The sequence below is a fragment of the Strongylocentrotus purpuratus genome, unplaced genomic scaffold (genome assembly GCF_000002235.5).
Source record: "Strongylocentrotus purpuratus isolate Spur 01 unplaced genomic scaffold, Spur_5.0 spur5_scaffold_6, whole genome shotgun sequence".
NCBI classification, from domain to species: Eukaryota; Metazoa; Echinodermata; class Echinoidea; order Camarodonta; family Strongylocentrotidae; genus Strongylocentrotus; species Strongylocentrotus purpuratus.
The window spans coordinates 35501533-35573621 of record NW_022145612.1 but is presented as its reverse complement, the minus strand read 5'-3'; the positions used below and the strand labels follow the sequence as shown (position 1 = coordinate 35573621).

Here is a 72089-nt window from a genome sequence, read left to right as displayed (position 1 = left end):
ATTCTGCGTAGAGGTATAGTGTACCAAAGTTAGCTCTATGATTTAAAGCAAATCAAATCAAAATCGGTCGAAATATGAAGGAGAAGAAGCATTTTTTGTTATTTTTGGGAATAAATTTGCATAAATTACCATAATTAATTAATGGAGAACAATTTCAAAATTCTGTGTAGATGTTTAGTGTACCAAAGTTAGCTCTACCAAATAAGGCAAACCAAATCAAAATCGGTCAAGAAATGAGGGAGAAGAAGCAATTTTTGTTATTTTTGGAATAAATTTGCATAAATTACCATAATTAATTAACGGAGAACAACTTCAAAATTCTGTGTAGATGTTTAGTGTATCAAAGTTAGCTCTACCAGATAAACCAAACCAAATCAAAATCGGTCGAGAAATGAAGGAGAAGAAGCATTTTTTGTGATTTCGAATAAAATTGCATAAATTAGCATAGATAATGAATTTCACGATTCTGTGTAGAAGTTTTAAATCCCCCTCCTAGCCCTATCATATGAAACACTCAGAATCAAAATCGGTTGAAAAATAACGAAGAAGAAGCATTTTGAAAACTGTGGACGCATGGACGGACGACGGACACGGCACGGCACGGCACGGCACGGCACGGCTCATCAGGCCCTTCGGGCCGGATGAGCTAAAAACGGGTATCATTTACACCCTGATGGAGAGTGGCAGATATGGAATAATGTGTTGCCAAAGGACGTTAGTACCGGGCCGTGGTTAAGTCAGGGGGTTAAGTGAATGACTATCTCTGGAACCACTATACCACGACATCTGCACATTCATGACGCAACGTTGCGTTTCTATGGGAAGCTTTCAGGCGGAAAGTTCTCGTTTCCTTAAGCTCGGCTACGGTTCCAAAACTTGGAACATTCTGTAAAAATGACATTGCCTGGCAAAGACAGCTACAAAATTAAAATGCATGGACTTGGTGTCATCTAACTAGGAAAATAATTTCTACCCAATGTAAGAAAAACAATACATTTTGTCCATGAAAATTGTTTTTCATCGTAGCTGCAGTGTTCTCTTTCAATTAAGCGGACCTCACCCCAAGTAATAATATTTGTTTTGTGAGATGTATTGTATTCTTGACAATTAATCTACAAAATTTCCCTCCAAAATGTATGAGGTAGGTATAAAGCAAGAATAATGTACATTTTTTCAGCACGACTAGGCATCGCCTTTTTCTTGATAACGTGACGTATTATGCAAAGTCGTTTATCAAGTAAACATTTATAAAAAATAAAAAAAATCGTTTATCAAGTAAATGTATTCAAATTTATGGATGCTTCCTTCCCAGGTGCTTTTTATTGATGAAGTATTTCATTCACCTACTATTATCCTTTGTACTACAATATCATTGGTTGGACGCAAATTACACAAATAAGTTGGTGCTCTTCTAGGGTGAATGTTTTGCATAAATGAAATAGATTTGTCAATTGCATATTTGAGTATTTTCAAATAAAATAACCTATATTTTGTTTTACATTTTTCATCAAATAAAATGTGTACCTTTTCAGCTATGATTTCCCTCACTAAAAAGTTTTCGGTACGTCACGTAATCAACAAAACGGCTTTACGAAAGCATACAAGAGATATAGAAGTGAAGGTATACTTGGCATGACGATTATCATACCAAGAATACCTTCACTTATACATCTCTTGTACGCTTTCGTAAAGACTATTGCATATCAAAGGGCAGGAATACATCTCTTTTTTTCGCAATACCCACGCTTATTCTTTTGGTGAGGTTTCCCTGACTCTCTCTCTCTCTCTCTCTCACTTTCTCTTTCTCTACCCTCCCCCATTGTTCTTCTCAGCTTAAGGCACTGTTTTTTTTAAAACTGTGACCAAATAGCTAAATGGCCCTTTGAGAGCCTGAAACCATGGATGTCGATCCCGGGGGGGGGGGGGGGTTATCCCCCCCAATATTTCGGGTGGCCTGTACAATCATCCCCCCCCCCCAATAATTCACCATCAACAACAACAAAATGAAGAGAAAAATTAATGATGAGAGCTTGATGAGAGTAGTAAGTGGTTATATCTCGCAAGATGACAATCAATATACACATTTTGCTATCTCATTTTCATAATACATACGTACATGAGACAACCGTATATGAGACAAGAATAAATTGAATTCTCGCTCTAACGGCTTCAACAGGAATTGATGAATTTATTCAATTTATACAATCAACAGCATCATAGAAATGCAGTGCGCCAAATGAAAAGCCGCAGCGTTAAAAAGCAACGAGTTAAATGTTAAGCGCGAAGCGCAAAAGTGCAAAAAAAAAGTAGAGAGTGGGAGAGAGAGAGATAATGAGAGACAGAGAGGATACAGGCGCGTAGCTAAGTTGGGGCGGTGGGGAGGTCGCTCCCTCCCCCCCCCCCCCCAAAAAAAAAGCCAGTCAAAAGAGAGAGAGAGAGAGAGAAAAAGAAAAAAGGAAGAGGACATAGGAAGAAAAAGGTTTAAGAGTCGAGAATGGTACAATGAATTGTCATCTTTCTCTACTAATGTAATGTAACTTCAAAGCTTCCGCGCTTTGCGCGGGAAGGGGGGAGGGGGCGGAATTCAGACAAGGATTAAGAGTCGAGAACAGTACAACGTATCGTCATCTTTCTCTAATAATGTAATGAAACGTCAAAGCTTCCACGCTTCGCGCGGGAGGGGGGGGGGGGGGGAGGGAACTGAATTCAGACAAGGATTAAGAGTCGAGAATGGTACAACGAATCGTCTTCTTTATTTAATAATTTAATGAAACGTCAAAGCTTCCGCGCTTTGCGCGGGAGGGGGGGGGAGGGAACTGAATTCAGACAAGGATTAAGAGTCGAGAATGGTACAACGAATCGTCTTCTTTATTTAATAATTGGATGAAATGCCAGAGCTTCCGCGCTATGCGCGGAGGAAGGAGAACTTGATTCAAACAAGGATTAAGAGTCGAGAACGGTACAACGAATCGTCTTCTTTCTCTAATAATTTAATGAAACATCAAAGCTTCCGCGCTTCGCGCGGGACGGGGAACTCCCTCCCTGCACCCACCCCCTACGGAGCGCGCTTTGCGCGCTCTTTAAGTGATTCGCACGCTTCGCGTGCTCACTACCGCCCCCCTAAAATAAAATCCTTGCTACGCGATTGAGAGGATAATAACCCAAGTTGCAAGCCCATGTGGGACCCACATGGGTCCAATATTCTCTGAAATGTTTTCTTTATTGAGGGTGACTAGAAAAAGTGAATAACTTGTAAGGGTGGGGGTGCAACCTGCCACACGCTTCTACCTCTTGGTTGCTTTGATCCATTGCCGGGAATATTTTGGTACCTATCACCCCCCCCCCCCCAACCACGGATACAAATCGACACCGTTGCCTGAAACTTTACAAAGATAAAGAATTAGAAATCAGTTACAACTTTTTCTTGTAGCATGGACCTAGGTTAACCTCACATAGCTTAACGAAAAAATTTCATCGTTGCTTTATGCGCATGAGGTATCCCTGAACAGCAAATTGTTTACGGAATTTCGTAACAAAATTGAAATGCCATTTTGGACGGAGCTGAAAAAAATATATAGCCACAAATAATATGGTTTTTTTCTATTGATGATAAATGAGCATGAGTGGATCTTAAAGAAACTTAACAGTAATCTAAATTAACTCCCCTATTTTGATGAAAAAGTGCAATTGAAAATGGCGTTTCGGACGTTACATTTTCCGTAAACAATGTAGACCCTCATTTAACCCACTAGAACAACAAATTAATGAGGTTGTATATGGTTTGAGTGAGTTTATTAGTTGCTCCAAGTGATTTTATTAAAAGAAAATATAATTTAATTATAGTAGCGCTTATATTAGAAATATAATCAAAATTTGAAAAAGTCGTCTCATTTTCCGTAAACAGTTTTGTAACGTCCGAAACAATTTTCAATTTGAAGTAGCAGAAAATATATGAACAACAGGATATATCTATCATAACATTTTGTTAACATCTCATGGCAGCTACCCACCAAAACAAAGAAATTTGCAATACATTACTACAATACTATTGTTAAAACCAATTTTCCGTTAACAGTTGTAACGTCCGAAACAAAATACGTCCGAAACAAAAAATACCAATAAAATGATGATAAACCATATTTTAAGGTATCTAGAGTGAATAAATCATTATGAAATAAATTATTATAAGTCTTAACACAAGTCAAAACACAAATCAGGTCTTTCAAATCCATTATTTTTTTGTAATCACAAGAATGGTGTTTCGGACGTTACACAATTTTATTGTTAACACAAAGTCGACAAATTTCACCTAATTTTCGATCATATCTGCAGTTTACCATTTCACAATGGACACTCCTGTTAAAAACACTATTTTGATGATTTTATTTAGATTTAAATATAAAAATGTGTAGAAATATGATGCCAAAAATCAAAATAATCCGTAAAATATCTAAATTTTCTGCAAAATTGACTTATAAACATAAAATATTGAAGCCACACTTTGTGATGCAAGGCATGGCTGGCTGCTTCAGTATATCCTTAATTGTAATTTATCAGAAAAAATCTCAACAAAAGTGACTCATAACAAATATTTAGCCACTTTAACAGCACTTTCTGGTATGCTGTTAGCACTTCTCGGACGTTACATTAAACTGTTAACAGACATTTTCATACTTTAACTAGTTCAAATGAGGGGCAATGATAGATGTGAGAATAGCAAATTTCAATTGTTCAACCTCCCCTTTTGCTATTTACATTGGTGTGTGTTTGCTAATCATGAGGTTTTCATTTTTATAGAGGTTGTTCCAAATGATGTCATATAACCAAAGATTGTAGGTTACAAAACTCAAAATCACCCACTTAAGCAATACCCAGTGTGCATGGTCATGACTTGGATATGATACAGGTATATGAAGTTGATAAAATCAAGCAAATTAAAATTTTTTTTTTTTAATTTATGGGAAATATGTATTTTTCATCTGAAAATACATTTTGAAAAGGGCACTCAGTACATGTAACTAATCTATGTAGAAAGGATTACTACTGCCATTATCCAAAACTGGAATTGGCATTTACGCTTAATAATGATAACAATTTATCAAGCAATTTTATGAAATTGGCTTGCACCCTACATGACACACTCATTGGTTGCATACATGTACAATTGATGAGCACAAAGGCTTCCATTATAAAACAATAATCAGGAATCAGTATCCGATTCCTATTATAGAAACTTGTACAACATGATGTTCACATAGCTGTAGATCTGCCAAATTTCCAAATGACAAGAAAATGGATTACCAATTTGTGGGGGTAATAAAAGCATGAACATGAAAATAAGGTGTAGCCTCTTCCAAATTAATTCATTCATAATTTTGTCCTTTCATTTGATGAATTACCCTCAAATGTACTAGCCTTATGTACAAATACTTTTCAAATGCTTGACCCTCATAACAAAATGTACATGTTAATGATCATTTCATGATCCTAAAGATATAGTATCTTCCTCAAATTTATGCAAAAATATCGGGATGTAAAATGAATTAGGATTCCCATATTTCTTATTACTTAAATGGCTGGGGATACTTTTGTATACTTTTATTTGTTAAAAGTATTTTTGTAATGTTTTGCTTACACTGTACATACTGTACATGTATGTGATATCATTGAATGACACACTACATGAATCTAGTTTAAGGCAAAGTACAAAGCAAGCCGATTAAACACCTATGTTGTAAAGTTTGTAGAAATTGATGATTTGATTGAAATGTTCACATCGTGTAACATCCGAAGCAACCTATAGCATATATTGTACACTGTTGTTCATAACCTGCAAAAGAGAGTATGTTTGTAAGTGAATTTTCTACGAGTTGTGATGACTACAATTGCTATTAGCTTCATATTTCACTTTGTTAGATCACATAAGCATTTTTAACTACACGTTCCTGAAATGAACAGTATACCTTACATAAATTGAGTAGTCGATGAAGACAAACTAGGTATATGTGCCAAACTAATTAAATGTTAAAGAAATATTTTTCTGCAAACAATGTAATTTAGGTCAATAATACCTAAAGAAAAGCAATTAACTTGAATAAAGTTATGATGTTAACAGTGTGTAACGTCCGAAACACCAGTGGTGTGACATATGAAAATTATTAGGCAATGCACTGGTTCCCCAATTTTTTGGGATGTATTTAACTCATATCATAAGTTGTTATATTAAAATAAGTTTGACCTAAGAAAAAAGCATTTTACCTATTGAAATAAAAACTTTTTATTGTCAAAACCCTAATTTGGAGCTATTTTTCAAGATGTAATTTTCAAGATAGAAACTCAACAAGGGAAACGCTCTCGGCGGTCTCGCCTGCATAACGCAATTCGATATGATAAACCAGAACTTCAATGACGTAGCGCTCATCCGCATCTCGCAACAACAACATTTGTTCGATTTGTTCAATTTTAATATCGTAAATTTTATGTGGTACACTTTTGAACTGGTCAAAAAATAAAAATTTGATGCCCTGGAAGGGACATAATTTCATTTCATTTGCATGAAGTTCCATAAATAATCAATGGAGCAAAATCTCACAATTCTGTGTAGAAGTTTAGTGTTCCAAATTTAGCTCTACCAGATAAGGCAAACCAAATCAAAATCGGTCAAGAAATGAGGGAAAAGAAGCAATTTTTGTTATTTTTGGAATAAATTTGCATAAATTACCATAATTAATAAATGGAGAACAATTTCAAAATTGTGTGTAAAAATAAAGTGTACCAAAGTTAGCTCTACGATATAAAGCAAACCAAATCAAAATCGGTCGAGAAATGAAGGAGAAGAAGCCTTTTTTGTGATTTCGAATAAATTTGCATAAATTAGCATAGATAATGAATTTCACGATTCTGTGTAGAAATTTTAAATCCCCCTCCTAGCCCTATCATATGAAACAATCAGAATCAAAATCGGTTGAAAAATAACGAAGAAGCATTTTGAAACTCTTGATGTTGATGCCACAACAAAGTCTAAGTTAGTTGACCTTAAATGACCTTTGACCTTAACTTAGTGACCTTAAATTCTACTCACATGATTGGGGAGACTTGATAACCCTATAGTCCAAGTTTCATTGACTAAAAACTTATACTTTCAAAATGATATCAACAATTCAAAAACTTAACCTTAGGTTAAGTTTTCGATGATGATGTTACAACATAGTCCAAGTCTGTTGACCTGAAATGACCTTTGACCTTGACTTTGTGATCTGAAATTCTACTCACATGATTGGGGATACTTGATTATCCTATAGTCAAAGTTTCATTGACTAAGAACTTATACTTTAAAAAATATATCAAAAATTCAAAAACTTAACCTTAGGTTAAGTTTTTGATGTTGACGCCGCGGCCGCCGCCGTCACCGGAAAAGCGGCGCCTATGTCTCGCTTTTTGCTACGCAGGCGAGACAAAAACTTGCATGAATAATCTCTAAAACATATTCTTAAAGATTAACATATTTGTTGATGAAGTTATTAGATATGCTATAGTTCACAATAAAATTGTAAAAACTCAAAGTATTCATATCTGGTGAATAAATAAGGAGATAGATTAAGGTCCAAAATTTGCATTTCTCAAAAATATGAATAGTCCTGATCCTAAAAATACATGTTTGAAGTGAGTAAACATGATTTCATTTCAGACCCTATTGTGGACAAATTTGGTATATGTTAAAAAAACCAGTGCCTTAAACTCTTTCTTCTTCCCTTGGCTGTCTTCCACTGGGCGTCCTTTTTTCTTCTATTTTCCATTAGTCTCCTTGTATTTACACCTTCTTTCAAGTGCAATCTCTCTCTCTCTCTCTCTCTCTCTCTAATTTACTGTTCTTTTTCTTTCGCCGTCTGTACATTTTTGTGTTTATATGATGGATTTAAAATTTATATTGTTATAGTGATGGTATTTATTATGTGTCTTTTTTTAAGAGAGTGGACGCCAATTTTGCTTCGGCGTAGTCCCTGCGTAGGTTATGCGATGGCGTATGGTTACGTACCGTTATATATAGGCATCGCGTACCTACCTGTGTAAACACGGTAATTGTTGCGTAGTGCTGCGTAGACTTGCGTACAAAATATGTTCTTTCTGCAAAAATACTCCTCTTCTCTCCCTCACTCACTCATTTTTCTTCTTCTCCCCATTTCTCTCTCTCTCTTTGGTCTTTCTCTTTATTGTATTTCTCTCTCATTTTTACTATTAAAAAAAAATCTCTCTCTCTCTATTTTTTGTTCTCATCTTTTTCTCTTTATCTCCGCCCTATTTTCACCATATTAAAATTGTCAATTTATGCCAGTTTCATATTTCATTCTTTAACTTCATCGGCAAACTACGAGTATATTTCCCCTTTTCATTGTGGATAGTACCATTCACACAACTAACACATTCATAGAAACTGACCTAAAAACAAGGCAATTTATACATCTTCACATTTTCATAATTTTGGTCAAAGTAGTTTAATATTCAACTGAGATGACAGTTACATTAATTTATTCAGCACATCTGCTTGATTTCAATAAGACGATAAAAAATAAATTAAGAAAAAATTGCCTTTCCCAATATATACCATAATTATACATTTCAAATAACTCATGACCACTTTATATCTGAGTATAGTATACAGGATAAATCTTTTTCTAAACTATGCTAGACAACAACGTTCTGTTCAACAACTATCTGTCCAAAACATTGCTTCTAATAAAAGGACCAACTACTTTGAAACAAAAATCATCTTCATCCAAAGTTACATGATACGATTACAAATATTAGCTCCTGTAATACCTTAATTTAGCCACATGCATACTAGTAAAATGAACTTTACTTCAGTGATAAAACCAACCTGGCTAGAATATCATGATGTATATGTTATATACACTGTAATAATATCATACAATCAGCTCGTCATTTGTTCCTCTGCTTACTGGCAGATCACATAGGTGTTTTCAAAGGATGTCTTAACAACATTTTAATAATGACCACACAACTGTAAATTTAGCTTAAACTTCTTACCACAGTACACGTCATGGAAATTCACTGATTGGGCCTCTTTCAAACATTTTCCACACTAAAAAAAAGGCAGATTTTAACATCAAAACTTTAGATTAAAAGTTATCACAAGCTTGGAAATAAAACATATTTTGTAACTGTTATCACATAGAAATGATACTTTCTGCTTCAAAATAAAATGAAAATACCACAAACGTGCAATGAATCTGGGAAAGCAAATACTTTTTAGTCTACCATCCAATGGTATTATCTGAAGCCAAATCTACAATATTGCAATTTGAAAAGATAGTTTGGCGACCGTCATTATGTTATTCTCAAGCTATGATTCCCTCAAAATATATGAATAAAATCAAATGTAATAAACAAATAAATAATCAAAACAAATCATAGGATAGCAAGAACTTTAAATGCAGAGTAATTGGTTAGAAGATTTGCCCGTTTTGTTGTGTTGAATGTGAACAAATATAATGCAGCAGTACAATTCTTTTACTTTAATTAAACCATGATCTACCATGATTTCAGAACCAAAACAACCCAGCCTTTCTGGTGTTAAGGGCAAAAATATTCATGTAGATGTAAAGAGAAATTAAATGTCTTACTTCTTTCCACTTGAAATAATAAAGAACTCACAGATATCTATAGGCTTCATACTTGATTTTGTTTTCTTCTTGCAGCTAACAGAACAATATTCTAAGACTTTTCACTGGAGTGATAGCATCAAGACCATAATCAAGAATGAATATACATTTTAATCTTGTAGCATGACATGTTCATTTTGCCTTACACCCTTTGCTATGTGTGGAGCTTGGCTTGAATTGTACATCACCAGCTTCATATTATATACATGTATGACAAAACGACTATATTCTTAACACAAGACCATAAGAAAATTTCCTGATTACAATATGGAAACGACCAAACTATTCTAAAGCTTTCGCAAAGGAATAATGTAAAAAGTTACAACACTTGTCTAGTAGTAGTAGTTCAGTCAAATACATTTTGAAGATTTTGTCATTCTAATCTAAATAATTCATGATTATGCTTTAATCATCTGTTCTGAAAATAACCAAATGATCTTCAGAAACCGACAATAATCTCAGATATCCCTACCGGTACTGCATTATCAGCGGAAGCATTAACAAACCACATACATGTGTATCAGAATTTCTTGGATGCAAACACACAGGCTTCCTCACGTTTATTAAATTCATTTCAGCACCAGTTTGATAATACATATCAACAAAATGAACATAGCTGTGACAAAATGTTTCTTTATTTCATTATTTCATTATTAAAGCTTAACCGTCACATATTTATATGGATTTATTATTGTAATATCTACTTGTTCTGCACCAACAAGAACTTCTAGAAGTAATGTCTACATCGATTTATTAATTAACATTGCATAATAGAAGAGTTTTTGTGGAAGTTTCCATTTTATCTAACAGAATAAAGACGACATGAATCAGAGTCATATTACGTAGTATCCATATTGAGAGGAACATGCCAATAACATGTTCAATTAATGTACAATGTACTATAGTTATTCCATTTCCAACAAACTTGATGGGTTTAATATATGATGTCACACGTGACAAACCACATGACATCATATATGAGATTTGATCTTTGTAGCAGTATTGCTTTTTATAGCCTTAAAGCCCAAGTCCACTCTAAAAATAATTTACTTTCCATAGAAGCAGAAAAAATCAGACTAACCAATCAAAAAAAGTCTGAGCAAAATCGGATAACTAATAAGAAAGTTATGAATTTCTAATGACATTACAAACTTTGAAAATCACTAGACAAATTGGCAACTCACTCATGAGTCTGTGACATCATGTCCTCACTATCCACTAATTATTTTCTTTATATAGATGATATAAATTTACTATTTTCTCCTTAAGAATCTTATTTCTTCACACCAGCATCCAAGTTAAATTAATAGTAATACAGTATGTTTTTGTGTGGATGCACTAATATAGAGTAAAATATAGAGTAATTTTTTTCCAGTTAAAGATAAACTTTAGTACTGGTAATGCGATGCATTGTGAAAGAAAAGGTGTGGAAAGGATCAGAAACAGTTGATCATGTAGCATGTAAGTATTGGTGTGTACTGCAAGGTTCTAGAGTAATCAAAATCATAATAAATTTGACCGAGTCTTGGTAAAGTAGCAAGCACTGTACACAGAAAGCTATATATGGGACAACACACATGGTGTCGGGGCTAGTACTACCTTGATTTACTTGTCTTTCTATGCTCATTACTCAGCCAGTATACATTTTCTTCCAAAATTGTTTGGCACATGTCATTTATTTGTAATCTTGAACATTCAGTGTAAGTTTCGTTTGATTCTGTGAGAATTAATTTTGATTAACTATTTATATAGAAATCAATGATTATGAATATTCAATATTCAGAAAATAGTATAAATTCTTCAAAGTTCATAAAAGATTTTGTGAAATGTCATGCACGCAATATGATACAAATCATATAACCTGGGCAAAGGCATGGGGAAATCAAGTTTCGGGAATAAAAAGGGAAATTAATGGGATTAAACCATATAGAGCAGTTGATAAATAGTGAGGACATGACGTCACAAACTGATAACCATCTTGGCAATTTGTGTTGTGATTCTCATTGTTCCATAGTTTTACATACTATTTCAAAAATTTATAACTTTCTTATTAGTTATCCGATTTTGCTCAAACTTTTTTTGATTGGTTTGTCTGATTTTTCTGCTTTTACTGGAAGTAAGTTATTTTTCGAGTGGACTTGTCCTTTAAATATGGTCATACCAGGAACTTTTGCAGGCATGAAATTTTGCGAGTGATTCAGATTTGAGAAAGTTTCATGCAGCAAATCAATTGAATCACATTTCATGACAGTTTCTTTGCCATGAAAATCAATCTCGTTTATAAATACAAGAACTTCTGGTTTTAGCCATGAAAATGAATCTCGTTTATAAATACAAGAACTTCTGGTTTTAGATTTTACGGTTCACAGTATACACTCATTCATATGACGGACTGGCATACAAATTTCTTTTTTCTTTTTTTGAAAACAGAACAGGCAAACTGAAACATATACCAAGCAATCTGTTCTGGTACTAGTTACTTTCTCATGCTGACAAATAATTCAAATTTGTTATACATGTACACTATGGTACTGGTTATGAAACTCAAAAGGTTCTAAACCTAGATTTGTTTTTCACAGGAATGTAATATTTATGGAAGAATACATAGAGATATATAAATATATATATTTCAAAACATGTTTTTGGCAAAATATTGCACCAGTAAAAGGAAAGAAAGGCACTCATAACATTGAATCCTATAAACATAATAAAGGTATCAAGACTATATGCACTAGTTTGCACAGGTATTGCAGTTATATAGAGCAATCTACATTGTGCAACCTCATTTTAAAAGGTTTCAAACACAAGAGCCAAAAGGGCGTTAACTCTGTGTAGAATTATATACAACAATGCCTTTCTAGCTCTCAGCAGTTGATGAAGAAACTGTGGTAAGGATGTAATATGTTTTTATACCAATCATGTTTCCTCTTAATCACAATTATAGTTCATACAAATGCTCGCTGACTACATGTCATCTTGTATTTCTTTGCAAGAGTGAATAAAATCCGAACTCAATTAGTTTTCTGGTACTCATATCACAATTTTAGAGTATTACAGCAGGATCCAACAAATATTTCCTTGTTAGTTATTCCCCAATCCCTTAAGGAACAACACAAATTTACATGCAAAGGCTTAAAGTTCATTTAATTCATCATGCTTTGCTTTTAGAAGCATATAGTAAATATAGAAGCATAAAGTAAATTTAAATAAAAAAATGCTTTAATGCATAAAATAACATGAATGACATGATAGATATCATAAATAAACTGAATAACAAGCCATATCAGACATCTGAGCAGGACAATTTTTTAATATTATAGAGTACCGAAGCTGTGACATCATAAAAATCTATTTTCAGAATTTTTCTATTTTTTTCTTCATTTTCCAAAAGAGCATCAAAAAATAATGTCCGAATGTCGAAAACCAATTGAATATGTTAAGTATTGGTTGAGATATGACCATCTGAATAAATAGATGTTCCATGAACTCAATTGTTATATTGCTCTGGTTCATGACATCACACTTCACCACTCTATTGCCCTCAAAGTTTGATAAGCCTACAAAAACTATGTGTGTAATTTCCTCGTCAATATTAATACACAATAAACCATTGAACAAAATATATTGCCCAATCAGAAAAATATCAAAAATGCGCGTTAGACTAGCAGGAAATAATATGTACAGCCAACATTTAGCTTCATTACGTGTATGATTTGTGCAGAGAAAATGCACACTTTGCGTGTTCTCTATTGGAACGTAATAATCACACTTAAGGCACACTGTTTGCAGTGTATCAAAAATTTTGTCAAGCACTGGATGTGCAGTGCTGGTTTGACGATGTTTTTGCAACTTTTCATGCTAGGAAACCCTGTGCAGTGTAAGCTAGTGTATTTTACATAATTTAAGAGTATAAAATAGTAAGAGTTTCTTGTTTGCTCTAGATGTCTGATGTGGTTAATAATAGTAATATTAACTGCCTAATTCAGGGCAATATGACTTGTCATATATCACCCTCATCTTCAGTTCGGGCGATATATGTCATATTGGCCTGAAGGCAGTCAATATTACCTAACTATAACGCACCTTCCACATGCCATATCTCTAGCCCATGATTTTGTATATAGATAAACCAATTGGTGTAGTAACAGATTAGTCTATATTTAATTACAACTCTATGTTGTACATGTATGTGACAAAACTCACTAGCAGATAAATGATATTTCATAATCATTACATAGTTGAGATTCACTCAACAGAATTTTTTCCTCCAGATATATTTATGATAAAAATTATCAATCAGCCTCCATTTGCAAGAATACAATGACGAAAATTACTTCTGAATCTTTATCCCTCTCGAATTTTCTAAATAACAAATTTGGCAGTTGAGTTGGGGATGTACCAACTAAATCCATCTGTTTATCTAATCTCACAAGAATGAAGTTGCTACATTTGCCACACTCAACCCAGGTGATGTAAATGGGTACCTGGCACGAATTAATTCCTTAAAATGCTGGAGCGCTGTAATGGCAGCTAGGCTAAAGCCGGGGTAATAATAAATGCGCCTCGGAATAGAATTTTTAGATAGATGGCGCTATAGAAATGCCTATCATTATTATTATTAAGGTTTATCGATCATCAAAATGTAGTATCCATAGATTCAAAGAAGCAGTGTCTGGATGATAAAGTCCACATTTGGCAGGTGGTATTGTGCTATTTTAGAATGGAGACAGTACAGCATGTCAACAACTTAAAACCCCAAACATGCACCTAATACAGTAAGCCCTCTTCCAAATATTCAGGGCACAATAAGACTTAAAAATTTGACCAGCTCACTAATGTATACACATTTTATATTTAAAAATGAAGTATGAAATGGTAGAGCCCACGGTAGGACAGCTACATAGTAAATGATTAAAACTATCTTCTCAACCAACCCAACCACATTGTGAGGAGAGGACTATGTCCATATTCCAATTTACAGGTTACAATACTATTGTTAAAATAATCATGACTATATCACTATTCTACATGTCATTACACCTTACGACTATAAGCATTAGCAATATACAGCATAAAATGTTCAAACATGTCCACTACTATCACACTACAAAGTACTGAAAATTGCCTCCATTTCTCAATAAAAGAAGCTGCAAATATGGAAGACAGAAACTAATGAAAGGAACATTTACAATGCACTCTTTAATACTCCAAATAACATAGGCCACGTAATAGTTTCTCTCTCTCTCTCTCTCTCTCCTTCTAAGCTCTTTCTTTGAGTTTTTGCCACCAAAATCACCACTGAAGCCCTCAAAGAAAACACTATTTTTGAGTGTTGGGCAGGAATCAGCTTGGTACCAAGGACTTAGGGAAAACACCAATCTTGACAAAGTCATCCACCATCTGAGTAAGAATGATAATCATAGAGAATACATCTACCTAGGTCTTGACAGGCACTAGACAAAGTCACACATCATTGGAAGTTAATCTCCTAGTTTGATCACTGCTCCATTCTATTTGTTAGGCTACCATGCACTTTATTGGCTTTTAGTATGAGGAAAGTAGTTCTTGACTGACTGATTTACACACTGTATCCCTTTTTATTCATAATTCATAGCATTGATCACATTTCAATGTTTACAAGTTTTGTTCTTTTTGCCAGTCTTGTTAGAGACATCCTCTTTCAAAATACATCCCATACTTATCTCTTACCTCTGTCCATTTATTGGTTTATTCACTGGGTGATGTACATTTATGGCCTCTCTGACTGGATATCAATTTCTATCAGTAACTAGAACCTTAGAAAGGACTTGCAGCAGAGCTTTTAAGCTCTAGCAGTCACAATAAAACAAAAAACCTGATGCTATAATCGCCTCTTACTCTTACCTCTTTTAGAGCTTCCTTAGTTAGCTTAGGTCTGAGATGTGTGAAGCCAGTTGCATCTAATTTACTGCCATCCAGCAACATATGTTTGTGGTAGAGAAGTTCCTGTGATACACACAAAGGTACATGTAGGTGACTATGTCATGAGCAAACTGGATTATCAGTAACCCCAAGTTCAGGCCTTGAGGCCTATTTTCCCCATTTTTCAAAATGATCGACTCTGGATACTTTTTGTTATGAATGTTTTCTCCAAACACTGATATATTTTTAGTAAATTTAGGTTTATAAAATATGCTGAAATCATAATAAAAAATGTCAGGCCTCAAAACTCTGCAAAGAAGCTTTAAATTACCTTTAAAAATATAAAAATCTAATAATGTTATCCAGGGCAAGTGTAAAAATATGTACTATGATTCTAATTGTTTCAGTTTTATTTTTCATTTCCAACAGAACAGTAATTTTGACGAGAAATCAGATATACAATACAATATTCAATAATATAATACATTTTACATGGTTTAAAGTTATGAAATAGAAAGTAGAAAGTGATCAGGAAATATTCCATACTGGTAATCTAAAATAAAATAAAAATATGTTGTTAACAATTAAAAAACAAAGCCGAACAAAACACATTGTGCTAATAAATTTACCCCATCCAACCAATCAAATGCAAGTAAAAAAAAATATGGAAAGGAAGGTTCCCCTTCACCCCAAATGGATATTCATATTGCCAATTTGATACATAGTTTTCAAATAATCATTGAAGATAACTTGACGTATCTTCAAATTTTAATGGACCATAATTTTGGCAAAAATCACGAAAATTGACATTGTGTTGTAAGGTTGTAGAAAACTGATTATAAACTCTTCATCTTCATCATTTGGGGGAAGGGAAACCTTCCTTTTCATATTTTTACTTCTATTTGATTGGTTGGATGGTAAAGAGGGAAGTAATTATATTAGCATAATGTTTTAACCGTCTTTATTTTTTAATTGTTTAACATTAAATTTGTTTTGAAAAGTATAGGATATCTCACACCATGAAAAATGGCTTTAGGTGTCTTTCGTGATGTAAGGCCTCATGACAACATGAATTAATAACATATTTTATGAGAAATAGTATATACCGGTAGTAGACATAAAATATATAAATTAGATGTGTTGTGACCAATGTTGCGACCTATAATTGGAAGATGGAGTATTTCTACAGAAGCATAAACCATGAAAAACCTGAAAGGTACCAGAAGCAATGGATAGTGAAAGAATGTTGAAATCCTGTAGAAACACACTGACACCTAATGATTAGAGGCAAGGGAAAAGAGCAATTTATATTCTAGAAAACAATTTTCAAGAAGACAATGATGCCTCCGCCCTCCGTGAAATTTTTACTTCCACACATTTCACCTGAAGCTTATTACCATAAGCACTGTGACTATCTACCCTTTGACCTCTTACACCCAAAATCAAATCATTTAATCCTTGCACGCCCATTCATACTTCATCCAAGGTTGATTCGAATTGCTTCAATGCATTTCTGGGTTATCGTGGTAATTAGCTATTTCCTGGCATATTTCAATGCCTTTATCAACCTGTTACCATTCACCTTTGACTATTTATGCCCAGAATCTAATCAGTTCATCCTTGCATGTTCATTCATACTTCATCCAAGTTTGATTTGAATTGCTGAAGGCTTTTCAAGAAACAAGAAATTTTCTGGTAGTTTTTACACTTTATGACCATGTGACCTTTATTGTCTTCCACCCAAACTTTAATCAGTTCATCCTTGCATGCTCATACATACTTGATCTAAGTTTGGTTAAAATTATCTTGATTGTTCTTGAGTTATGGCGGTAACGGAAAGTGGGAGGACAGACAGACAACCCGAAAGCATAATGCCTCCTGCACCACCTTATGGTGGCGGAGGCATGAAAATACAAAAGAAAAATAATTACCGCATCCAGATAGGGGCTGAGTGGCGTGTGTTCTATCTTGTCTAGCTTACAAGCCTCTGACCATGGTTCAGTATGCTTGTCATTGCAGAATTCAGCTATATCCCTGTTGCTCAACTACACACAAGCAAACAAAGTAAAAGGGGAGAAAAAAGAAATGTTATTTAGTGCACAGACACACAATGAGAGCAAATTAACATCGTGATCATAACACATTCTAAAACTAGAAGTATCACAGTCAAGTGGTAAGCACTTCATAAGAAAAAGGAACAAAAATTAAAAATTCTGTCTTGAACTATCAATGTGAGATACTTTTCAACTTTTGCAATAATATAATATTATATTTCTTTCTTAATTCAATTGAAGGTATTTTTTTACTATAGCTTACTTCAGCAATCTTGGTAAGAGCGGTCCCCAAGAAGCCATACTTGATATCAAAGATTTGACAGACCAGGTCTGAAATGCTACCTTGTGCTGTAAGGAAAACATTGAAAGAAGAGGAGGAAATCTGGCTTTAAAAATGAAATACCCTTTGATGATGACATATCAATAACATGAACTGACACCCTGGCTACACAGATTACAGCCCATATATATTAGTGCTGATCAGCCCAGCGAAGCAATTTCATATTGGAACAGAGATAACAGTAAAAAATTCACAAATATCTTGCTCCTACGTTTGAATACTCATCCCATCAGTGTTCAAGTTCTATTTAGTAACTGTTTAACTGTTTTACTATGTCTTTCAATGAGTTTTATGGAATAGACCAGATTTTATTACAACCCATTATATTTTCATACACCAATAGGCTTATCCAACTTACGTCTCGTTTGGATATAAAGGAAGTCTCCCTTTAAAAAAATCTGCATAGAAATTGTTCTACACAAATTTACACTTATAATTTCCTATCATCATTTTCGAAATGCCTTCACAATATAAGTAGTGTTGTGTTTGGCAGTTTACATACACCCAGTAGAAAAATACTGAAATCTATTTGATTCACATTTGAATTGGTTAATTCCAAAGGGCCATGAAAAGCTCTATAGTAATCTTTATTCCCTTCATCACACTTTACGACCAAAAATCAAATACAGAGCCTTTGCGTCATGTATTAATGATGACCAAAAATGTTGCCACTTTTGCCCCCAAATTGAGGGGTTTACAAAAAAAGAAAATCAAGCCTCTCTCTAGATTGGCCTCACCTCAAATATGATCCATACCAAGTTTGGTTAAAATCTGGCCATGCATATTTGAGAAGTCGACAATGTTAACCAGAGGGCTTTATTTTTTTTCTTGGAGGGGGGGGGGGGGTGTGCTACTACCAACCCCCTCTTCCCTTTTAGCCAAAATCTATACAGGAATTTTAAAGAAAAAGTTTTGAAAATGTCTAAATATTGTCATATGGGAAGTTTAGGGTGCTGCCTCCAGGTCTCCCTCAGGGGCACGGATCCCATTTGAATAAATCTAGATCTCCCTTGCATGACTGGTGTGTTGGCTCAGTCAGTAGAGCATCCGTCTCACAAACGGAAGGTCGTGGGTTTGAACCCCGGCTGCGTCATACCAAAAGACTTTAAAAGACGGGAGTTGCTGCTACCTTGTTTGGCGTTCAACAACAAGAGATAGAGCAACGTCGATCTGGCGCTGCTCAGTGGCTGCCGGGCTCACGATCAATTGGGCAAAAAGAATTTCCATTTTCGATTTCACTTAATAAAATTTGGAGTGGACTTTAAAAGATTATTATTATTATCATTATTATAAGGATGATTCAAAACAAGTTTAGTTAAAATCCGGACATTCATTTTTGAGAAGTTGAAAATATAAAATGTAAAAAAAACTATCTTGAGCCTTTGGCTCAGGTTAGCGAAAAACAACCAAAAACAATTGACAAAATAGTCCATTGGGAAAGGGGTGTAACACTCCCCTAAAAAGGACACCAAAGTGGCCTTAAACTAGGCTTTGTTGCTCAAAAATGGTCTGGATGTAAAGTTTAATTCAATTAAGTTCAAATTTACATGGTACACTCTTGAGCATTTTAATTTTCTTTAGGTGCACTTCGGTGTCAGATAATAATTTCATTAATAAGTGATTGAATTTAAAAATTGTATTACTCTCTATTAGTTGGCCAAATATACTGAAAGGATTGTGCATTTTGGGACAGGCTCCCAGACTAAGAAGTCTGTTCTTCACCTGACAAAGGAAGGAGCCTTCTTACAACTTGTGTAGTTGATCCACAAACAGTTTAAAACTTGCAAGGATTCCACACAAAAAAAAAATCCATAATAAAGGGGATCAAAAGTTCACATCAAGCATAATTTTTGACCTGATACTAATTTAATTTCTCGCAATTTTGTATTAAGTTTACTTAAGTTAGGGTTCGTGATAAATTAGTTCTCATTACTCCTATGGGTTTTTTTGTCCATTCTTCCTCTTGGCAAACTGGTAAAAATTACTGCCTTTTTACTTGATCATTTGTTAATCTCTTATAATCTCAAAAATGAATGCATTTCTCCATTTCCTAAATGGTGACAGATGCCATCATTATACATGGCCTTGGTAGAATTTATCTTACTTGTAGACGACTTGTCAACTACATTGAAGACCTGGCCATTCTCTGCCTTTTCAGCAACATGCCAAATAGCTTGGCATACATCATCCACATGAACTGTATGCATCCCAAGATCTGCTGACCACAGGAGCTGCAAATAATTAGGAGCAAAATGTGCAAAATGGATTACTACAGATGGGGGCAGCATCTATAATACAATTATACACATGTGTTCAATTCTCAGAATGATAATATCTTGAATACTAGGTACAATTTTTAGTTTTATCTTAAAGTTTTGATACTTAAGATGTGAATTAAGTTTTGAAATTTGATACATTTTTATATAACATATCTTCTGCAAGGTACATACCTTTTCTTAATACCTCTGGCACCAAAACATTCAGTGGCAAAGTATGAAGAAAGAAAAAAATGAATCTAACAGAGCAGAAAGTTCAATATTATTATACAAATAATACACAGCAGTGAGGGCATTAGTAAGAATTACCCACACAAGGTACCTTTGGAACAGTTTAACACGCCCAAGGCAATAGCTGAGGGTGTTTGGACTGTTTTGAAGGTACAGAGTGTGGGTAATTTTACTAATGCCCGAACAAAATGATGTGTATTATTTATTTTATAAGATTATGTTTTATTTGTTTTATTAAATGATGTTTTATAAACATAAGTGAAGAATGCTATAGGTTTATGCCACCATAAAATTGCACTCAAGGAAATGTGGGACTTTGTAATATCTTTGTTACAACATTATCTTGTTACCTTGAAATGTTTTTGTATATAATAGACTCCACTATCTCATAATCTTGTCGCACAATCTAAACTCACCTCCATCTTTTCTCCCAGCTGTCTGTACACTGCACCAATTATTAACCTAGGTGCTGCAAGAGGGAGAAAGAAAAACAAATTGCTGAATTTAACATTTGAAATTCCTTTAGCCTCAAGTGTATTTGTGAGAATTAGTTTGGCAAGATAAATCAAGTAAATTCCATGTTATCTATGAGAGGCATGCCACGATGTCAAATCTTTGTATGCCAACCATTAATCATATGCATTAACATTATATGATGGAGAGAAAAAAAGAGAATCCCTAAAAAATGATGGATTTGTGTTTTTTACACAAAACTTTTGCTCAATGCAGAATTTCACAACATCCCCCTCCCCCCTTCCAATGGTGGGTCTACCGTGTTCTGATAAAACACTGTGATGCAGTTTTGTTAAAAATCAAAATTGCAAAAAACAGGGGTTGGTCAAACTAGTGTACTGTTATGTCCCCCCCCCCCCCCCCCCCTCCCTTCCCCTCATAGCAAATATACAGTATTGGGATACTCACTTAAGCCATATTTGTCTCCCAGTCCATACACAGTTGCTGGCCTCAACACGCAGTAGTTTAACCTGTAGGATAAAGATGGAACATGTGATTCTATATCTATTGAAATGGTACAGTCTCTGGGGATTGGATCCCCTGTCAACCAACAAGACTAAACCAATAACAGGTTCTGTAAATACTGGCAGTCAAACCTTCAGTTGTATGAATTTATTATTAACAATTACTATTATATTTGTCTTTCTTCTGTCTTAAAAAAAAAAATCAGAGGACTTTAATAATATAGAAACATGGGACAGGAATAAAGAAAAATATCAATAAAAGGAGTGATAGACAGACAGACAGACAAATAGAAAGGGGAAGGAATAGACCAAAAGAAGAAGAGGGAAAAAAAGATATTGACATTGGGAAAGACACAAGGAAATCTTTGTCAGAGATGCCACTAATACCCCATTCACAGTGGTTTTGAAATTTGTAGCGGCGTTGTAGCGGAGCGGCGACACCGCCATAACACCGCTACAAATGCATTCACAGTAGAAAAGTTATCCCGCTGCAGCAGCGGGATAAATATCATGTACCCATTCACGCTGCAGCGGGTGATTTTTATTACCTCCGTAACAAACACGTGTATGCATGGCTCATGACCCGCAAGCTTGCAAAAGGTAAACATGTCACGTTGCTTTTTGTATCCTCGATCATATTACTTTTTAAAAAACTAGCATTTTTATTGCTTCCAGTCAGAATATTTTAATTTTTTGAAGTGTGAAATATTTTTATTTGGATAATTATAATATCTACATAATAATAAAATCAATTTGAATCCACTGGTTACTTTATTTCTATTTCACTTTATGTTCCCCATTGCTGGAGAAAAGAGGTCAGTGATAGGTAAGTAAACAAATCACACGTGTTTGTCGCGGTGTTATAGCGGAGAGCCTTCACACTGAGTAAACACCGCGACAGCAGCGGGACTGTCCCGCTGCTGTAGCTAGGCGAACCTAGCGATAGTTTGTCGCGGCGTTATCGCGAGGCGGTGTTATCCCGCGATAGTTTATAACGGGTCCGAGCCTTCACACTGAAGACAACACCGCGACAGCAGCGGGACAGTCCCGCTGCTGTCGCGGTGTTTGAGGCCACTGTGAATGGGGTATGAGAGTAATAACAATTTCCTGAACATTTTTGCAAGCATAGCGCACAATGACTGGGGTCCAGGGACAAAGGCACAGGGGTTTTGTGTTTCCAGAGTACAAAATAAAACAGTTTCAATGTTTGTAAATATGCTTTTTAAGAACTATGAATTCATTAATTTATACAACCTGCCATACACTTGCCGTAAGCACAGGGGCCCACCAATGTTCTGTATGAACTGCATTAACATCAACATTCGAGCATGGCAATGTTGGATTAGTGTTTATGCTGATCACTTCCTGAGAGTATGTGTTCATCAAGCAGTAATTTAAATTGATTAAATTGTGTTCATCTAGCTGAAAGAGCTCTTGAGAAAGAGAGAGAAAGAGAGAGAGAGAGAGAGGGGGAGAGAGAGAAAGACAGAGATTTTCTGTTCTTCCGGAAGCATTTTCATTTTCATTTTGAACAAAAATCAGGAAAAATTGCATCTCTGTTTCATGAAATGACTACAAGAGAGGTAGAGAATGACTGAGCACAACAAATGATAGCAAACATGACTTAAAGAGAGGTGGGCAGAAGGAAAGGCGCAAGATGACACAGAGAGAGGGAGAAAGAAGGAGATGGAGAGAAGAGGGAGAGAGGGAGAGAATAGGGAGAGTGAGGGAGAGTGAGGGAGAGTGAGGGAGGGGAAAGGAGGGGGGGGGGGGGGGCGAGAGACAGAAATACCACTCACCCATCAACCTTCTTGAGTTCTTCTTCCACTTGCAATTTACATTTAGCAATACCTGTCCATGGAGACAGCTTTGAGGAATCTTCTTTGCTGGATTTCTGAAATCAAGAATGATTCCAAACAGACCAAGAATTTTACGCAATAAGTTTTAAAAAGCTAAATAACATACAATATATTTTGTCTGCTACGGGCCAGAAGGATGTTCCTGTGTATTGTTTTACATGATTAAATGCCCTTTCAGTTCTAAGCATACACTTTTAATGATTTTAGAGGTAATGCCCAGAATTTACGGACCCTGCTTGTAAAAGGAGATAATAATATATATAGTCAAACTAATCAGTTAGGAACAGCATGTACATCCCACAAAACAAAGCTCTTAAACCAGCCACAAAATGACTGTTTCAACAAAACTAGAATGTCTAATTATTCAAATGTATCAAGGTTCAATATTTGACATAAGTAGATTTCAATAAACACGTTTAATATATCAAATAGGTAATTGGTGTAGATCACTTATTACATTTGTCACAAAAGGCGCGTCTTCATCATCTCGAGATTGCCAAATAGCCCGCTATTTCTGATTTGGGAAATAATCCTGAAGTGTTGATGAAGACGCAAATTAGCTGGATAGTTTGCGATCGGGATAGTTCAAATACCGGGTTATTTGGCAATCTCGAGCTAGTGAAGACAGGCCTATAGACATCAATATCTTTACACATGGAGACATTTGTAAACAGAAAAATCAGGCGTGATTTTATTATTTACTATATAAATCTTGGTACAGTCAAACCTGTCTAAAGCGACCATCCAAGGGAAACACAAATAGTGGCCGTTGTAAAAAGGTATGCATTGGCAGCCATTTTGATTTTGAATGATTGATTGACAGCACCCCGCCAATGGCCACTCACAAGGTCTCTCGAACCCACTAGTGAGGGCTCAGTCAGGCGAAAACTGACGTTTTAAATATTTTTTTTTGGTGTTAAAAAAAAATAATAATATAAAATTACAAAATTTTGAACATAATTTTTTATCTTTAAAATTGTCCGGCATTAAAAATAAAATGCATATCAAAAATTATTTTAAAGAAATGAATATGAACGAGCCTGAAAATTTGATTGACAGAAAGACCCCACCCACCCACCAAGCTGTGTGCGACAAACAAGCGAGTCATCGATTGCAATATTCATGACAATGACACTGCATTGTTATGTTTTCAATAGGCACAGCCCATAATGTAATGTGAAAGAAACAATATCCTGGCGGGAATTAAATGTTTTGATTGAAGTTTTAATAAAAGCTTGGGGTTGAATAGTTTTATTGTGTGTAAATGACTGTTAGATCTAGCTTTATAGGCTCTCGCTGTGCTGACGATCGCCTAGCTGTGAGCGAAAGTGATCATGCGCTGATGTGGCTGATCGTTATACGGCTGGCGTTGGCGGTCATTGTGTGGGCATTTTCGTTGGACAGCGGAAGCAAGATGAGTGGCTGGTGGTCGTGTTAGACAGGTGCTCGTTGTGTACAAGTGATCGTTACAGACAGGTGTTTGTTAACACAGGTTTGACTGTATCTACCTATTTTTTGCTGGTTCCCCTAAAGTACGCAGCCATTGAGAACTAAAAACTGCGCATGTCCCCCCAGTACATCGCCTTCCCCAGGGTCACGTGCACAAACACACGCCCGCCATCATCTTCTTTAACGAGCCGCCTGAGACAACACTTTAGACATGTTGCTCGGCAAGGAGAGGGGATGGAGGTGATATAGGTAGATACATAATAAAATAATAAAATCAGGTATGATTTTTCTGATTTACCACAATAAATCAATGTATCTACATATTATTTGCTAGACCAGCACAGATGGAATTAATGGCAGACGATGCAGCTCTTAGGGACGAAGTCACGAACAGTATTTCACCAGAAGGAACGTCCCTGAGATAAAAGGAAGTGAGGGAGGAGGGCCTCAGGGCCGGCAGCCTGGATGGCTTCGACAATCCATCTGGAAATGGACATCTTGGATGCAGGGGAGAAAGGTTCTCGGGTAATGAGGAAGAGCTGGTCGTCCTCACAATAACTCTTGATCCTGTCCAAGTACCATTTTGATGCCCTCAACAGGCAACAGACTTTGTCATTCTTGACCAAGGAGAAGTCAGAGAGAGGGTTGAGGAAAACCTCAACCGGCCCGTAGGAAACCGACTGGTTCTTTGCAATAAAGGAGGGCTGTTACACCAACAAATGTAATAACGCCCACAAATGTAATAACACTTTACCCACAAATGTAATAACACTTTACCCACAAATGTAATAAATTTGAAGGGATATTTTGTTGAATTTGTTCCAACCTAAAACCCTGTAATAAAGCATGGGTATAGCGCCCAGTCTTTACTCCAGACTTGGTTATTTCAAAAAATTTCAAAACTAAGACCCCATAATCCTTTTCCTGTGGAATAACTTGTTGTTTGTTGTTTTTAAAGTTTTAAGGGCGTGTGTCATTCAATTATGAATATTTACGCCGAATTCAAGTTTTTTAATAATTTAAAATAATTTTAAATGGAAGCAAAACAAAAAGGAGGGGAAAAAAAAATTGACGCTGTTCAATTTTTAGCATTTTGCGGAGATTCCAGACAGGCTGTCGACATAAAATAATTTAACCGTTTTGTGCGTATTTTCTGGCCATCCCGGTTCGGTGCATTGAACAGGCTTCTCGGCTTGCATGTTCATGCGCAGCCTAAGCCCCTCCAATACCGGCCAAGGGCTATGCGATGCCTGTCGGTGGGATGTCTCCTTTCCGGGAAAAAACAAAAGCAAACAAAAAACGAGAAAGAAATATAAAACAAAACCATTATAATTTAATTAGACTGAAAAACAGTTTTTGAAAATCTCAAATTAATCAGATATTTTGGGCTTCTTGTGCAAGGTGCAGTTAGTAATACCTTAATCTTAATAAAGTACAATACGTTACCTACGACCTATGTATTTATATATATTTATATGTGTTTATGATTAAATAGCCTACTATAATAGGCAAGACCAGTTTTGATCTACATGACATAATGAGGTATGGACGGTATAATTTAATTTCTTGATTTTGTGCTCGCATGAGTGCAGGTCGCTCAACAAAATGCAAAACACACCAGGTCCTTGAGTTGCTGGGTAACTCGCCTACTGGAAGGCAATAGGAAGCACCGACCTTAGACAAGCCAGACTGGGTTTCACCCCAGTTGTTGACCACACAGGGGATGACCACCTCCGTTGGCCCCAGTGCCCAATTTCCTGTGTGTATGTACCTGTGAAGTTAGCTGCATTATAGTTTCTCTCTTTAGTTTTATTTATTTATTTATTTACATTTTTATTTATCAAAATAGAAGAAAGAAAACAAAAAACAAAAAAAAATGATTTTAATAATCATCATGGTCATGATACAAAACAAAACACTATAGTATTGTAATTTTATGTCTTATATCCTTTTGTCATAATAATGTACATAACTTGTTGTTGTTGTTGTTTTAGTTTTAAGGGCGTGTGTCATTCAATTGTGAATATTTACATGAGAATCGAGCGTAGTCTTTCCTCCAGACCCGGTTATTCAAAAGTAAAAAAAAAAAAAAAAAAACTTTTAAACTAAGACCCCACCATCTTCCAAACTAAGACCCGGTAATAAAGCATGGGTTTAGATCGTAGCTTTTCTTCCAGACCCGGTTATTTCAAAACTTTTTAAAAATCTTCAAAACTAAGACCCCATCATCTTATTCCTGTGGGAGAACATGAGTATTGAGCATAGTCTTTCCTCCAGACCCAATTATTCAAAAGTAAAAAACAAAAAACAAACAAACAAAACAAAACAAAACAAAAGAAAACCCTTTTAAACTAAGACCCCTCCATCTTCCAAATTAAGACCCGGTAATAAAGCATGGGATTAGAGCGTAGTCTTTACTTCAGACTCGGTTATTTAAAAAAAAAAAAATCTTCAAACTAAGACCTCACCATCTCATTCCTGTGGAATAACATGGGTATAGAGCGTAGTCTTTCCTCCAGACCCGGTTATTTCAAAAGAAATAGAAATTTAAACAAATCTTCGAAACTAAGACCCACCATCTTATTCCTCTTTTTTTTTCATTTAAAAATAAATTACATTATTACATATGTGGATACAACACGTCAGAAATATACCTTTTTATACGTAATAATTATTTTGGTTCTGTTACCGTCTGTATATTAATGAAACAACCTCTTCATTCGTTTGGAATAAAATACTTTCTATCTTACAAAATCTATGTATCCATCATTGCATCACTATAAAACCATAACCTCTCCAATTTACTTACATTGATTGAGAGAGTATATAGATATTTTATCAAAGGGTTCTGCAATCGTTCATTCAAACCATGCAAATATGTTTCGCGTGATCTCGTTATACAGCTATTTATGAGTCATAATATGAAAGTATGCGTTGTTATTTGCTTGTTAACCGATTATCAATCAGCGTCAATATTTAAATACATTTAAGGTCACTTATTTGATTTTTTTTTTCTACGAACATTGAATTCCAGGATATTTGTGGGCGTTAGAATATTTACATGATTAAAAAATCGTAGACGGTCAACGGACCATCGAATCGGTCCCTCCTCTGTGTGTTATATATATGGACCATTTTGACTGATTCGTCAGTTCGTGTGACCGCCGACCAATCATTTATTTGTGAAGTGTTGTATCCACATATGTAATAATGTAATTTATTTTTAAATGAAAAAAAGAGAGGAATAAGATGGTGGGTCTTAGTTTCAAAGATTTGTTTGAATTTCTATGGAAAGACTACGCTCTATACCCATGTTATTCCACAGGAATGAGATGGTGAGGTCTTAGTTTGAAGATTTTTTTTTTTTAAATAACCGAGTCTAAAGTAAAGACTATGCTCTAATCCCATGCTTTATTACTGGGTCTTAATTTAGAAGATGGAGGGGTCTTAGTTTAAAAGGTTTTTTTTTTTAATTTAATTTTTTTTAAATTTTAATTTTGAATAACCGGGTCTGGAGGAAAGACTACGCTCAATACTCATGTTCTTCCACAGGAATAAGATGATGGGGTCTTAGTTTTAAAGTAGATATTCATTGATTTTAAAAACTAACTTTATTTTCATTATTGCAAAGTTGAAACTTTGATTCAACAAAGTTATCAAAATTCAATGCTTGCAAACATTCGAAGTAATGATTGTTATAAATTACAAAACGCTTGAATACAGCCCCGGCATAGCATCTGAAGAGCTCTCCAAACGCTGCTGAGATGTGTGAGATCACAGTATGGACATGACTTGCACAAGCAGACGATGTCCCATGACATCTCACACATTTTCAGTGTCCTTTTCTGTCACTTGTAAACAAAATAAGACGCTATTGTATATTCAGCTGCACACACCGGGGTATGTTCGGCGTACAAGAGGGAACAAATGCCGTCCTTAATATCATTCCGGGGTTTTTTCAATTTGAAAGTCTGGTTTCTTTGATTGTTAATTAACCCCTATCCTGTGTATTTACAAGCAAAAGATTTCAGTTATCAGAATCGGGTCATATCCCCTTTTGAATGGTTTGACATGCCATTACATTTATATACACTAAACTCATTATAATTTGAGAAATAATAGCTTTGCAATTATGTTCATTCTCTATGGGATGTCATCTGCTTGGGCAGTGTTGGTCCATATAGTGACGTCATTAAAACATCGTTATTTTTCCGGCGAATCTCTCGTATATCCCAGCTGCTATGGAGGTGGTTGTATTTGTACTTTTATAATTCACTCGATATGTAGTTGACCTAAAACTTGTACGATGGCCATCTGTTAGCTTACCAGTTTCTAGTGATACATTAGTTGACATATTTGTGATCTTTTTTGAAGTTCACCTTTAAAGATTTTTTAAAAGTTTTGAAATAACCGGGTCTGGAAATTAAACTACGCTCTAAACCCATGCTTTATTACCAGGTCTTAGTTTGGAAGATGGTGGGGTCGTCTTAGTTTAAATTTTTTTAAAATTTTTTAAAAAACTTTTGAATAACCGGGTCTGGAGGAAAGACTACGCTCGATTCTCATGTTATTCCACAGGAAAAGGATTATGGGGTCTTAGTTTTGAAGATTTTTTAATATTTTGAAATAACCGGGTCTGGAGTAAAGACTGGGCGCTATACCCATGCTTTATTACAGGGTTTTAGTTTTGAACAAATTCGACAAAATATCCCTTCAAATTTATTACATTTGTGGGTAAAGTCATTATTACATTTGTGGGTAAAGTGTTATTACATTTGTGGGTGAAATTATTACATCTGTGGGTAAAGTGTTATTACATTTGTGGGTAAAGTGTTATTACATTTGTGGGTGTTATTACATTTGTGGGTGTTATTACATTTGTGGGCGTTATTACATTTGTGGGTGTAACAAGGGCTTGGGTATAAGTCTAACACCCTGTCTCTCCCACCTGATATGGCCGGAGGAGGTACACAGGGCATGGAGAGTACTCCTCCTCTGCCCTTTCTCTATTTATGTATGTTATATACAAATGTAATTATTTTATTATTATCTGTAATGTTCGTTTACCAGCTGAGCACCCAATGTATGATAATTTAAGTACGTGTACTTTTGTCTACACTGTAAGAAAGGAAGGGACAATATAAACAGCACCATCGCATGTTTATTATTATTTTTTTTTTTTTTTTGGATTCATTTAGACTGGTCACTATTATATCCATCCTCCATTTATTACCACAAACTATTTCACTCAAAGAGGGGCTATGACAACACCTCAAGAACCTTAGGTAGGCTCCAAGCAGGAGAGAGCTTCGGGTTAGCTGGTCATTGTAGAAAAAACGATCGCAGCAACTTAAGTCAGGAAATTTGAGACTCCTGAGCTGTCCTGAAAAACCGACATGAATGGCGGCTATGGTCGAGCAGTATCCACAGATATTGGAAAGGGCTCTACCCTTATCAAATAAGGAGATTAGAAAATTTGCAATTGCGCCCACTGGAAAAGGCTTCCAGGCGAGAGTTGTAAACCGACCTAGTGGAGTCTCTACAACTCTAAACCTCAGAGAGTCCTGAAACCTTAGCGTCTTCCCCTACAACGACCAGGTGGTTGATGATGTAGGATCCCAAAAGAGGCTGGGACACTTGGTCCGAGCCTCAGAAGGAGAGGGAAAGGATGTTCGTCCAAGAAAGACAGGAGTCCGGGGAGCAAGTTGCTTCAAAACAGCTCTACGGACTCTGATGTGTCCAAGAGATATTTCTTAAGAGAAGCCTGCGTATCAGTCCCCAAGGACTGGTCAGCTGCCAGGCTTAGGTCCACTGAGAACCAATCACAGATGCCAAAGTCAACTGCAAGATAGGGTTCCAGACAGGCTCGCGGAAAACAAAACCCCAGAGGGGGGGGGGGGGGGGGGTCCGAATCCTGCTACCAACTCCTCCCTTGGAGCAGAGTAGCAAGGGTGGGAGATGGGCCCTAGCCAACATCTACTGGCAAAAGGCCAGGAGAGAAAGGCTAGCCACAGCACAGAACCGGATTACACCAGACAAGTGATACACAGGGCATTTGTTAGGCCCAAAGACTGGTGTCTTACCGTATTTGCCAGCGTAAAGGCCGCAGTATTTTTGGAAGAGAAAATATCAAAAAGTCGGGGTGCGGCCTTTACGACGAAAGAGTAAAAAAAAAAAAAAAAACGAAAGTCAAAACCAACACGAATTTCCATGTATGAGACTACAAACGGTAAAATAACAATACCACTATGGTACAGGACATTTCCAAACATCTTACCGACAATTTAATCTTGCATTGTTGACATGAAGACGAAAATAAACGTCCTAACAAAACATTTGCCGATAGATCTTGATCTAAATTCGTGCCAATGCATTGCAAAGGTAAAGGAAGGGGCAGTCTAACGGAGCTGCCGCGAACATCCATCCGAAGTCGCCATTTTGTTTTTCCATTTCATGCAGTTTCGCATTACACCGTACATTGTGGTAGGGGTATATCAGACACCTAATCTGCCTGCGACCACTTTTTTAGCTAAACTTCCGGTAAATTATAAGAATATGGATGAATTTGGTATCAGTTTGTAAAAAAAAAATAGTGTTTTCGAGAAAATTATGATTATTTTGTTTTGTCCGTTGTTTTTTCCCCCTCTTTGAAATGTCAAAGTTTGGGGTGCGGCCTATGCGGCGGTGCAGCCTTATCGCCGGCAAATACGGTAGTCTGTTTGTTTAGTTAACGGGTGACATAGCAATCAATAGCTGTTTTGGAGCAGGATATCCTTGACTTGAATGATTTCTGCTGCTAGTTTGCAAGGAGAGCAAATTCTCTGTGCTGTATCAATGTGGATATTGATGAGACCAATTTTGTACCGGGTAGGACTGAAAGAGTCTCAGCGCATGTACTGAATGTAGGTTTCCGATAGACGGAAGTAGTGAAGCCGTGCGGTGACTCTTACCAGTGCATCAAGAAACGGAAGCGCGTCATCACATTCAATCTCGATTGTGTATTTGAGAGACGGGTGGAGGGCATTAAGGTGTGCAAGAAAGTTCTCACACGCTGCTCTGCTTCGGAACATAGCAAATGTATCGTCTACATAGCAATAGTACACTAACGGGGTTAGTTAGGGGCTTATATTAACGAATGCACGCTTTCGTCTACAAAGATATTCGCGTGTATAGGGCCCAACGGCAAGCCCATAGCGACACCCTCAATCTGTGCATACATGACGATGTTGATATATACCCTGATAACATGAACGTGCAGAGTAGGGCTCAATCCGCAGCACTAATGTCATTTGGCAAGACATTGATCTACACTTGCCACTCTCCACACAGGTGTTAAATGGGTACCTGTAGGAAGGAATTCCTTGAAATGCTGTGAGCGTCGAAATCGGCAGCCTAGCATAGCCGGGTAATGTTGGAGCGCCTTGAGGACCTTGCAAGGTCGATACTTGCGCTATATAAGAATCCAATATTATTAATATTATTATCAAAATCATTTACTGATGGCTTAACAACCATTAGATGCAAACTATTTTTTAAACCTTTAAATTTTAAAGTGTGAAGAAAAGTCTGTCAACAAAGATTATGTTATGCACTACATAAGTGTACAGAGTACAGCAGGGGAATTTCCTTGTCAAAGCATCGTAAACATCAAGACTTAACCAGGACAAAAAGAATATATGAAATCATAATTCTTTCATCTAAAGAATAGAAATCCTAAGCCTTGGCTCAGTGTTATGAACATGCTTGCTATAGATTAATTTATTACGATGCTCACTTCATCTTCATCATGGAGTGAGCACATGACAACATAATTCACATAGTGCGCCATGTGAGGCAATGGAGGGGTTTACTCTATAACGTATATGAACTTAAATTGATGCCCTATTTGCTTTTACAGGATGTGTTGGTGATCATTTCTATGGCAGCTTCATCAAAGCAAATTTCATTTTGTTTAATGTTCAATACAAATCATATGTTTATTGAAAACAGTTAGATGGTTTGGAAAAATAAGTAGTGACTCCGTCCTAATGGAGACACTACACAATAATACTACACGTACCTTGTCTGAAGAATAGACTTGACCTGTTGATATCTCAATATATTTCTTGACATTTCTGGCTGCTGCTTCACGGGCACAATTCTGGCTGAGCTTTACTATGCCTTCCTCATATATCTATCAACAAAATAAAAAGAATGACTAAAATCATTTTAGACAAATGTTTCATCCAGCATTTTTTTCACTGTTTAAACTACTTTGGATGGACATCTTCTCATACATTTTAATTGTATCTTTGACCCCCCCCCCAAAAAAAAAGGCAAATTTAATTCAGTGGCCTCACATTAGGGGAGTGGTGTATTCTGCCCCCCCCCCTTTCTCTCCACCATGAAATAATTTAAATAGAGCACATTAAATGAAGTCCATGAAGTATCATGTCTACAAGTATTGGAATTATCATATACTAATCATTCAAACATGCAAAATGCATGTTTTTCTACTTACTACATCTGCTCTACCATACTGAGTCTCAGCTGCTAGGTTGACCACAATATCATACGAGTCATCCCCATCAGAGAATGCTTTAGAGACCGAACCTGTAAAACATACACATTTGTCAACTCACTGGAAAACAAAGCTGGATACCTCAAATCTAAATCATGTCATTTTCATTTAAATCAATCCAAACTAAACATGGAAAATTGACAACAGACCGATATAAATGATAATTAAGATTTTTTAAATTTTATTCTGAAGATGCCATTGTGATACTTGGGTTCAGTATCACATTTTTTGTAATGTAACTCAAGAATGAAAGGTGGACTGGTTGAATTAAAGCCTTTGTTGAATACTTTTAGATCTAAGCTTTGATATGTCATTCTCACAAAACATAAATCGGGACCAATCAATTTTTCACATATTTTACCAAACTTGGTAAGGGTGTGAATAATTTAGATTTTAACTGTATACACAGTATATTGAAAGGTTCCAGAAATCTTGTAATGATTGAAAATAGATTTTGACAGTAGGAAAAAAAAAGGCTGAACCTGGGTTCATTATAAGACAACAGAAAACATGATATCTGCCAGATGATGTTGTACAGTGTATCATAGCTTAGTGATGAACAAAGAAGGATTAGAAAATCATTCAGTACCCGGAATTATTTAACATGGTTTCATGAGTGCAAGTTGTGGTCATCAGTGGATTTGATTTCCGGCATGTTTTCAATGATTAACAATTCAGAAAAATTTCTAGCCAGTGTCTATTGAAATGCATTTCCATTACCACAGCACAGCTCAAGATAAGGTTTAAGTGCATCATTGAGAACAACAACTAAATAGTGTTAGTATCTGGGTAGTACGTACCTGGATTGATGAGATTAACAGAGACAAAGTCCACACTTTCAATTGCTTCCTGTAATAGGAAACCACAAGAAGGATATTGCTAACACACAATTACAATTGCAACAAGGAATTGATTCATCTCCTTCTCCATCAAAGTAAAGTTCCAAGAGCGAGTTATCAAAAGTAAATTTCAAAGTTGTGAATAGTTCCTGAAATATGAGTAAATTAACCAATATGGTGCAACATAGTTTACAGAAATGCATTATAACTACAATTGTTTGAAATACATGTTATATATCACATACATGTATGTAGACACAGTGGACCATATTTATAAAAAACTGAACTAAATTACATCTTATTTATTGAGCGCAGATTGTCAACCTCATTAATCTGTAAAAATGTTTGCAGTAAATAACTAATAAATTAATCATGATTTCAACTGATTATCTAAATAGCATATTAAAGTGCAAACAAAATTTGACAAAATAACTCTTCCCACAAAACAAAATAAAATGACACACGTGTATAGTGGACCTCATATTTGTGTATTTTTCATGTACAGATTGGTGAGTATGCTTTGGGGAATATTCGATATACTTTTTTGTAACGTTACAGTTGGAAATGCCCCCCTCTCAAAAAATTAAATGGAAGCTCTTATTACCAATCATGTGAAGAATATGTTTTGACTATAATAAGATGATACAAATTTTGCAAAGAAACTGCCTACAAGCTTAGCTTTCCAAAATTTATGATATAAAAAATTTGCAGAAATATATTCCCTAGTATACAATATTTCCTGTGATATATCAGACATAAGCCATAGGGGAATTTTGCATGTAACATCAGTCGTGATGCATTTGCATCTCAATAACCGCACCTTTGTTTCAAAATCCCAATGGACTTGTAGTGGCTTGTGTGCTCACTTCCGTCAAAATGGCAAGACAATGTATACAAATCGCGTTGCTGTTTTCAGGATCTATACAATTTCCACATGAAATAATGAAGTAGTTTCAAATGCTTGTTTGAAAACATTATGAAATAAATTGTCATTTTGAAATGAGACCTTCCGAAAAGTGTGTTCTTTTTTCTCTGACATACAGTTTACTAAATTATTCATACCCTTACCAAGTTTTGTAATGTGAAAAACTGATTTGCCCCAAAGAAATTAAAAGTAAGGTAATAGGTGAGATTCCAGTCAGATTACCTACCCAAATACCGAGCATGATGTAAGAAGAATATTTGCAAGCTTACACACACACAAGTCGCCCGGACCAGACGGAATGAGTAACAAAGTACTGAAAGTATGTAAGGATCAGTTGGCCCCAGTGTTTACTAAACTATTTGAGAAATCTCTTAGTCTAGGTATAATCCCCCATTTATGGAAACGATAAATAATCATTCCTATCCCAAAAGAAAAACAACAAAAGAAATGAATGATTTCAGACCCATATCCCTTACATGTAGCGTAATGAAATGTTTAGAGAAGATTGTGTTGAAATACCTCATGAGACAAGTTGAGGATGAGATAGATGTGTTGCAGTTTGCTTATAGGGAAGGTAGAGGTGTAGATGATGCAATCTTGACATTTCTACATAATATCTATAATCACGTGGACCATAATTTCTATTTATACCAGTAATTGTGTATGCACAACTTTAAACTGTCAAATGATGAAGTATGCAGATGATACAGTAATCTCAGGCTATATGTCAGACATCAGAAGTGAAAATGATTATGTCACTAGTGTAAACAGGTTTGTTGAGTGGTGTGAACGGCACTACCTCAAGATTTAACGTCTCAAAGACAAAGAAATGATCATAGATTTTCGGAGAAGTCCACAAGCAAGACCACCACTTACCAGGGGTCGGTGGTGGAAAGAGTTCACAATTATAAGTATTTGGGAACAGCGGTATGTGATTCACTTGACTGGTCATGCAATGTTACCTTGCTAAGAAAAGTGCAATCAGAGTATGTACTTCTTAAGAATGATGAGAAAGATACATGTAGAAAAAACAATTCTGATTCTGTTTTACAGATCATGGATAGAGAGTATTGCTAGATACAATATAATATGCTATTGAGGGAATGTAACTCAAAAAGATAAGAAGTTAGACAGTACAAGGAGAGTAGCACAACAGATAATTGGCAATAGCCTACACGCAGTATCCACACTGTATGAAGAAAGAATAGTTGCTAAAGTCAAACGAATCATGAACGACTCCACCCACCCGCTTTGTCCTAATTACTATTACAATAGGTCAGGCATTCGTTTGTGTGCCCAGGTGCGCTCGAGCGAGAACTCAGCATTCATTCATACCAAACTTCATCCACATGTACAATGGAAAGTCTCAAAGACCCAGTGTTGTTCTTTAACATTATTCATAATTACTTATTCCCAAAATTGGTTCAAGACGTAAATACACATACATGTATGGGTGTCCGACCTTCTGTGTATATTTCTTTTACTTGTTCATTCGTTTGTTCATCACCTGACATCTGCTCTTGCTTTGCTTTAATAGAGTCCTAATGTTATGAACCAGAGCACTATAACACAGAGTTCCCATACATGCATAGGACATCTATTTATTAAGATGGTCATGTCTCAGCCAATACTTAACATATTCAATTGGTTTTCGACATTCAGACATTATTTTTGATGCTCTTTCGAAAAATGAAGAAAAAATTGAGAAATTCTAAAAATAGCTTTTTGATGACGTCACACTTCACCGCTCTATTACTGTGACATCTATTGTCCTGAATTTGTGTTTATTACACAATGTTAGACCTTCTGTTAATTATGCTGAAAAGTAATATAAAGCTTTGGTTTGGGGTCATGAATTTAGTTCAAATGAACATATTGGAAGTATATTCGGTCCTACAATATTCAATGATCGTTATCGTGGTTGAAATCGATACTAAAGTTATGAAATTGTAAATAATAAACTCTTTATGTTGTATAGCTCCCTCTCAAGGTCAAGATATTAATTAAGCTATAAAACAATGTTTCTTGACTAAAATCGACCGATCAGCTATTCCTGTTTGGAAATTATATATCCCAACTACATATTCTGAGATTTTCATGGTCGCAGCTATATTGTACGGCCGTAGGCGCTAATTGAAATTAATCAAAATTTACCGGGAGCACCGGTAAATTGTTATATTCAATATTTCTCGAAAACAGAAGTGTTTTAGGGGCTAAATTTTCTAGTGCTTATAATACATCCACAGGGGCATCAAAATATATCAAAATTGTAGATAATCACTATCCACCCAATTTTCAAAATTTCCCAAAATTTTGTATTACCTTTAATAATCTGTTAAACCTTGTGGCCCGAATTCACAAAGCAAGGTTTGAGCTCAGACCAAGGTTTGAGCTCAAACCTCCTTTTGTTTCGCCAAACCTCCTTTAGTTCTTTACAAACCAGGTTTGTAAAAAATGCGTAAAACGCGTCATATGACGTACGAAAACCTTGGTCTGAGCTCAAACCTCCTTTGTGAATTCAGGCCTGTAAGTTTACTGTTTTAATGTTAATGTTTAACATTTTTGTAAATTCATTTGTAAATGTTAATTTGTATATGTTACACCAGTGAAAATCAAATCTCCATAAATGGACAATAAATACTAAATTTATATTTGAAGAGATAAGTAAGATAAGATAAGTAATTGTTATCTACTTTTAAAACTATGCTTGCATTTTTCCCTATAGGTGAACTGCTCATGTCAAAATGATTGAAACATACATCAGTTGAAGAAGTAAGTAATTCCTTAGTTACATAAAGAACAATAGGTTTGTTTTGCTTCGTGTTTTCAAAAGATATTTTGAATACATAATCGTAGCATTTACGAATGAAGTACATTTATTAATTTAACATATGTTAGAGGTGATTTTCTTGCAGAAATTGTGAATTAAAATGACTTCAATGGAGAAGTTTGTCGTAAAATGCAAAAGTGACAGCTATATTATGTATACACTTAATGGCCTACTATTTAATGCGCTATTTTTGTAACATACATGTATTTTAAAAATGCTACACCTTACAAAAAATAAGCATAACTTTGTAGCTTTAAATTAAATCCTCCTCAAGTTCACAAAGCATAGGAGATATTACTACAATATCACATGTGAAATTAAATTGAAGATAATCAAGTAGTCATCTTTGTCAATGTTTATAATGAAGTGAATTTGATGATGATTGCCCTCGGTTTAATTTTACCCTCTTTATCAGGTACTGGTTCAACATGACTTGGCACATGATGGCTCCTGGTGATGTCCTGCAGTGAAAGTTCGACACACAAGTTTTTTTTTGTGCTATAATCACATACTCTCTGACGTGTGTTCTCATTCTCTTTTTTCAAGCACTCCAAACAGAGGAATGCACTTTCTTCTAGAATAATGTTCCTGATAATGGAGCCATTTCTCTAACCATTTGTTTCTCTCCTCTGACATCTGTTCTTTCTTTTGAAGATTCAAATGGGTTCAAGTGAAAGTGACTGGTGAGTGAATGCAAAGCAGAGACAACAAAAGTGATGCAGTGGGACCAGGCTAAACTGTTCTCTTTCAAAAAAAAGAAATCAGTGCACAGTTTATTCATAGAAAAACAACATCTGTCACCATTTTCAGTCCAGGCAATGATAGGGGATGTTAAGAGACTTACATAGGTATATTGTCCTGCCATCAGTAGAACTTGATAATATACATCCTTGTTTGAGACAATACAGAGAAATATAAGACACCCTTTCTTGCACCTGCACTTTGATTGAATTTCATTCACATTTTCCATTTAAGGTTTTTGTTGATTAGTAATCAAAATTACGCAAATTGCTCAAAGTTGCCCCTTGGGCAACAAAGCTGAAATTGTTCTGGGACCACTGAAGTTTACAAATGAACAAAAAACCTTCGACACATAGAATTTTCCTAGGTTCACTATGGACTCTTTCAGAGCATCAATAGAACTAATTAGGCCTACTTTCAGACAGCTCTTTCATAATGTAAATCCCTCAACTTTTATTATCTTATACTGTTTTTTCCCTAATAGGTTATCTTGTGCAATATGAACGTTTCTGAATGAGGAAGACAAACTTCTTGGTTTACATTCTGCATCATGAAGTGATTTACAGCTCAAAATATTCATATTTAATCATAAACTATACACATTTCCTTCTCAGATTCCACAAACATTCTTATTTTTTCTTTCTTCCTTCCTAGTTGAGAATATCATGCCATTCCAAGCAGTAACAATGTAAGCTGCCATGTCCTCATCTCTGACTATTTTTTACCTACAGTTTTCTTTTTTCTTCTTTATCTTAAAGGTAATGGGTATTTTGCAAACAAAATTATATCTCCTCCATTTTTTAATAGTGAATTCCAAAGCACTTCGGAGTCTATTGTGTTGTTTAACCCTAACTCATTTATTAATGTAAGCATCATCCTTTTCACTTTTAATGTTTTTTAAATCTCCATTTCCTGCAGGTGACTCCTACACACTTTGTTTAGAATCCAACCTTGGGTTTCCCAAGAAGAAGAAGAAAATGTCCTATATTCAATATTTAGTAATGCATGAAAAAGGATTTTCTGTATAGCACTTAATAACATTGTAGATGTATGAACAGCTATATATCCAGACTAATACTATAATTATTATGAAGATCATTTATATGCATGACACATGAAATAGTCCCTACCTTGTGTTTGTCATTCATCCATGCCATCTGAGGGGGTGTTTTGTCAGCCACGCGGATCTACATGAAGATGGGAAAAATATTAATAAGAATAACAACAACACCACCACCAGCTGTACCGCTAGCTATGTTCATGATGTAATAATACTAGCCTCAACATGGTCTAACATTCAAAGCAATTTTATATGTCAGCTGGTACACATAATAGCTAGTTATTGGTTGAGAGTGTAATGTGGATCAATATCCTGCAAAAGGACATTTGTGACAGGCTGGGATTCCAACCTGCAACCTCTTGACAGAAATTCAAGTTTTAATAAACTCAGAGCGTACAGCAAACGGCGTACCCATATGTAACTGCATGGCACACAGGCATCAGGCGAGTAGATCTATCAAACTATATACCACTGCATGTACATGTGGTAACTTATCACACCATTAAAGCAACAAAACCGTTTTCATGATATTTTGCAGGCAGTGTTGGCCCACATACTATTACTATACATAAAAAACTTCAAGGTTCCATTCCTGTAGCTTTGCCCCCCCCCCCCCCTCTCCCTCCCCAACTGCCTCATCCAATTACACTGGCAGCCATGTACAGTTAACTGAATTATATACACCCTTTACAAGGTTATTTTTAGTTTTTTAATTTTGTGAAAAATTGATTAGTCCTGTGTAATGTTACTTGAGGATGTGATAAATCGAAGCGTACATCTAAAAGTATTACAAAAAAGACCCAAATTCAACCAGTCCACATTTCATTCTTGATGAGTAACGAAGAACACAAAAACATAATGTTGCTGTTAATTGTCTATCAAAAGAAAAATACCAGAATTTGTGTAAATTTACCCAGGGTGATGTCAATATTTTAACCGGAATAAAGTTGGTTCCGGGATATATCCTTTACAAACCTCTGCGGGAACACATGGTAAAATCAACCAGATTTGTGTAGACCTAATTGGTATTTGAAACATTAAGTTTAATCTGTTTTTTCAGTATATAAACAACAGACCTTTTATGGTCAGGAGGGTGGTATGATGCATTCAGCTATTTTTATAATTTTCAAGAACAGCCTGGTCCCCGTTTCAACAGCAGACTATATGCTAATAAAATAATTGCATTTGAATGGCTGAAAGCAATTTGACATTGATAAGAAGGTTTATGAAACAGGGTAGATTTACCTTAGAACAATGGATATTGGATAATCATGCATAGTTTGCTGACTTGCCAGCAATGCCCCTAGTAAAATTATCCTGACACTATAAACGTTGATGTTTGAGGAAAAAGCCATAGTTGGTTCCGGGATATATCCTTCTGTTTAGACTGCCCAATTACCTGATTTTGGGATCTCTTTTTTCACCCTGTTAAGATAATGATAATGAAACCGATTCCTGATCAGGAAGGCGTCTTGGGACAGGCAATCATTTAACAGATGTTTAATTGCATTAGCACCTTAGCACAATACCTTAGCACCACTTTCTCTCATCTTTACAATGTTACCCAGTCCCTTTAAGATGCTTATGACAAATTCTTATGTATACTATCAGTCATTTGCTTTATCAAATTTGCAAAGTTGTGGATCATTGAACATGTCAAAATTGTTGCCTATCATAGCATGGAAATTGTATGGATCTGGCATGATAAACATTTCTCAAGGCACTTCTGAACGCTAATCATGACAAAACAAGTCAACGCAAAGCGTAGCATCCCCTCGCAGGGTACAAATGGCCTATATACTTCAGAACAAGTTACCTCCATTGGACTATACCATTATATTACTAGGCAAGGAAGTTAACCACATTTTCACTTATATAATTACTGGTAGGTGTTTTTGCATATTTAATGAGCTATGACCTTTTACCTTTGACCTACTTACTCAGAAATCGAACTTAGGCTGTACATGTATTTTGATACCATGTACCTTCATATTAAATTTCATTAAAATTCGTCAAACATTACTCAAGTTATCGAATGGAAACCAGATTCGCATATTTAATGAGCTTTGACCTTTGACCCACATACTCTGAAATCGAACTTAGCCTGTATTTTGATATCATGTACCTTTGCATCAACTTTCATTAAAATCCGTCAAACATTACTAAAGTTATCGATCAGAAACCAGATGTGTATTTTTCCGCATATTTAATGAGCTATGACCTTTGACCTACATAATCCAAAATCGAAGTTAGCCTGTATTTTGATATCATGTACCTTTGCATCAACTTTCATTAAAATCCATCAAACATTACTAAAGTTATCGATCAGAAACCAGATGTGTATTTTTCCGCATATTTAATGAGCTATTACCTTTGACCTACATAATCCAAAATCGAACTTAGCCTGTATTTTGATATCATGTACCTTCATATCAAATTTCATTAAAATCCGTCAAACATTACTGAAGTTATCGATCGGAAACCAAATTTGTTACGAACGGACGGACACACGGACGGACGCACGCACGGAAGAACAGACGGCAGCATTACTATATCCCCTCCGACTTCGTCAGCGAGGGGATAATAAGACCCCTTTCTCCCTCATCCTGTCTACGTTAGATCGGTCTAACTGTGAGTGTGAAAGCACAATCGTGTTTGGAAGCACTCTGCTGAACCCGTTTGCTTCCTAGACCGCTCCAGACCGCTCTAACATGCAGTGTGAGACCAAAATGTGCCAGGAATCATACTGCAACCGGAAGTTAGTGCGTTTTGGCAGGAAAGCAATTAAAAAGAGAGAGCTTACAGTAAATAAAAACAGAGAATAACATTTATAAGTAAAGGTAGAAACAGAAGATGATAGAAAGATAAAGAATAACAAAGGAAAGATAGAAACAGAAGATGATAGAGGGGAAGAAAAAAAAACATAAGAAAATGCAAGTAGAGAAGAGAATATTCAGAGCGTTAAGAGGATGAATAGCATAGGGAGGGATTATAGACAAGGAGATGATAGAAGGAAAAACAAAGAATAACAAAAGAGATGATAGAAGGAAAAACATAGAATAACATAAGGAGAGGCAGAAAGAGAAAATGATAAGGAATAGAAAATTGAAAGATAGAAGAGAGGATGAAAGATGGAAAAACAAAATATGACATAAAGTAAAAACAGAAATAGAAAATAATAGAAGGAAAACAATCAATAACATAAGGAAAGATATAAAGAAAAAATGATAGAATGATGAAAACAAAGGATAACATGAGTAGATAACAGGAAAAAAAAGAATTACATAAGGAAAGACAGAAAGAGAAAATGGTAAAGAATAGCAAATGGAAAGGAAAAAGAGAGGATGAAAATGGAAAACACAGAAAAACGTAAGTAAAACAGAAGGAGAAAATGATAAAAGGAAAAACAAAGAAAATCATAAGGAAAGATAGTAGGAGAAGTTGATAGAATGGTAAAGATATAGAATAAGAAAGGGAAAGATAAAAATAAAAAACAAATAGTAATTTTGTGATGGAAACAAAACAAAACCATGACTTACGGACCGCCGTATATACATGCTATTATGTTATGCCATAGTAACAGAAACCGTTCCTGTTGCTATGGCATAACGTGTCCCATCATGTTAAAAAATTACGATAAGTGTGAAACCAAACGAACCGTACCTCTGGATCGGTCCAGCGAAGTGAGTTAGAAAGGGGTGTTGATCAGACCCCGTTCTCACTCACTTCCTAGACTGATCCAGGCTAGATCGGTCTAACTGTGAGTGTGAACAGACAAGCGGTCCAGGAAGCGATCTTCTGGACCGGTTCACTTCCTTGATTGCCCCAGACCGATCTAGCGTGCAGTGTGAACATAAACCTTGCCAGGAAGCAACTTCAACCGGTAGTGTGCGTGTTTTTGGCGGGAAAGTAATGAAAGAGAGAAAGAGATTACAGTACACGAATACAAATAGAGAATAATCTAAGGAAAGAAATGATAGAATGATAAAAACAATAAATAACATGAGAGAAGGTGATAAAAGGAAGGAAAAAAGAATAACATAAGTAAAGACAGAAAAAGAAAGTGGTAGGAATGATAAAATCAATAAATAACATAAGAGATGGCGATAGAAGGAAGGAACAAAGAATAACATATTAAAGGAAAACCAGATAGAGAAAGTGATAGAATGATAAAAACAAAGAATAACATAAGAGAAGGTGATAGAAGGTAGAAACAAAGGATAACACAAGGAAAGACAAAAGGAGAAAATGATAAAGAACAGATAATCGAAAGCTAGAAGAGAAGATGAAAGATGGAAAATCAAAGAATAATCCAATCCAATCCAAAAGATATTTGATAAGCGCCACAGCTCCACATTCCACAATGTTAGGGCCACTTAAAAACAAAAGTTAGTCACTTCTCAGAGATCAGTCATAACATAAGAAAAACAGAAAGAGAAAATGATAGAATGAGGACAAAGAATAACATGATGAAAGATAGAAAGGGGGAAAAATGATAGAATAATAAAAGAAGAATAACATAAGTGAAAGGAAAAACAAAGACTAAAATAAGGAAAGACATAGAGAGAAAATGGTAAATAATAGAAAATTAAAAATTAAAAGATAGAAAGGAAGATGAAAGATGGAAAAACAAAGGATAATATCGGAAAAATAGGGAAAAAATGATAGAACGACAAAAATAAATTATAGCAGAGGATGAGGCACTCCATTCGGTTTTAAATTCTGCACAAAACATTTGACCCGCTGACCTTTGGTACCCCAGCAACAGGAGTGATCTAGCTCATTCAAGCTTTACCATAGCAACAAGAGCGGTCTAGCTCGTGAGTGTGAACATAAAAATTCCTTTTTTTGCCATCATGATTCCTTTTTTTGGTCGCACAAGGTTGGCAGCTCTGTTTAATAAGGCCTGTTATTTTGGGAAGAAAAAATATCAAAAAGTCTGGGTGCAGCCTTTGCGCAACAACTAAAAATTTAGCGGTCAAAACAGCACATCCAGGCATACATATGGAACTACAATGACTATACAATGGTACAGGACATTTCTAGAATAACTCCACACATCTTACCGACAATTTTATGTTGCATTGTTGACATGAAGATGAAAATATACTGCATAACTTATTTTTCTAACAAAATCTATCGGTAGATCTAGATCTAAGTCCGTACCATTGCATCACCAAAAAGTAAAAGAAGGGACCAGAATATGGAGCTGCCGCGCATGCAACGCAAATGTACATCCAGCCGAAGTCGCAATTTTGTTTTACACTGCACATCGTCGTAGGGGTATATGTACGATACCAAATCTGTCTGCAATATAGTACTAGCTTAAAAATCAATGAAGATCTGCTAAATTGGATTCATTTTTTAGGTAAACTTCCTGTAAAGTTTATAAGAATATTGATGAATTTGGTATCAGTTTGTAGAAAAAAAAATGTTCTACAAGAAAATTATGATTATTTTGTTTGGTCTATTTGGTGTTTTTTCCTTTCCATTTTTTTTTTCTCTACGAAATGTCAAAGTTTGGGGTGCAACCTACGCGGTGCTGCCGCCTTATCGCCTGGCAAATACCGTATATCTTTTTACTTTAAAAAAAAAAGGATGTTCATTGATGATTTAATAGCTATACTTGCCTTTGCTGCTAAGTCTTTGCTCACCAAATAGTGGACTAAGTTCCTCCCAATAAAACCACAACCTAAAGAAAATAGACCATAAAGAGTTAAAGTCATGAAAATTTCTCAAAACAATATCAAAGAAAGTTTGTCAGTAGGCGCGGACTTCATCATCTTGAGATTGCCAAATAGCCCGCTATTTCTGATTTGGTAAATAATCCCGAAGTTACAAATCGCATCTTCATCAGTTCGAGATTCGATGTCAAAACTTGAAACTCGACCTTGAGAAATTAGCTCGAGATATTTTGCTCAGCGTTAGGGCATAGTGCGAGTCTTCGGTCTGGTGGAAACGCACCAGACAAATAGCTGGATATTTTGCCAAATAGTGGGATATTTTGCAAACTATCCCAAGATATCTTGGGATGACAATCCCGACCAAATATCCCGCTAATTGCTACTTCGGTCTGATGAAGACGCAAATTAGCTGGATAGTTGCGATCAGGATAATTCAAATAGCTGGATATTTGGCAATCTCGAGATAGTGAAGACAGGCCTAGTGTGCATTATATATATATTGCTGACCACATATCTATTAAATTGAACAAGAATTTTTGCAATCGCCAATAAATTTAAAATACCTGTATGTTAGTTCAGGCCCCATTTCACATGCACTCTGGAAAAGTTGGTTACCAAGTCGCTTCCAGTCAATCTCACGCAGCTGAGCTGTGCATGCCAGTGTTGATGTGTGTTTGTATAATTTATTCTCCGATAGTAATCACAATAATTTATAACAATTTCAAGAGTAGATCATTATGAAAAATGTATGAAAATGTTATTAAACATACTAATAATAATATATTGGGATGTGTGAAGGGCACGAGCAAGTAGAAGCATAGCAATAATAATGTCAACTTTCTGTGGTTGTAATCATTGGCAAGTGCAAAAACTCGTCTAAAATACTAACAGACGGTATTACTATAACAGTTTTGTTGGCTCTATGGACAACCAACAGACATACTACGTTTTGGTGGGGAAATCTTAAGTTACAATGCAAGTCAGGCATTTTCTCGAAATGATCGAGCATTTTAATGATTATATTACATAACAATAACTGAGCAAACTCCACATAACTAAACAATTAGAACAGGAGAATAAAGTATTAATTGCAAAAAGTAAAAGTAAAGCTTGAATGCAATTTTTAAACAACCTAGTCTTGAGAGCATTTTTTAACTCATGTTGTACAAAGTACAGTATGAGCTATACAGTAGATTTTCAATATCAATGACTTTTCAAAGCATTCTTTCAAAGAAATAAAACCACAATTTCAATTGAACTTGGAAATCAAATTATGATTTTAACATATCTGATTTAACTTACATTTCCTAAAATATATCAATATCAACCAAGGCATACAGGAAAAGTCGAAGAGGGGCTATATTTTGTTAATGGGTGCAATGGGCCAAAGTGGCAACATTTAATGTTTTGTTAAGAATATATTAATCTACCTGTGTGCCAAATTTGGTACTTTTATCACAAAATGCACAATTTCATTGCTATGCTGCCCGGCTATTCTGCACATCTAGACATGCATATCTGTAAGCTCAGAAAATTTGAAGGTTGATAATCACGATAGGGCCCAAAAGTGATGCGCAAAATTTGGGTGGAAGAAGAAAACAGAGCAAGAAAAAACAGAACAGAAACAAGGCACTATCATGATACAAAGACATACATGTAGCCTTCATGTATATTTTCTTTGCATTTCTAGATATGCAATACTAGTGACACATTTAAGTAAATAATGTGCATAATTTTACCCTGATACTGAAGGGCCCCTAGAATGCTTAGTCATGCTTTATGAGGATACTTTCACATTGAATTATTTGCTTGTGATGTCAATTCTGATCGCATGGTTTGTCTTTTGTGCAACTAAGGAAACTTGTTACAAGTCACATTATATTCTGTATAAATACCCAAAATTTACAAGCGCTGTTATCTTGTTTTGTTTACACAAAACGTTTGGCCAAAGAATCACACTTTTAGTGAGAAGATCTCACTTTTTAATGAAATTTTAAGATTCGCTCACAAAAAAAGAAGATATTTTTCTGTGTGTGAATCCCACTATATTTCCTTGACCAAACAAACATCTGTTTGGCACGCAGTTTGCGTTGGGGAAAATTTAGAAGGCTGCTGGTAGGAAGTACTTTGAAGACGTATCTATTACCATAAATGATATCCTGGACACATTTGAGCTTGTTACAAGCTGCACATTATATGCATGATATGAATGCAAGCTGGTAGAGTCCACATGTACTTGTATAATGCTAATGGTGCAGTTATGCAAAGCATAAAGCAGGGAAAAACAAATGAAGATGACCAAATAGTAATTGGTGAATGGTGTCAAGTGTACTCCAAATAGATAAACAGGAACAAACTAAAAACAAATACATTCCTCCATTGGTCTTCCTCGATTCAAAATCAAATGTAGAATTACAGTACCAGTACATTGTATCTGTATTACCCCCCCCCCCCCTCAAGAAAAAGAAAACTTATATCCTATATACGACATTTTTGCTGTTATTTGAAAGAGCGACTTTCCACCCACAAATGACAACAGTAACAATTAAGTTTAGGCTTACGGTATAATAATGCAGAAATCTATTTTAAAAAGGACAAAAATAAATATAAATGTATGCCTAGCTAGGTAACTCCTATCCATTCTATGCATATTTAAACTTGAATTTTATTACTGTATGAGCAAGATAAGTTAATTTCCTTATGCTTGACCCTTCACAATATCATTAATTGTGTATTACAAAAATCAAGGTTCCACACTAACTTTTTTGGAAGGGGGTCCAGATTTAACATGTTAGTGTCTGTACATGTATGCCTATACCCAATTTAAATATTTCAAAATGTTGGGGTTTGGTTATGTATAAAAAAACTGATTTTGACGAGATCGGTTGACGTGACAGCCGGCCATTCATGAGTGTGTGGTCACGTTAAGCCCCGCCCAGTTATATCATTCTAGTTTGACTATAGGTCCACACACAAAACATTCTGTGATTCTCTATCAAGTTCTAGTTCGAAACGATGCCAAGACCCTCGTTTCATTTTTGATTTGATTTGATTTGATTTTCTTCTGCATTCATGTAAGCATACAGTTTTTCGATAACAATAATAATATAAAGTACTAAGGCTGTGCACAACAGTGTAATGACGTACCCGAGTACACTCCCATGCTTACAAGCGAATACTTGAGTATTCGGACGCCATGTTTTTTTATGAATTTTTTTTGATTTTTTTTTAATTTAAATTTTTTTTTTTTTTTTTTTTTTTTTTTGCCACCACCATACATACCACTGGAGCAGTATCCCAGTTCTGTCGCCGAAAACGCATGCAATTTTACTTTGAGTTGCAGTTGAAGGCGCCGATTTAATAATAATAATAACAGTGAACAATGCTGTTTTAAAAACCAAAGATGGCAGAATAATCCATTTTCCTCCAAGGGCGCGTTCATGCTTGATTTTGACGGCCAGAATCAGGCATCTGTTACGCATTTAGTTTAAAACACGATTGCGTTCATGCTCACTTTTGTAGAATCACCGAAAAACGGCGATCACGATCGCCGATCGTAAACTCACAAAAAGATGCGTTTACAATTTGTAAACGCGTTTAAATGGGGTCAACGCACTGACCTCTAGTGGGTCTACGTAGCATGCGCACACAGGTTTGCGAATCCAGCTGAAGGCCACCCAAGGAGAATTGCCTGGAGAAGTGAGCATGAACAGTGCACCGTGGAACTGCGATTACGATGAGCGTTTACGATGAGCGTTACAAATCGCTCATTCTGCCTTCAAAATCAAGCATGAACGCGCCCTAAGTCCAAGCAGAAATCCAGACATTTGGTCCCAGTTTCTGAGTGGTGAGTTTGACAGTGCTTGAGTTGGGAAACATTTTTACCGACGGCACCATGCCAGCGGCCGCCGCTCACCCAGGCACCGGTAAGCGTCGGCCTGGACATTTGTTGTTTTTTTTTTTTTTTTTTGCGGCCGAATATTCGGGTACGAGAAATCGTACCCGAGTAGTTGTCAACCGTGCGGGTACTCGAGCATTCGACTACCCTTCACAGCCTTATAAAGTACAATAAGTAATTTTCTGACAATGAATCATAAGTAAGCAAATACATATATATATATATGAATTGTTATATTTAAAAACGAAATGATAAACTGTCATAAATAATAAAATTCCTCAAATATTATAAAATTATTTGCGGAAGAAGGACTGTCATTGTAAGCAAATTGCTTGATAATACGACAGCCCCGGACAAAACTCATGAAATATATTAACACATTTATTAAGCAGAAACGGATAGGTAATTGAAAATACAAATTTTGATGATGGTGATGCAGATGAGGATGAGGATGATGATGATGATGATGAAGATGATGATGATGATGATGATGATGATGATGATGATGATAATGATGATGATGATGATGATAATGATGATAATGATGACGATGGTGATAATGATTCGAATGAAAGAAGAGATGACATGATAAAGAATGAAGAGTTTCATACTTCATTATACGACGTATCCATGCTTTTCAGGGAACATGTCTTATCTGATGTTCTTCCATACTTGCATAATAAGAATGATAATGCTCACAATTTATTTTTCACCTCTTCCCACAACTCAACCTTCTCTTTAATTGATAATGGTAAAAAACTGTTTAAAATTTTGAAAACTTTCTTTGCATATTTTGAAACACCCTGTTTAGCCTAACACTCAAGTACACCAAAATTGTACATACAGTACATGTACATGTGTATGGAGGTAACAAGATTTTGAATTAAGAGCAAATGTGTGACTCACAATATGCTGATGTAATGATTTTTCACCATGAGTCATGTCTTGTCTTGAGCACTCACATAGATCTATGTGTAAATACATGAGACAATAAGTCAGTTACATATAATCACATATATTGCATAGGATTGCATAAAGTGTGTGTGTTTAAAAAAAATAATGTCACTGATACTCTCTAATCCGCTGACAAACAATTTTAAATTTGAATGGAATCATTATGACCTGAGCATAATTGAAATGTGCAACTGTCATTTTTTTCTCTTCTAAATGGTGTGATAATTTTCAAAAAAATTCTGCAGAAAGGAAAACACATGAATCCAAAATGTGAATTGCTCCAACAATGTAAAAAGCGTACATCTCTACATTACTTTCTGGCCTGTTTCTACAATTATAGAATGGAGATAAGCAGGACATCTTGCAAACATTTTATTTCCACAGGATGATACAAATTACAAATCATGCTGAACAACGGGTTTGTCAAATTTGAAAGTGGCATTTCATGGGGTCAATGCATTGAGGGAGCAGGGGCGGCACGGTATTCTACAACATGTACATTAAAAACGCAACAGCATTCTTTCGAAGAAACTTGTCTGTCATGTGGTTTTAACAAGATGTAAAGCTGAAAAACAAATTAAACCTCAGTCTAAAATGCTAGTGTCATGCTAGTGACTCGAGAGCTAAAAAGACGCAGGGTCCGGTTAAAACCCCACTGCACTACTTATACCTACAGTCAAACCTGTGTTAACGACCACCTGTCCATAACGACCACTTAAATCCCCCCTTCCCCCTACGAGATTTCATGTAGTCAAAAACCTGTCCACAATGACCACTTGTCTAACGCGACCATTCATATCATTTAATTTTTGATATGGGTTTTTAAAAAAATGCCAGACAATTTCAAAGAGAAAAAATTATGTTTAATCATTTCATTTTTGTTTTAAAGTCTAAAAAACGTTCAACTCGTTGTTTATTTAATTTTTAAACACCTAAAAATATACTTGCGTACTGTATGTTAGATTTATCGCTTGGCTCTCCGCCTCGTTTTTTGCCCGACTGAGCCCCTTTAAAGCCATGGAGAATTGTTTGCACACTGGCTGAGGCCTTGCGAGTGCTGTCAATCAATTATAATTAAAAATCAAAATGGCCAACAAGGCATACCTGTCTACAATGGCCACTATTTGTGTTTCCCTTGGGTGGTCGCTATGGACAGGTTTGACTGTACTTGCGCCCTCTATATAGCAAACAATGCTTGAGCAGTGATCGTTAGTCCCCCATGGTCTCCTTTTTATTATGTTAATTGAGAGCTGATTTGAAGAGATAACCACCTGACAGTGACCATGCAGGGAGGTCTAATCCCCCCTGGCCAAACTAGTGCAGTAGAATACTCGAGCCCGTTCCTCAAAACCGTCATAAGTCTAACTTCTTGACTAAATCAGCTTTAGTGAGCTACTTTCTGCTACATGTTTCACGAAGCCCTTTTTGCCAAGATCAACGACAACATCCTGACTAAGTAGTTATGACCCCTCTGACACCATCATATCTCTGTCATAACTTTTTAGTCGATGGGTAGCGCCATCACATGTCATTTATTGGGTAGACTATGGCAGGCAAAAAAGGACTAGAAATCCTCCGGCTGCACATTCACTTAGACAGGGAGTTATCGTTTTTTATATCTGAAAATCTTTTGAAAAAAAAGGCTTTTTCCACACAACTAAACTGATTATATGTGTTTATTGCCACATTATAATATCCTCAATGGGATGGATAATTTGCCACGGCAGGCAAGCCATACCGTATTTGCCGGCGTATAGGCCGCAGTATTTTTGGAAGAAAAAATATCAAAAAGTCGGGGTGCGGCCTATGCGGCGAAAGAGTAAAAAAAAGATTTTTTTTTTTTTTTTTTTTTTTTTTTTTTTTTTTTTTATAGTTTTGATTTATGGCGCTATGCCTGGCAATGTCTCCCAGCTCAGTAATCAGTGTTGACTCACCACTCGGAAACTACAACAACACTAAAATTTGTCTGTCATCTTGGTTTGAAAGTAATCTTTCTAATAGATCTCAATATGTAGTTTATAATAATAATTCCTCAATTTTTTTTATATAACAAATGGTGTACCACAAGGTACTATCCTAGGACCTAGTACTCTTTTGTTTTTAATTCACATTAATGATCTTACACATTCTTCTAAAAACGACATTGTTACTATTATTTTGTGACAAGTTTACAAGCACAAATCAGCGCCTTTAACTGCACCTCGATGTTAAATGAAGGTCCTTCCCCGCGTGGGTTTTCGGCAACAAAACAACAACAACAACAACAAAACAAAACAAAAAAAGATTTTTTTTTTTTTTTTTTTTTTTTTTTTTTTTTTTTTTTTTAAATGTCAAAATCGGGGGTGCGGCCTATACGGCGGTGCGGCCTTTACACCGGCAAATACGGTAGTCAGAAGTGTATTCTCTAGTTTTCAGACCCATATTAATTGCGAGATAAATTCTATCTTCAATGTGTAAACTGAATAGTTTAAACATGTTTTAATGTTTGGAATGTTGAATTTTTGTAATTTTGATAATGTGCTGACGCCTAAAACATTAAACACAAATTTACATTGTATTTTTTCTAAGAATAATATAAGGGTGTATTTTTACACTATCAAATAAAAATATCCTGGGGGTACCCATCTCAAGAACAAAACTGATTCACCGGTCATGTAATGAAATACTCACAACTATATTTTACAAGTACTTCTATTGAATAATCTACACAAAATTTGAATTATATTGCATCTCTTATTTCTTGGTATCATTTTCAATCTTTTTTATTTCCTCAAATTACTGTTTTTATAATCCAGTGGTATTGCGACCACGGCTATGACTTTCCTCTTCTTCTCGCCGATAGTTTGCCGATAGTATCGTTTTCACAAGATACTAACTAGTAAGCTATTCGTGAAACGGTTTAGGAAGATCAGAGACATCTCCGTAGTTGGCGGATAAAGTTATGACTGTCTTGTCGTTTGTTTCAAGGAACGGGCCCCTGGCCCATATGTATGACTTCAGTGAAAACTGGGATCCTTTCACAGATTAAAGAGATATTTGAGACACTCAGCTTCAAATTTGCATTGTCCTTGGATATATGCTGGTAGGATAAAGATAGGACTTAGTAAGCAAATAATCGACTACGAGGGTAATGGTGCAAACTATCATCGCTGAGGTGATCTCGGTGCTACTATCTTCCCGAACCGCAAGGCGAGGGAAGATGGTAGCCCCGAGATCACCAAGGCGATGATAGTTTGTATCCATTGACCGAGTAAAGGAGGTTAATATTTGTTTTATATCCCACATCGGCAATAAGGTCTATTTGAAGTGAATTTTACATAATTAAAACAACTGATTTTGCAGACAGTTTAGCTTCAGCTAGATTTTACAAAGCACAACATGCGTACGTGTAATACAGTCGATGCGCCATCATTTGACATTGACATTGACTTTGACATTTCGCGTAACCTACTTTGCTATGCTTATTCAATGCGCAAGTCGCGCAAGTGGGGCAGCAGCAAAAAATTACTTTACAAAAAGACCTATCTCAGGTAGATAGTACTTATCTATACCTTTTTCGTGCTCTGTACAATCGCAATGCAAACAACTATACACGAGGGATATAAAGCAAGATAACACAAATGTGCTAGTAGTAGTACTTTTATCATAACCAAGTTCTGCTCTGAATTTTTCTTTTTCTCCCCAAGTTTTGTTCATCAGTTTTTGGTCCTTTCCTGAATGATTAAAGGGCAATCCTACCCTTGTAATAAGCTGATTTGTTTGAAAGCAGAAAACTAACAGAAACAGAATGGCAAAAGTTTTAAATGAATCGGACCAATAGTAATGAATTATGATTGTTTGAAATATGAGATCACAAAGTCTATTGGTAGTTTGGGTCAGTAAATTGTGACTTAGGCCTTGGATATATCTCTCCCATTTGCAGTATACAAAAATATCATTAATTTCTATTTTTCTCATAACTTCCTTCTCAATTGGGGCACTACTCAAAAATATCATGTTATTATAGGTCCCAGGCTAAGAATTTCTTTTTATAGCATATACGTCACTGCAGGAGACAACATTGGCATTATAACACAACATAGCACTTGAATGGAGATACTCTACTACTGTATATAACATACCAAAAATCAACTAAATCTTTAACAATTGTTCAAATAATAACAACAATAATAATAATAATAATCTTTTAAATTATGGTCATGAAATCTCAGATCCTCATTAAATTCATGCAACCGCGCACCCGCACCTCATCGTCGGTATGCACTTGTATTGTGGAGATGTTTCCTGTAAAACCTGCGAGCAAGTGCATGTATACTAATGTCTTTGTTCTTAGGAAAAATACTCCAAAAAGATAAGATAATTGAATTTGAATTTATGAACAACAATACATCACAATAATGACAGTAGTTTATTATGAACAAACATACAATGCAAAGAATAATAGTGATACATGTATACATAACATAAGAGTAATGTTGATTGAACAGTAATGGTTTTAAAATGATATTTAGAAATAGCTCTGCATACTATTAAATGTACAAAAGATTTACATGTAAATATGTGTATTATATTACTAATATTTAGGTGAAGTTGTTAATGGGAACTAGAAGTTAGCGCAATTGCTAGTCGAGCCTAGTTCCATTCTTTGGCAAGAATTTTTGTTAAAACTTGTAACGGTAATACATATGAATGTAAAACTTGTTTGTTTTGTAAGTTTATATACAGTGTGAGTCAAAAAAATGTTTACACCAGGAAAATTGCTAATTATTTTCAAACTCATCTATGAAAAGTAAAGGGGGGGGGGGGGAGTCAATTTGACCCTCCCTGTAGTAATTTCACGACTACTCTGAAACCGTGGCAGATATAAAGTTTTCCTTTCATAACTTTTTTCTTTCGAGTCTTACACATCTTATAAAACAATTTTTTTGAAAATCGGACGTAAAGTTACAAAGTCAAGTGACCTTTTGTCTTTGAATGTCAGCATGAAAATCGCTCATTTTTGTGATTTGTGTACGAAACATATGGAAATATAATTTTTTCTAAAAAGAGAAATTGGTTATTTGGTCTTGTTTAAAGTTTAAGTGTTTGTTTTGGGGTCAAAATAGTTTAATTGTAATCAGAAATAAAATAAAACAACTAAAACAATAAAACACAAAGGTTAAAATGATAATGAAATACATAGGAAATTAACACAACAAGAAATAACATAAGGAATAACCTGGTCTAAGATAGCCCAGTTAAAATAGTGTTAAACAGGGAGTTATGGTGGGGTTTCTTTTATAACCTTTTGAAAATATGTCTTGTTTACATGTATATCTAAGGCTTTTCCCACATAACTTAACTGATTATACACGACACGTTTATTTCCACATTGTAAAAATCCTCAAAGGGACGGGTAATTTGCCATGGTAGGCAAGCCATAGTTAGAAGTGTATTCTCTAGTTTTCAGACCTACATTAATTTTAAGGTAAATTCTATCTCCAATTTGTAAACTGAATAGTTTAAACATATGTTTTAATCTTTGGAATGTTGAAGTTTTGTAATTTTAATAATGTGCTGATGCCTAAAACATTGGACAAAAATTTCATTACATCGTATTTTTCTAAGAATAATATATTGGTGTATTTTTATAAACTATCAAATGAAAATATCCGGGGGGTACCCATCTCAAGTACAAAACTGATTCACCAGTCATGTAATGAGATACTCATAATTATATTTTACAAGTAATTCTATGGTATAATCTACACAAATTTGGAAGTATATTGCATCTCTTATTTCCTGGTATCATTTTCAATCTTTCTTTATTCATAATACATTTAAACAATTGCATTTTTCCTAATATTACTTTTTTAATAATTTGGTGGTATTGCAACATGGTATTTTGGCTCAGACATCATCCAGCAAGTAGACACACACCCACACATAGGCATCATGCGTACCTTTTCACCGTACGACCCCACTCCAGCAATGGCCTCACGAGAAAGGAAAACCCTTTATGGCCTTACAGGAATTTGGTGCCCGTCGCTATGGGCTCGCTTCAAGCACAGTATATGCACTCTGGAAGCGCTACTGTTTACCCAGAATGCTTTATGGAGCAGAAATACTACACTTGACCAAGAAGATGCTTTCTGATCTTAACAGAATCCATGGTAATCTCTTTAAATCTCTTCTTGGTCTTCCACGCAGCACAGCCAACGAGGCGGTCTCCTTACTCGCCAATAGCGAGTTTTCGCTCAGCGACAGACAGACCTTTTACGACGCAGAGCACAAAGGGTTACGGCCGTCGCACACAGACCGCCCTCGTTACAATACGCAGTTTCGCTTTTCGATGAACGGGTACGTATAGTACAGAGGTATTGCATTTGTAATGCCAATAGGCAATTTTCGTAATGTAACCAAATTCAATGCATGCGTCTTTGTGAAGTGCCTCGATACAAATTATTTCATTCAGAATCGATAGACAGAATCCAAACTGCATACAATAATTGTTGCTAGTTTGACAAACATTAGGGATATTTCGCAAGCTCATTGCGGACGTAGAATCTGCAGTTTGTGTACAAAATCGAGAAGCCAAGTACTATAGTAACAGCGGGGTGAACGCTGAGGTACTGAAATCTATAATGGTTTTGGCCAAATCTATGGGCGTTTTCAATGACGTCCCAAGTGAATAAACAGCCAATCAGCGAGATTGTACCAAAGATGGTTTTAGGAATATCGTTGTTTTATAACGAAGGATGACAAATTTCAACGTGCGGGGGCGGATCTAGCTTTTTGCTATGGGGCGGGGTTGAAATAGATTTGGTCAAAACCCGTTCTTGATATCAGTACCTCAGCGGTCACCCCGCTGTTACGAACCGCAGAATCTCTGTCCGCAATGAGTTTGCGAAAACTCCCTAATGTCCCCCCAGTGTCAGACGAGGTAGACAAGCTTTTCCTCCGGCTCCTCAGTAAAGTCTTACTGCTGCTTCATGAATTCGAAAGAAGACTTTTTGTGAATGCTTTGTGCCAGATGCCATCCTACCCTACTATCAAGAGGTTAGATGACAAGCTCACACAATACCAACTCCATTCCTCCTCCCCACACCTGGAAGCTGATGGTGAGAAATGCCGTAGAAGAGGTGAGAGACTAAGAGCTGACCTCACAGTAAAAGCTGTAAACTCAAATACTCTTTTCACAATGGTTTTGCTTAACCCCGTACTTTGCTTAGCCCCGTACTATCGCATTTGTTGACGATCTTGCAGATTTTGACGTATTTGAATCCAATAATTGTGGTAGCAGACGAACATAAGGCGCACACAAGAGAATCTAGAGGGCGCAGAGGTTAGCTCACTAAAATCCTTCTCATTTGCTGAAGGTAGAGCCTAAAAATATGGAATCAATTTAATATCAAAGAACTTTTGATAGAGATTAACATATCAGATGTGCAGAAATGTCACTTTTAACAACTAGAAAATATAAAGAAAAAAGATCATATCTTTTTAAATACAGATTTTTACAAACTGCACATTCGAAGGTAGATAGAGTACGATGTTTCTGTCAATCTTGCGTTGGTTTGAGGCCGATAGCTACAGCCATCTCAAATTGAGAAGGAAAACTGTGAACAGAGATGTCATTGTTCCAGCCCCAAATACAGGTCTTGCGACATCATAATATGAATATGTATGAGCTCCTGTCACATCGCGCGCAAAACAAATTTGACGTAGTCTCACACATAGTACCTTATTCTCAGCACTAGACACCAGTATCGTGCAGTAATGTATGAGAAGTGTTAAAAAAGACATTTCAGTAAAAAAAAAAAGTCTACGTGAGCAGTCTATCTTTCAATTGAGAAGTGGTATGAATGCCATGATTTGAAGGTGTGTGTTTTAGTGTATGATATGGTTAGTGAGAGAGAGAGAGTCAGAGAGAGGGAGAGAAATATCTCTGTCAGTACACGTCTATGCATGCAGTCCGTATTGTGTTCGCTGCAAGTTGTATTGATCGATCGCGATCGTTGATAATGCAGTGTCAGATTGATCTTTACTCATGAGGAAATAGTAATTGGAATACATCTCAAAACTAAGGTAGGCCTATTTATTTATTTTTACTTTACTTTTATTTTAATTTTGATGTTTGCAATGAGTGAGCTTTCTCTCTATGTTTTGACCCTCCATGCCATGGCTAGCAGCTCGATTTCAGGATTGCGGCTTGCATGCAATTACCGTACCTGGCCTGTAGTACTATACTGTGTAGGTGTGTGCGACCGATTCAAGGCTAGCCAGTGATGATGAATGCACTTTTGCGCAAAGCTTTGAACTTGTTGTCCGGGCAATGACAAGCCTATTCCCTCGGGCCTGTCTAATTCTCAACGTAATGAAATTGATTGTTTCAGGCTCTTACGTACGGCCAGGCGTAGAAGGAAATGCCTTCAAAAGAGCTGGATATCTCCTATTTTATGGAAATTCTGGAGTCGGCAGATGGGTGAGTTGTCTTAGTGAAAGAAAATCCTTTCTTTTATTGTTTGGCCGTACAGCCAGGCGTAGAAGGAAATGCCTTCAAAAGAGCTGGATATCTCCTATTTTATGGAAATTCTGGAGTCACCAGATGGGTAAGTTGTCTTAGTGAAAGAAAATCCTTTCTTTTATTGTTTGTTTTATTATAAACAAATTAGTAACGAAAAAGTTAGATTTAGGCATTGGCCTCCCTACTTTTTACTCGCCGATACGATAGTATCGATTTCAAGAGATCCTATCGAGTCCTAGATCTATAGCTAGTAGATCTATAGCTAGTAGATCTAGAGTCTAGGCTAGTAAGGCAAGCTCTTCCGTCTTTGTCAGTTCGTGAAACAGTTTACATGGTTTAGGAAGATCAGAGACATCTCCGTAGTTGGCGGATAAGTTATGACTGTCTTGTCGTTGGTTTCTTAGAACGGGCCCCAAGAAGCTAGGCCTACTTTCCCGTAACTCCAGGGACCTCCGACGTCGGAGCTCCCTGGAGTTAACTCTCCCGGAGTTTTGGGCGTGAGAACTGTTACTGTTACCGGTACTGGTACTTGTTAGATATTATTTTTAGGACGTTCTGCTATCTTCTTTCGCTTGTCACCCGCTCCTTTCACTTGTAACACATTTATTACCGGCACATAGATCCAATAGATCTCACAACACACGTTATACTCACCTCCGAGCACTAGAACCCGTGGCTTTTCTCCGGTACTTGACGATGCCATGGTTTTTGTTACTTCCCCGCTGAATTTGTGGCGTTTTCTGATCTACGGCACGGTACTGTACGCGGACGGTAGACACACCTGCAAAGATCATTAACCAAATGACAGAGACTGTTAAAAAGAAGAGAGGCGAATCGTACTCGCTAAACAACTAAGCACGCACACATACTGTAGTATAAACCTGCCGAGACCGACGTCTGAGATGAGAATTCGAGGGATAGCCTATATCAAGACATTTCTTATTTTTTATTTATCTTACTTCTTTGGCTTTTGTCTAATTTTTTTGCGGAAAAGGGTATGTAGTCGCAATACAGTATACTCTGAGTAAAAATTATGTCCCAAATCAGATGATAATATATCGACTGCACGAGGACGGTACAAAGCGTGAGCGGGTGAAGGAACCCGATTCTTCGCCCTGATTTGACTTGATACATAGAATTAAAAAAGTGCAGTAGACTACCAAAAAAAAAAAAAGGGGGGAAATAAATTTAAAAAAAATAAATAAAAACTAAGTTGACCGGATGGGGCATAAAAGCTCAAGAGCTTATGAGGTCCAATATTATTTAGAGAAGCAGTATTGAACATGTTGAATATTTACATTATTTACCAGGCGCGGATCCAGGATTTCTTAGGGGAGGAGGCCCAACTTTTTTTTTTTTTTGCTCCCGAAAATTTGAAAATCGCGCCGGCCGAAAAGTCGCTCAGAGGGGGGGTACAGAGCACAATTTTTTTTTTTTAATTTTTTTTTTTGCTACCGAAAATTTGAAAAACGCGCCGGCCAAAAATTCGCTCAGTGGGGGGGGGGGGGGGGGGGGGGGGGGGGGGGGGGGGGGGGGGGGGGGGGGGGGTTGTGAGCACATTTTTTTTTTTTTGATCCTCAAAAAAAATTCAATTTGCACCCCCCCCCCCTTGAGCGCCAGGGGGGGGGGGCCCAACCCCCAAAAAAGGTAAAAATCACGTGATTTTACATGATTTTTTTCTCAAGGGGAGGGGCCCGGGCCCCCGGGCCCCCCTGGATCCGCCACTGTTATTTACAGAGCTGAAGTAGAATATTTACTGCGATGCTTAAATTAATACATTGAGAATATCTTTGAAACAAATAAAGACACTCTAGAATATGCAAAAATTAAAACCATACAATGATATCAAATATAATATATGACAGAGAAAAGAACAATTATCATTATATATGCATGCAAGCCTGAACTTGTATATATCATATCATTTTCTTCCATTCTCTTAGTCTCGAGGACAAAATGTGCTAAATTTTACTTTCATGCGATTAGGGAGGAAATTAACACTTTATCAATTTTTTCACATTGCTTTCACATTTCTTTTGTATTTTGTTGTACAATAATCACTTATATCCCCGGCCCCCAATATTTCAGGTGGGGGGGGGGGGTGGCCTGTACAATCATCCCCCCCCCCAATAATTCACCATCAAAAAAAAAAAAAAAAAAAAATGAAGAGAAAAATTAAGGATGAGAGCCCGATGAGAGTAGTTAATGGTTATTAATCACAAGATGACCATCAATATACACATTTTGCTATCTCATTTTCATAATACATACATATATACGAAGTAAATAAGACAACCGTATATGAGACAAGAATAAATTGAATTCTCGCTCATACGGCTTCATCAGGAATTGATGAATTTATTAAATTTGTTCAATCAACAGCATCATAGAAATGCAGTGCGCCAAATGCAAAGAGGCAGCGTCAAAAAGCAACGAGCTAAATGTTAAGCGCGAAGCGCAAAAATAGCAATCTGCAATGCACATCAGACAATCCTGGACAGTGTAAACATAGATGAACTCTGTGACGATTTCGTGATGAGATCGGAGACAAGGAGAAAGATTTTCGGACATTAGTATGACTTATAAAATAGTTCTCTAGTTGTTATGTTGTTTCCGTTCACCCTTTTTAAAATTAACGTCATTGTATCTTTATTTTTGTTTTTTTCACTCATTCTATTTCCTGATATTTCCTAAAAGATTTTTCATTTTTGGAGAAGGATTATTATGTCACAATTTATTTGTAACACAAATTATTTTCAGTGGGGAAACTGAATTCAGACAAGGATTAATATAGAATACAATACAACGAATCGTCTTCTTTCTCTAATAATTCAGTGAAAGGGCAAAGCTGTTAGGGGGCAACTGAATTCAGACGTGGATTAAGCGTAATAATCAAATGAAACGTTAAAGTACACGATACAACGAAGCGTCTTCTTTTACGAATAATTTAATGAAACGTGAAAGCTTCCGCGCTAAGCGCGGAATGGGCGAAAATGAATACAGACAAGGATTAAGAGTAATAATTTATTGAAACGTTAAAGCTTCTGAGTTCATGAAGGACATGATAAAACAAATCGTCTTCTTTCATTAATGTTAAAGTTTCCGCGCTTCGCGCAGGAATGGGCGAAAATGAATTCAGACAAGGATTAAGAGTCAAGAATGGTACATCGAATCGTCTTCTTTCTTTAATAATCTGATGAAACGTCAGAGCTTCCGCGCTACGCGCGGAGGAAGGGGAACTTGATTCAAACAAGGATTAAGAGTCGAGAACGGTCCGACGAATCGTCTTCTTTTTCTTATAATTTAGTGAAACGTCAAAGCTTCCGCGCTTGGCGCGGTAGGGGAGAAACTGAATTAATGAAGGACACGATACAACAAATCGTCTTCTTTCTCTAATGTGAAAGCTTCCGCGCTTCGCGCAGGAATGGGCGAAAATGAATTCAGATAAGGATTAAGAGACGAGAATGGTACATAGGATCGTCTTCTTTCTTTAATAATCTAATGAAACGTCAGAAGGGGAAGGGGAACTTGATTCAAACATTAAGGATTAAGAGTCGAGAATGGTACATCGAATCGTCTTCTTTCTTTAATAATCTGATGTAACGTCAGGGCTTCCGCGCTATGCACGGAGGAAGGGGAACTTGATTCAAGCAAGGATTAAGAGTTGAGAATGGTACATCGAATCGTCTTCTGTCTTTAATAATCTAATGAAATGTCAGAGCTTCCGCGCTACGCGCAGGGAAGGGGGAATTTAATTCAAACATTAAGGATTAAGAGTCGAGAATGGTACATCGAATCGTCTTCTTTCTTTAATAATCTGATGAAACGTCAGAGCTTCCGCGCTATGCGCGGAGGAAGGGGAACTTGATTCAAACAAGGATTAAGAGTCGAGAACGGTCCAACGAATCGTCTTCTTTCTCTTATAATTTAGTGAAACGTCAAAGCTTCCGCGCTTCGCGCGGTAGGGGAGAAACTGAATTAATGAAGGACACGATACAACAAATCGTCTTCTTTCTCTAATGTAAAAGCTTCCGCGCTTCGCGCAGGAATGGGTGAAAATGAAATTCAGACAAGGATTAAGAGACGAGAATTGTACATAGGATCATCTTCTTTCTTTAATAATCTAATGAAACGTCAGAAGGGGAAGGGGAACTTGATTCAAACATTAAAGATTAAGAGTCGAGAATGGTACATCGAATCGTCTTCTTTCTTTAATAATCTGATGTAACGTCAGGGCTTCCACGCTATGCGCGGAGAAGGGGAACTTGATTCAAGCAAGGATTAAGAGTCAAGAATTGTACATCGAATCGTCTTCTGTCTTTAATAATCTAATGAAACGTCAGAGCTTCCGCGCTACGCGCGGAGGAAGGGGGACTTGATTCAAACAAGGATTAAGAGTCGAGAACGGTCAAACGAATCGTCTTCTTTCTCTAATAATTTAGTGAAACGTCAAAGCTTCCGCGCTTCGCGGGGGGAATCCCCCCTCCCCTCCCTGCACGCAACCCCATAGGGACCGCGCTTCACGTGCTCACTCCCGCCCCCTAAAATGAAATCCTGGCTACGCGCTTGCGAGGGGTGCAACTTGCCACACGCTTCTACCTCTTGATTGCTTTGATCCATTGCCGAAAATATTTTGGCACCTATCACCCCCCCCCCCCCCACCCCCCAACCACGGATTCAAATCGACACCCTTGCACTTATTGCATGTTATTGTCTACGTTTAGTCTACCACTCCTTTTTAATTAAGTACTATTTTATTGTTCATATCAGGAAAAACGAATTCGACTGGTTGGTACAAGTAATACGATATAAACATAGACATATAATGAGACAAAATACATACATAACATACACTGAACTTACTGAGTTATATATCGTCATTATATTTACAATTAATTCCATCCAAAAGTTTATCAACAAGTTGGGTTTATTATAACTATTGTTATCATTATCATTATTACATAGCTATTCACAGTGGCGGATCCAGGGGGTGCCGGGGGGCCCCCCCCCCCCCCCCCCCCCCCCTGAAGAAAAAAAGAAGAAAAAAAAAAGGAGGGGAAAAGGGGGGAAAAGGGAAAAAAAGAAGGGGAAAAAAAGGAGGACAAAAAAAGAAAAGGAAAAAAAAAGAAGGGAAAAAATGAAGGGAAAAAAAAGGAGGACAAAAAAAGAAAAGGAAAAAAAAGGGAGAAAAAAAGAAAGAAAAAAAAAGAAGGAAATAGAAGGGGAAAGATATCAAAGGTATCAAAATATGCTCAACTGACCGTAAATAAATGCCTAAAACCCCTTGACTTCCTGTGGCTCTGCCCCCTGGACCCCACCTAGGGCCCTAAAGCGGAAAGCTGGATGCTAATCTGACGGTAATTTAATGCTTAAAACCCCTGAGCTTCTCGGCCCCCTAGACCTCACGCTAATTAGTGTCCTGCCAGTGTCACAAAAAAGGAATCAAAATATGTTCATCTGACGTAATTAAATGCCGAAAATCCTGAGCCTCCGGGGCTCCGCCCCCTGGAACCCCACGCCAATTCGTGACCTGCCAGTGTCACAAATAAGGTATAAAATCATGCTCATCTGACAGTTATTATTGCCCAAAACCCTGTGCTTCCGGGGATCCGCCCCCTGGACCTAACACCAATTTGTGTCCTGCCAGTGTCACAAATAGATATAAACATAATTATGTCATCTGACCGTTATTTATTGCCCAAAACTCCTGAGCTTCCGAGGGCTCTGCCCCCTGGACCCCACGCCAATTCGTGACCTGCCAGTGTCACAAATAAGGTATAAAAATATGCTCATCTGACCGTTATTTATTGCCGAAAACCCTTGAGCTTCCTGGGGCTCTGCCCCTGGATCCCACACCAATTCTTGACCTGCCAGTGTCACAAATAAGGTATAAAATATGCACATCTGACGATAATTTGATGTTTAAAACCCCTGAGCTTCTAAGGGCTCCGCCCTGGGGAAAGCAAGGTGTAAAAACACGGTAATTTTACCTATTTTTATCGAGATGCCCCCCCTCCCCCTGGTGCTCAAGATCGTGCCGGGCAATATTTCGCTCAAGAGGGGGGGGGGGGGGATGCGATTTTTCAAATTTTCGAGGGCCAAACAAAATAATTAGTGCTCACTACCCCCTATGTCACAAATAAGGTATGCACATCTGACGATTTGCCATTTAAATAATGTGGTTCGATCATAGTTGGACAATCAGGTACAATAATGGCTTAATCGATTATTGATAATTGAGATACGAGTATAAGATCTAGGATGTATTGGCAATATAAGTGCAAAAGATAGGACGTTTTGGGCAAAGATACAGCGGGGAGAGAAGAGAAAGAAAAAATAGAGAGAGGGGGCTAGCTGGGATCGATGGAGAACGAGAGAAAGCGAGAGAGATAGAGATGAAAAATGTGTATACTGTATATTGTACATTAACGAGGTAAATTTATTGAAACTCGTATTGCTTTGTAGTTAAACAGATTACAAACTCATCTATCACCTTAAAGGGATAGTTGAGTTTTGTTGCAGAGAGCGCTACTCAAAATAATGTTAGTGTTGTGAGAAAATGACAAACTGAGTGTCAAATTAAAGAACGTACAATTTAAAAGACAAAATCATCTTTGTTTGATCAAAATTGGTTCAGAGAGGGATGAAATATCCATAAATAATAAGTGACGCTTTCTAATATTTGTGGTCCCCCCCCCCGGGACCCCACAAAATTATTCGATAATTTGAACCAGCCGTTGAAAAAAAACGAGCCAATGCCGGTGTTAGCTTTTTGTTGGCTTTTCCGTGTCGGTTATACGCACAACCAGACTTTTTTTCGTGGCACGGCGAGCCCAGATTCCTAATATATCATGAATAATTATGAATGCGTTGAGGAAAAAAGCATCGATTCTCTTGAATATTCATGATCAAAGACGTTTAGAACGCATGCGCTATGCATTAATTAATTAACTATTACCTGGAATAATAATAATAATAATACATGATATTTATATAGCGCCATTATCCATTTAATTAAATACCCATTTTCCTCTGCAATAAGTGTCCATTTTCTATTCTCATAAGTGCCCTATTTCACCTGCCCTATTTAATATCTAGTAAGTGCCCCTAGCTCGGTACGACAAGTGCCTATTTTTACTTTGGATAAGTGCCCGGCCCCTTCACCTCTGATAATTGTCCTATTTAAATCTGAGAGATACGTGCCTCTTTTACTTTGACAAGTGTCCCTTTTCCTTTGTAAAAAGTGCCCCTTCCCCTTTTAATAACTACCCCCATTTTAACTCAGATAAGCGCACCTAATATTTTCACATGTGCCCCTTTTCCTAATGATAAGTTCCCCATTAAAAAAGAGCCCCTTCCCCTTCTCATAAGTGCCCCTTCTCTGGTAAATGACCCTTTTCAGGGACGAGAAGTTACTCCTTTCCACTTCAGATAGGTGCTCCCTTCACCTCCGATAAATGTCCCTTTAAAATCTGATTGGTGCCCATGTTCTTTCAACTAATGCACATTTTCCTTTATTACAAGTGCCCTTTTTTCATTCACATAAGTGCCTCTTTTCACCTCCGATAATTTCCCTTTTAACAATATATAATAATATCTAATAAATGCCCCTATCAAAATCTGATGGGGACCCTTTTTTCCGTGGACAAATACCCATTTCCTATTATCATGACTGACTTTTTTTTCCCCGGTGCCTCTTTTTGAGGGTGTAAAAAGTGGCCCATTTTTACCTCTGATAATTACTCTTTGTACTTTGGCACATGCTCCTTTTCTTTCCTGATAAGTGTCCCCTTTTCCTCTCATCATTAAACGCGCCCTAGCTAATTCCAAGCGACTAAGACTAAGAGCAATTTCCCCCAAAGCTCGCTCGCTACGCTCGCACGCATATAGATGTTAAACTTATGTTCCTTTTAAAGGTCTTTATGAGAATGTGCTTCTAATCCCATTGTGATTGGGTTTTTTCCTTTTTATAAGATGTAATTTTTCGCACTGCGACCTAGCTCACACATTTTGAATTTTTTCCTCGCTTGCAATTTTTAGACAATCAAACCTATCTTGTATGGTGTATAAAGTGAAACAAATATTGAAATCATCCCTGGTAATTGTAATCACAATGTAGGGGTATATACCAATGTCTAAAAAATTGTATATTTTTGCTTTGAGATTTCCCTTTGTAGGTGCCCTTTTTTCTTGGTGCCCCCTCCACTTTGGAAGTCGCTCGGCCGCCCCTGCATAGAACTAAATATTCGCGTCATCACACACGATATTCGATGATGCACATGATACGTACGTAGGAGAGTTCCCGCCTCGGAGTCTGACATGAATATTCAAGAAATCGAGACTTATATAATTATATTAGATAGCTTAGACAAATACCGAGATGTGATTAGTCCAGAGCTCGTCACGTGATATCAATTGCGAGGATCCAAATTGTTATATTTTCCTGGCTTTACCAGCTGGTGAAATGAATATATTTTTTATCAATGCATGTCGCCCTCTTGAGGACTGTATGTCACCAATTACACACATTGAACCATTATTGAGGGTCATTTTTTTTTTACGAAGAAAAAAAAACCTTTAAAAAAAAAATTTTGGGAAAAAAAGCGTTTTTGGCAAGTAAAAAAATTGTTACCCCAAAAGCATTTTTGGGGTAACAATTTTTTTACTTGCCAAAAAACGCTTTTTTCCCCAAAATTTTTTTAAAGGTTTTTTTTTCTTCGTAAAAAAAAAATCTCAAAATATTATTTTTCAGTCAATTCTTTTTTTTTTAACTTCTTTTTCTAAAATTTTGATTGCCCCCTAAAAAAAATATGGACCCCCCCCCCCAAAAAAAAAATCACAATCAAACCAAGGCTATCTAATATAACAGTTATTGACTGGCAGGGGGTATATAACATTCTTTGGACCAGAAGGGAGATATATTTTTCTTCGTGACCATATTTTCCCTCACCGCTGCGCTCTTTGGGAAATTATAACCACTTGGGAAATATAACTCCCTTCAGCAGTCCAAATAATTTTATATTACACCCCCTGCCAGTCAATAACTATATAACATAGGAATCTGCATGTGCTCGCCGTGGTACGAAAAAATAAGACGCGACCCGTGTATTGTTAATATCCATTCATTCATTAATTAACCGTCACCTTTTAAAAAAAGAAGTGGAACTGAATTGGTATGATCGTTTTTGGCTAAATTTCACACGTTTTGGGGTCACAAATTACCTTCATGGCAATTTAAGGTCCTAAAAGAGCACTAGAAATGTCATAAATAAGAATAAGAGCAGTAACCGTGTACTTTTAAGGCATTTGCGGTCTGAAACAAGAGCTCAACTATCATTTTAAAGTATGGGTCTGTATCCTCAGAAAGGTAACCTGGATCAGGGAGATGATAGAAAGGAATGGAATCAAGCCGCTCTCATTTTGACCCCATGCTCCAAGCCGCCGAAAAGTTATGCGCTAATCTGCAATAATTGACCAGGTGGTGAGATAAAAGAGAGCATGAAATATCAGGATTTAGAATTCCTACTTCAGAAAATGGTATCTCGCTGTCCCTCTCCTTTCGATGATTTATCATCAATTGTTGAATGTGTAATGAGTTGAACAAGCGAGCACAAACTTTTGTAATTTCATACTATTTGCCCACAACAGCAAAAATACCAAAAACACGTGAAAGCACGCATTAGCAAGTTATCGAAGATTGTAAATCATGGATAAACGACGGGACATTAAAACATGCGAAAATAAGCGCATTAACCTAAAATATTGAGTTTTTGTCAGGCTCTAATTTTTCTTTTACCATCTCTGGCACATAAACTATAGGAAGGGCGGAGTATTAAATTTGGAAAATGTATTGTTTGATGCACTATTCCCAATACAATCCCCATATCAAGTTTATAATTTACACTGAAATTTTGCCGATAATTTTGTGGTAATTTAATAAATGTGAAGCTGGTGCCTGGCCAACGAGTTTTCAACAAGTTCATCTTCTTAAGCCTCGATCAGTCAACATTTATTCATCTTCTTCTGAAAAGCCAACCCTATATTATATAGGTCCTGAAGTATTGGTAAATTACAGACGCGTTTGGACGTTTGCAAGAGATGTTCAGCAGAGGTGCCTTTTTTTTCTTTGACAAGTGTCCCTTTTCCTTTTGAAGGAGTGCCCCTTCTTCTTCTAATAAGTGCTCATTTTCACCTCTGATGACTGTTAATTTTATTTTGACACATGCCCCCATTTTCCCCTTTGTAATAACTGCCCCTTCCCATTTTAATAAGTGCTCCTTTTCTCTTCTGATAAGTGCCCCTCTTAGTTTGAAATATGCCCCCTTTTCCACTCAATTAAGTACACCTTTTCATTCTGATAAGAGCCCCTTTTCCCTTTTTGGAGCCCCTTCCCGTTTTCACAAAAGCCCCTTTTCACTTCTGATAAACGCCCTATTAAACTCTGGTGGGTATATTTGTGCCTTCGACAAATGCCCCTTTTCCATTCTCGTGTGAGACAGAGAGTACTACAATATGCTCACGTGTTTGATTGTGGCCTAACCACTCTTCGCCAACTAATCCTCTTTGCTTCACAGTCAGCATGCAGTATTAGCAAAGAGTTTTAATTGGCTTTATGTTTAAATTTATGTTTATTCTTATAGATATATTACCTGCTATGAGAGAGATGGCTGTTTATATAGGCTCAAGGGGACGTTACATCCTGCTATGACCCCTCGACGCGCCGCGCCGTCCCTGAGAGCCATTATCTTTTGTATACCGAATTCACACACAAAATCTACATAGAATTCTTACCTTATCCTTTTCTTGAGTAAAGATTGGTTAAAACGTCACAGCAAATTCGATGTGCTATATTAGTGCCCTTTTGGGGGGCATCAATCCTCATTACTTTCATTTATGACTTAAGGGCGTAGGTCCCCTAGTTGATAAGCATAGTAGCATACACATGCGTTAGCAGTCACGCAAAACACACATTGTCAAATTATTATTCAATAAAATCTGAGCATGTATACTATTATCTAGATCTATTATTTTTTTATTATATTTAAAATAATTCCATAAATTGGGGTAAAACAAAAAATATTTCAACTATTATGAGCGACAGTGTATAAACAACGTCTAACGACGTGACAGATCACTTTCCTCTACACTCTTATTTCCACGGAGTCAAATTTCACTCTAAATGGCGTCAGCTGGGAGTCAACTCTATTCCTAGTTAAAGTGACACGGATTCCGAATCAATTTGACTCGGATTGTGTGGCATCAGCTGAGAATTGACTCAATTCAGAGTCAAGATGACTCCTTTTCCGTGTCACTTTAACTAGGAATAGAGTTGACTCCCAGCTGACGCCATTCAGAGTGAAATTTGACTCCGTGGAAATAAGAGTGTAACTTCTAACCAATCAAAACGCCTCGTTTTTTCTTCTTCCAGGAAGTGCCGGTGGCCATTAAATGCGCCAAATGTGGTTTTTAAATTGCAAAAGATCCCTACTCTTGGAGGGGGTAGGAGAAAGCAATTTTACGTCATTATTACTCCAGGAAGTGTCTGAAAATGTGTCTAATGTGGTTCTAAAATTGCAAATGCTTCCTACTCTAGGAGGGGTTTATGACCCTTCCAGACCCACCCCCGCTTGGTTGCTCCCGCTGAAGCATCGCCCTGTCGCTTCATCGTTTTACATATATTTCACCCCCATGCCATTGTGTGCCCCCCCCCCAGTAAGAAATTCCTGGATCCGTCACTGATGCCCATACCCCTTGAGCTCCGCCCCTTGACCCCCGCCGGGGCTTTGCTCCTAGACCCTACTTTGAAAAACGTTCAGCGGGGCCTGCATGCAAGAGTGGGGTGATGAGGATTTTAAGTTGTCTGCCCTCCCCCCAAACGTATTTGCTCATTACGCCACTGGTAATAGCAGGATCTGAGCGCGTTCCCTTAAAAGCCAGGCCTCTCAAAGCAATCGATATCTCTATACTATCAATCTTTTTTTCTTCAGTATAACCACGAGAAATAGTTTTAGTATACTAAGAAATATAAAGTATTAAACTAACAAAACAAAACTAAGTTGAATCGCTCGCTCGCCCATTTATAGTTTTTATCCCTATAAATGTTGCATCGAGAGATTTCCATTTTTACTATAGAAATGTAATGGGCTAGATAGCATGTATGACTTATAAACATGTGAAGTACTAATACTTCGATGAGCAAAATTTAGTTCGAAAAAAATCTTACCAAATTATAAGTTTTGATTTTTTGGTACATGAAAACAAAAAAGTTGGTTACCATTATTCTAACCTCATTGATTACTGTCTAATGGCCAGGCACGTAGCCACGGGGGGGGGGGGGGGGGGGGGGGGGGGGGCACGGGGGCACGGGGGCACGTGCCCCCTAAAATTTCCAAGATCGGTTGAACTTTTTTAGACCCATTTTTTTACCTCGATCGATTACATGTATGTGCCCCCCCCCCCAAACATCGAACTCTGGCTACGTGCCTGCTAATGGTGTATTACACAGAAATAATCATAAGATGGGATCAATGGGGTAAAATTGACTGACATGACTATCTGGTGCTAGGAACTAGTATATATGAGTTGAGAGCAGCCATTATTATGTATGCAATACAAAGAAAGAAGACTAGAGAAAGTAAAGAAAATAAGCTTAATTAGAGATACAACAAGTATCTCTAAATCTAAATCTATATAAGCTTATTTTCTGTCCAACAAGGACAGAATTTAGAGATACAGGAAAAAAGAGAAAAAAAAATCAACAGTTGAGAAAAGAAATGGAAAATTTGCGGAAACAGACAATGGAAAAGGATGCAAATATGTAACGGCTTCAAGAATGCAATATGGTGCAAAACCTTCAAGGTATTTTTTGAATTTGGAGAAACAGAGGATAGTTGAAAAGACTATTGTTACATTGATTTATGATAATGGGGTTGTATTGCAAATAAGGACATATTATGAGAACTTGTATAAGTTTCAAGAAAACTCAAATATAGATGAGCTAACTAAATAACGGATCAGGTTGAGAATCTTACAGAAGAAGTGTCACTAGGTTTAGAATGAGAAATATCTCATATAGTGAAGTTGCAAGTGCATGGAAAAATATGAAAAATAATAAATCCCCTGGTCAAGATGTTTTTACTGCCGGAATTAAAAAAAAAATCTTTCAAGAGTTTTGATATTTTCATGCGGTTTGTAGTATGAATTGTGCTTATAATTTTGGAAGACCTATCTTTCTCACAAAATTTGGGGGTCATTACTTTGCCACCAAAAGGGGATAAAGTTAGACACTTTATAAAGAATTGGAGACCTATTTCCTTTTTTAATGT

The 72089-nt window shown here is 36.4% G+C and overlaps 1 protein-coding gene across 1 annotated transcript; it reads right to left on the bottom strand.

Annotated features, from left to right (window-relative positions):
* Positions 1-13923: 13923 nt before the first annotated feature.
* Positions 13924-59668, bottom strand: LOC587197 (probable dTDP-glucose 4,6-dehydratase). The gene is made up of 14 exons (XM_031000544.1): positions 59419-59668; positions 45353-45414; positions 39793-39849; positions 34128-34176; positions 33268-33359; positions 32827-32940; positions 23259-23353; positions 21404-21465; positions 20899-20951; positions 20080-20206; positions 17898-17983; positions 17513-17626; positions 15564-15665; positions 13924-15080 (listed from the first exon to the last, which is right to left on the bottom strand). Exons 1-14 carry the CDS (start codon positions 59465-59467, stop codon positions 15024-15026), a joined length of 1119 nt encoding a protein of 372 aa, XP_030856404.1. The 5' UTR covers positions 59468-59668; the 3' UTR covers positions 13924-15023.
* Positions 59669-72089: the final 12421 nt, after the last annotated feature.

Bases quoted from the DNA above. Each gene is read 5' to 3' on its own strand.
- LOC587197 (XM_031000544.1), bottom strand. From the start codon at position 59,467: ATGGCATCGTCAAGTACCGGAGAAAAGCCACGGGTTCTAGTGCTCGGA. The intron at 45,415-59,418 runs GTGAGTATAACG...TATTTTCTTTAG, and splicing joins ACGGGTTCTAGTGCTCGGAG to GTTGTGGTTTTATTGGGAGG. The intron at 17,627-17,897 runs GTAAGCTATAGT...GCTTGTGTGTAG, and splicing joins CTCTTACCAAGATTGCTGAA to TTGAGCAACAGGGATATAGC.